Source organism: Mus musculus, chromosome 5 (assembly GCF_000001635.26).
Source record: "Mus musculus strain C57BL/6J chromosome 5, GRCm38.p6 C57BL/6J".
NCBI classification, from domain to species: Eukaryota; Metazoa; Chordata; class Mammalia; order Rodentia; family Muridae; genus Mus; species Mus musculus.
Genome location: NC_000071.6, coordinates 119,935,309 through 120,007,397, shown reverse-complemented (window position 1 = coordinate 120,007,397; position 72,089 = coordinate 119,935,309). Strand labels below are relative to the sequence as shown.

Genomic DNA, 72,089 nt, shown 5'->3' with positions numbered 1-72,089 from the left:
AGTGGATTGCTTTGTAAGTTGAGTGTGTGCGTGCACGCGTGTGCAGGGGAATGAGGGGGTACGGTTGCAGGTAATATCCATGTGAGATCCAGGTTAGTCACCAGTTTCTAGACTTTCCCCCTAGACTCTTCATGCCTGCTGCCTTTCTTCAGAAACTCTGTCACTCCCATTGATACATTGATACATTGATTGGTCTCATTTGTACCCATCTAGAACATTCTAGGTAAATAAGTAACATGGTTCCTCCGACCTCAGAGATTCAATTCTCCAGGACAGGCTCTGAGGTTTCATTTACTGTCATCACAGGGACAATGGTGGCCAGATTGCATTTCCAAAGGGTGGACACACAAATAAGCAAACATTACAAGCTAGGAATCTCCAGAATGGTCTTTGGCACACTTAACCTCAGAAGATTAGGTCACACATTCCTCCTGACTCTTCATCCAGCATACTGGTCATTGGCACGTCCCACATATAACACCATAGACTGAGACAGGCTGATCCTGTCATTAAGAGTTTGTAGCATGAGGTCTCAAACAAAAATAGCCCTGACACTTTCAACCTATATCCAATCCAAGGTGCCTGGCTTGCAAGGACACCATCAGGATTAGGCCTATGGATTGTTGACATACATTCGTTCATGAAAGGGGTAAATAAGGCTGTCGGCTCCTCACCTGAGGTTCTAGATGCTCTGGCCAGCCAGTTGGATGCAATTCTGCACCAGCTGCATAGGGTTGTCTCTGGAGGTACAGGGATATGGACACTGGAAAGGGTAATTGAAAGGAGCCTCCATCTGTAGAGCTTTGAGGAAGCCACCATCCATGTTGGGTTAAAACATTGCAGTATGACTAGTACTGAGAATTTTGGTTTCTTTAAAAACCCAGTTGTTTAATGTGAAGGTGGCTTTGTTTTAAGCCCAGGTGTGGGATACAGGGTTGCTTCAGACTGGCCACCACCAGTAGGATTTGTCTTGTGCTGTAGGAGGGGCGTGATTTTCTCCAGCTGCAGATAGCTTACCTTTGGAATTCTGGGAACTCCTGTGAGAGCCCTGAGAGGGCCTGTGGAGGCTGCTTGCTTCTCCCTGACACCCCTCTCCCCTGATACTGGTGGTTCCTGTTGCTGTGGTTTGTCAAGTGGTTGTGGGCAAAGAGACGAGAAGAAGTTGGAAATACCGATGATGAAGATTGGACGTGGCCCAAGGAACTTGATGTTCCTAACCAGCAGGAAGTGGTCTAAAGATATCTACGTCCCCTTTTCCCTCTAACCTTCTTTCTCACTTACCTAGTGTTGGGGGGAAGGTTGTGTTGGAAGGGAGTAGGGTGGAAGGGAGTTAGAGATATAAGAACTCAATAAAGCAATCTGAAAAGTATGGCTACAGTGGCTGCTTTGGGTCACCCCTCCCCCATATGTTACCCACATGTTTATGCCCAGTCCTGATAACCTCATTGCTTCTCCAGGGTGAGCATTAGTGGAATTGTATTTCAGATTTGTCACTGGGCCAATGTGGGGGGTAGGAGTGGGTAGGAATTCCCAGAGAGGAATTCTCAAGAGTCTCTAGAGGTTAAGTGATATGAATTAAATATGTTGGCAGAACCTGGCCCTGATCACCTGCCTTCCTGGAAGGTCGAAGCCAGATCCTCTCAAAGCCTAATTGCACTGAGACCCTGGGCCCCATGACAGGTGTATAGCCTTCCCCAAAACTTGGATCCAGGAACTCCAGACAACCTTGCCCTTGTTTTGAGTCTCTTCAAACTTATCCACATTGAACTTAGCTAAAGACAAGTGCTGATGAAGACATTCATCCCTACCACAGAGCACTTTCCAGGCAGGGAGACTGACCATCAAAGTCACTTGTGTGACCCAAGCAGTCATTGCCCCAGCAAGGGTCAGATCGAGAGACCAACAAATACTAAACTCCTTGTACTCTTGGGAGCTGCCAGGAGAACTACAGAAGACTGTGCATCCAGGCAAATGCTTTCTACCAACTAAGTGCAGTGATGGATTAGTAATGTCTGCCACTGTACAGGGAAGCACAGTGGCAGGCCTGCCATGAACCGTCAGTTTTTCACCTTACAAACAGGGAAAGTAGGGCTCACATGAATGTCAAGGCTGTTTTCCCTGCCTTGGATCCTGCTCTCAAGTTCTTAACAAATCAGGATACTGAAAAACTTGCGGAGCTCAAGCATAAGACAATAACATACAAGAATGAGTTTCTCGAAGTGAAAATCTCTGGTTTCTTTGGCAACTCAGTTGTATCATGTAATATTTTTCTGGAACCTGTCTTACGAGAGAATGTTTTACTAAGTATAGACACTGTGGTGTTTTTCTGGAGGCATCCTGGAAAGGGGGCTTGAGAGAATAAATGATGTTTGGAAAGGTAGAAATATATAGCCCAACAGAGAGTGGATGGCGCTGGATGGTATTGGTATGCCTTGCCAGTCTTTGTTGGTTATTGTCTGTTGTGTATTCATAGAGAGAAATGCACCAAAACCTTCTGGTGGTGTCTTGCCACTTCCTTAGACTTGGGCAGATTGGCAGAGCCTTGTGGTTACTTCTGGACCCACCTGCACATGGCAGGGCTGGGTGCTTCTCTCAGCCACTTTGTGTAGGTGGTTGATCAAAGTTGGACCACTGTCACAGGAGTGGGAGATAGCTTGAAGCACGGACTTTCACCTGCGCTCAGGCCTTAACAGAGAAGGGAGGAGGGGAGTGGCTTTTGTGGGTCTCACAAGGTAGCTGCCCCTGATGATACCACCATTAAGTGTTCAAGGCTCCATTACTGAACATGCTTGACTAGTCTGTTTGAACATCCTCAGTTTCCAGAAAGCTCAGTCTCCAGCTCTGACAGCCCTAAGCCAAGACCTTGTAAGAAAGGTAGCATAGCCTCCCCATAGGCCAAGGCTTCCAACCCAGTGTGAACACCCTGAGCCATGGAAGAACACAGCCAGAGAGAACCTGTGCATAACTAACTGTAGGGTTGTTGTTACAAAGCAGAAGGAAGGTAGCCCAGGAGAGGACCTGCCTAGTCACAAGAGCCCTGTTGGTTGCCTGACTTCTAGACCCACAGGTCAGATTCAAAGCCAAGAAGGTTCAGTGCATCACTTTTGGCTTGAAGATGGGTCGAACTCTGTGGAGCAGGAGGCTTGGGGAGCTGAGGCAGGGACCATACCGACCAGTCGTCAAGGAGAAGATGTTTGTCTTCCATTTCCAGGACTGGATTGTGACCATGAGCTTGAGATTTGTCCCCCATCCCCTGGGGAGGTGATGGCCCAGCTTAACACATGAATCTCAGCATCTCAGGGAGGCCCCCATTTAAGTACTCATTTAAAAACTAGAGTATTGGGGGCTGGAGAGATGGCTCAGTGGTTAAGAGCACCGACTGCTCTTCCGAAGGTCCTGAGTTCAAATCCCAGCAACCACGTGGTGGCTCACAACCGTCTGTAGTGAGATCTGATGCCCTCTTCTGGTGCGTCTGAAGACAGCTACAGTGTACTTACATATAATAATAAATAGAATCTTAAAAAGAAAACCCCAAAACCCTAGAGTATCTACTTTGGTCTACACTCATTGAAGTTAGTCACTTTTGACTCTTGACTGTTTGGAGGCATCCAATTTATGTTTCCACCATTGGTGCCAATTCCTGCCCCTGGGGGGAGTCTGAGTGAGTCCATATGTAAATTAGTTTACTCTAAGAAAGGGACCATCTTTTTATTAATTAATTTATTTCTTTACACATGACTGAAAGAGGTGTTATAGTATATAAATTGTTTACAACTATGCAGTAACGTGTTGCAAAATAAATTATCTAGAAGGCAGCAAAAATACATTGTGAATGTATATAAAACTGTACAGGTTTGAGGATACACTCTATAGGATTATTGGCTCTGTAGTGTTTCAAGTTACGTTCTCAGAAACAGAAACAAAACGCCCAAGATTAAAGGAAAAAATACAAACTCACGTGGATTTGACTCCATTAAGAACACTATAGGAAAGTCCTGGCTGCGTACTTATATCCAGGCAGGCAGCAGCCAGACCCTTGCTGGCACCAGTGTCCAAGCCTGTCCCGGGGACCATGGTGGGACAGTATTTTCCTGCTTCAGAGGTCCTGAGTTCAAATCCCAGCAACCACATGGTGGCTCACAACCATCTGTAATGAGATCTGATACCCTCTTCTGGTGTGTTTGAAGACAGCTACAGTGTACTCATTATATATATCCCTGCATAAACAACCAAGAAGCAAGTTGGAAAGGGTTTGTTCAGCTACACTTCCACATTGCTGTTCATCACCACAGAAGTCAAGACTACCAGCCCAGAGATGGTACCATCCACAATGACCCCTCCCACAATGGCCCCTCCCACCCTTGATCACTAATTGAGAAAATGCCTTACAGCTGGATCTCACAGAGGCATTTCCTTAAGGGAGGCTCCTTTCTCTGTGATAACTCCAGCCTGTGTCAAGTGGACACACCAAACCAGCCAGTATTCCGAGTCCCCTCACAAAGCTGGAGTGGCCTGCTGATGCTCAGGCCACTTTCATTTTTCCCCTCCACTGGAAGACTCGATGCCTGGGTTAGTTAGTCCATCTACTCCACAGTTCTCAGTCAATGCCTGTCAGAAGAGAGCATGCATTATTCATCTCTAATGGAAGCCTGGTTCTTCAAGGCATCAATGAATCAATGCAGGCGGCTTCTCAAGGCCAGATGACTGATGGAGAGTACCACTGGGAGCAAGATGGTACCCATGACTATTCAGGGTGGCATGGCACTAGCTGTTCTAACATGGATGGGCTAACTTGACAGAGCATCTTCATATGGACCTCAGTTTCCCCTGTGTGTACAGAGGGAGGAGGAAAGGTCAGATGATTTTGGATTCAGGTAGTGCTCAGCTACTAACACTGGGGGACTTGTGTGTGAAGATCCACTCCCAGAGTAGCTAAAGTGGCTAACACAGTTGAAACTAGTTAAGTTTTAACCAGCATAGGCCCCTCCAGAAGTCAGGTTTTGGAAAAGCCATTTAAAAAAAAAAAAACAAAAAAAAAAAACCAGGAGTGATTCATATCCCCACAGGCAGCAATGTCAGCTTGCCATGGTGAGGCTAGCTCTGGACTTCATTGCCTTGGGTGAGGGCTGGCTTCCTTTGTGTAAGTCATCCAGGCTTATAAAGATTTGAGGGCAGGATAGAAAGGAAGGAGGGAGGATGGCAAAGCCCCATTGGACCTTTGCTTGAACCATGCTTGGTTCTGTTAAGACATCACATGGGGCCCCTGGGGCTTGTTTCTAGGAGCTGGTCTGACTATGTACACTCAGGGGAATGAGGCCAAGAGCCCGTGGCAAATGTTTTTCAAGGCAGCGAGCAACTTGTGCCTCCAGGAGGGTGTGGATGAGCAACACCCAACTTCTCGTGCTGTTCCAGTTTCCCCCTTTTAGCTTGGTTGTTGGTCTCTGGGAGGCTGGCAGAGAGGCCTCTGGTATGCCAGGCCACTCCTAGAGTCAGGTTGCCCCCAAGAAATGAAGCTTGAAGCGGGTACAGCGAAGGCCAAAGGGTAACCCCGAACACCTGGCAAGAGGTAGGACCCTCCAAGGACAAGAGCCAAAATATGAAGTTAAAGAGAGCCTCATGGGCCACATCTAAAAGGCAGCCATTGTGGGTGGTGCCCCAAACCCAGACTCCTTCTGTCAGGCCTCCAGCATTAAAGCTAGCTTCGTGTGACACGTGGTTTCATGCATTTGATGTCAAAGACAGTACAACTTAGGTCATTAAACTACTTGATCTAATAGTCCACGAGTTATCAGGAATGAGGAGTGAGACCGTGTCCCATTCACATCAACTTCCAGAGTCTAATGTTGTTCAGGTCTCATGCTACGCCTCCAGGAAACCCAGAGGCTCAGAGTTCCGGCTCCTAAAACTGTGGATTCCCCCACCCCCTTCATATAACCATTTCATGATAGTTGGAGTAAGTCCTGTTTTAATCACTTGAGTGTCACATGCTGCCCTCCCCCCAGGGCAACCCCGATGCTATTAAAGGCTGTCCATCCTGTTCTGGACTTGGGTGGAGCAGGGTCACAACCTCAGCTCCTTGCTCCTCCTCCACATCTTGTGCCAAGTGTTCAACGTTTTGAGCCACTTTTTCCTTCTTTAATTCACCTCCGTTTTTATCCTCCTGTCTTTGCCAGCTATGATTCAGATCCACTTCTCTCCTGGGTAACTCTTCCCCCTCTATAAACCAGCTTGTTCCCTATGTGGTCTGCCTGTACAGCAGGGAGAGACTGAACCCCTCCCCTCCCCTCCCCCAACACACACACACACACACACACACACACACACACACACTCTTCGAGTCAGCTCAGGATAAAGTTCTGCAGAAACTGTCCACCCCTCCCCACCACCTCTGCCAGGTCTGAAGGGTCACCTGTGCTCCAGCCACAATGTCCTTTTCTTCTTGGCCTGATTCAAGTCTTCTGACCTGGGGGACCAGTGGACCAGTGGCCTCCTCCCTTGGATGCTTCTCTGGCATCTTTGTCCGTACTTCCAACCACTCAAGCATTGTTGAGAGATGCTTCTAAGGATGCAGTGACTGCCAAGTCCTAAGCTGATGATGACCCAGTGGCCCACTCCTGCTGAGAGCATACTAGAAAACTCTCGAAAGACCTCTTCCAGTGCTCTGAAGGGCTTTAAATGTTACGGCCTGAAGCTCAAAGGCAAATGATTAGTGGCTTCAGGAAATCCTTAGCTGTCTCCACCACCCAAGGAATCCTAAGACAACCTTCTGAAATCCTCAGGAGTTGTTCAGCATCAAGAGTCCACAACATTGCCTACAAAGAAAGTCCATCCATCGAAGACACATCCAGTATAAATGCCGCACGGTGGGAAAAGCTGACTTTAAGAGTGGTTGGGTAGAGGGAGCTTGTGGAAAGTGGACAAGACACCAAAAAGCTGAACATTTAGCAAACCTAGACTTTGGAAACTAAAAAAAAAAGTCAAAATGGAAGACTGGAAAAACCTGCCAAATCTGAGAACAAGTTAGGTGGTCTGGAGCGAGAAGAACCCTGTTGGGCTTTTGTTTTGTTTTGTTTTGTTTTTGTTTTTGTTTTGTTTTGTTTTGTTTTTTTGCTTTTTTTTTTTGCTTTTTGTTTTTACAGAATTAGGCAGGGAGATAGAAAAAGCTACAATTCCATCTGAATGGACAGGAGTTGTGGTTTTCAATTTTTTTGAGACCAAGAGCACTGAGCTCGCCAAGCACACCTAAGGGAGGCTGCACTGAAGAACAACGTAGACTGCTGCATCTCCAGTCTCAGTTCATGAAGATTAACCAAAGGCTTCATCGAGACATGGCAAGCACAGAGCATGGTCAGGATGTTTGTTAGCTGTGGTAAAGACGCTGAAGGCTGTGTAGATTGGCAAAGACTGGAACAGTCTCGTTCATATGGTAATTCCAGAACCAGGAAAACATCCTTGTTTTTTAAGTAGCTAGAGACAACAGTCCCCTTTCGGCTCATGTAGTTATTGGAACTGGGTCTTTCAAATAGACCCAGGTTTGAAAGCCTTCAATATGAAGAGGCACCTAAAATGTACTTGAGTCTGTAGATTTGTTACCCCCATTCTGAAATCCGAAACTGTCAAATTGGCATTTGTACTATGAGACTCTTAGGGTATTTAGTTGACTGAGGATTACCGTATAGTTTAAATACACTTAAAAATCTCTGGCCTTTGCAGTATCAAAGTTAGCTTTATCCCTGTCCCTTTCCCCTCAGTGTTCAAGTGGATGTTTTACCATTAACTCAGAATGCTGCTGGAAGGCACACCTTTTCATTCTAGCACTTGGGAGGCAGAGTTGGGCAGATCTGAATCTGAGACCTGTGTGGGTTACCCATAGCTAGTTCCAGGCAGCCAAAGCTACATGCAGTGAGAGCCTGTCTTTAAAAAAAAGTCATAAAACTTTTGTATAAGACAATTGGGGAAGTTGATGTGGAGATGACTCATATTCTATGACCTTAGCATTTGACCTCAGTTCTTCCCTGGCTAAATTCCAGGTGACAGGACAAAACTCAGTTGGAGTCTGACAGTAGGAGATGGAGTGGTTGGGATTACACTGCACTGGAGTAGGTGGATCCTGTGCCTATTTTTGAGAAAATTGGAGTCTGAGGCCCTTGATACCCTTGCAGAAATGGAGGGGGAGGGGACATCTCCTTCAGGAGCAAGATATGACCTGGACGCTGTAGACTTTGTCATTCTTCTAACAAGAGCATTGTGCTGGCTGGTTTTGTGTGTTAACTTGACCCAAGCTGGAGTTATCACAGAGAAAGGAGCCTCCCTTGAGGAAAATGCCTCCATGAGATCCAGCTATAAGGCATTATCTCAATTAGTGATCAAGGATGGGAGGGCCCATTGTAGGTGGTGACATCCCTGGGCTGGTAGTCTTGGGTTCTATAAGAAAGCAAGCTGAGCAAGCCAAGGGAAGCAAGCCAATAAGAAACATCTCTCCATGGCCTGTGCATCAGCTCCTGCTTCCTGACCTGCTTGAGTTCCAGTCCTGACTTCTTGTGGTGATGAACAGCAGTGTGGAAGTGTAAGCTGAATAAACCCTTTCCTCCCCAACTTGCTTCTTGGTCCTGATGGAGGCAGGAATAGAAACCCTGACTAAGACAGGCATACTATGGGCACTTACATTTTTCTGAGACTCAGGGATAAAATGGAGCCTGCCTACCCTGGACATCTTGTCAGTCGCAAATGGCTGATGTCACAATAGACTTCAGAATCCCGAGTCTACATTCAGATGATATTCTCAGCTCCTGGCTCCAAGTTCAATTTTCACTGTAGAGTACGTGGCTTTGAACTTAATTTTCCTGCTGAAACCTTAAGGTGCCAGTGTCTGCATGCTATACGCATACCTGAAATGGTCAGAGGCTGACCCCAGGCTTCCCTCCATTAGTTGGCTACTTTTATCTTCAGACCATGGTCTCTCTGGGACCTAGAACTGACACCTTTGGGTAGCATGGGTGGTTGTAAGTCCCAAGAATCTGCCTACCTCCTCAGGATGTGTGTGCATCACCACACCAGTTTTTAACATATATTGGTGGTTTATACTCATGTACCCATGTGTAAAGCACTCTATGTCATCTCCCCAGTCCCCCCACCCAACTTTTCCAAGTGTTAATAGGAATTTCTAATGGGATCAACTTATAAGACACTTAAAAATGTAACCCAAAAATCCAGGAGTGACTAAGTATACTCTTAATCCCAGCATTTAGGAGGCAGAAGCAAGTAGATCAGATGTTGTGTTTAAGGTCAGCTAGGTCTGCATAGCTTGCCCTAAGAACCACTAAGGGAACCCTGTCTAAGAAAAAAAAAATCAAATTAAAGTCTAAGCAGGAAGGAGGTTAACCCTTTCATCCCTAGCCAGGCTGTTCTAGCCCTCTGTTTCTTCTGTCCTGTGATACTATTGATATCTGGGTCATCTAAGCACCTCTCCAGTTTTCCCCATGGGAATCCTTCCCTTTGTGATGTTAGACTTTCAAGTCTCCCTTATAGTCACACAGGTGGTAGTTAGTTACATCAAGGCTGGGACAGCAGCCCTAAGTTGGAGACTCGTACACAGCCCTTAGTGGGCTCTCAAAGCTGTGAACTGCTGAACCCAACGCACCTGAAACTAGGCTCAATCTCTGAGAGTCATAAGCCATGGAAACAGAGAAGACCAGTGTGTGTGGCTACAGCCAGTTAGGGATCGTCTAAAGGAAGACATGGCCATAGGGTGGAGTCGGAAGTCAGAGGAAGCCAAGAGTGCAGGTGAGACTTCAGGAGGAGCCATGCAGTGTAATGTCCTTCAATAACTGAGGTACAGACTCATGTAAGGACCCATTCTGCCCAGAGGTGAATAGGGCACCCAGTGTTTGAGACCCACCAACAAAGGGGCTCAAGCTTCACTCTAGGCCACCGGCAGTGGATTCAAACCTCTGCAGTTGTCAAGCACAGAATCCAAAATGCTGGCATGTAGGAGGTGAGGGGAGAGGGAACCACCCTAACTGCTTAATGAGAGATGAGACAGGGCTTAGACCTGAAGGTCAAGTGCTTCACAAGACCTGAATAAGCACCACCCCCTTTACACTGGACGATAGACGTTATCTTTTGATGGAATACAAGCCCCAAACTGAAGTCTAAGAAAATGAGCTTTGCTGCATCTCAAGTTGAGCCTCAGGTGAGCATCAACCAACAGCATCATGGTAATTGCTCTTGTAGACCAGTGGGTGCAGACGATCATTCTAAGTGATCATGCAGGAGCAACTAGCCTGGTAGAGGGGACAATCTACCCAGGGTATCGAAGCAACTTGCTGAATGCCATGGAAACCCAAAAGTCCTAGGGCCAGTCCCCCAAAGTCACAGACTCGGGGTACCAGCAGCCAGCAGAGGGATGCAAGTCTACCTGTTTGTCACAGTTTCTGCTATACACCCTGGCTCAGCCACCGAGTCAGCTGGCCAAGGCTGGTTCTTTCAGATTTGTGTGGCCTAGAACTGGGACAGTCAGTAATGTTCTGGCAAGTAGGCCTCGTGCTCCTTAGGTGCTGTCTTGTTTCCTACTTTTCAACGCAAGACGGCATTCTCCTCCAGGAATGGACACATTGAGCCGTGATGGTTAATCTTGGTTGTTAACTTGACCGCGTATAGAATCAAAACCTAAAGTTGATGAGGGCCGTTCCTGGAAGGACTTTCTTGATCCAATTTAAAACAGGAAGACCCAACTCTAGATCTCGGTGGTATACCTTCCGATAGGCAGCCTCTGTAAAACATGGAAGATGCAATTTTTACTTTTTTGCCTGCTTACCCTCAGTCTCACTGCCAGGTTCTCTCCTGTTGCTTCGACACATTCCTTCCTGGTATCAGATCCAGCTTATTTGACATTCCCCAACGTAGACTGAAGACCAGCTTGCCGGGGATCCTCTTTGACATTCCCCAACGTAGACTGAAGACCAGCTTGCCGGGGATCCTCCAAGACTCCAAGCGCTTGATGGGGAGTACAGAGGCATCCAAGCCTTGTGCACTGAGCTACTATCAGATATTTCAGTCTTTCAAGCTTGAGACAAGCACTGTGGACTCCCAGACCACATCTTATGAGCCAGCGTAAAGGTCATTCAATTCGCTGCTCTGCTTCTTTAGAGTGCCCCTGACAGATTTGTGTTACTAGGAGTGATTCTAGAAAGTCCAAATTTTAAGAACTGAGTTTCTTTCGTAGGAAGGCCGGGTCCGTGGTGTGGGCTCCACAGCTCACAAGTTCTGAGACTCCCCCATTGAAGTAGCAGGAGAGCCCTGGAAGTCCAGGATATGAAGTATTTGAAAGGTTTAAAGGTAAATGGATTTGATAGTCCTGATTCATCTCAGAAAAGCAGGACAGTTAAGTGGTCTCTGCCTCAGTCCCCACTTCAGTTTCTCTCAACCACAGACTGTGACTGGGGCCATGGAAGTCAAGGAAACCACATCCCTCCCTGAGTTACTTGTGGTTGTGGGTCTTCATTGTACTATTAGAGCAGCAGCCTAAACAATTCTAACCATTTCCCTTCTAGAATGTTCTGTCTTGTTTAATAAATTCATATGAGTACATGTTGCATCATATTGAGCGTGTTGACTGAGTAAAGTTCATCTTCTCCCCCAACCCCTCACTCCACCAACCCCTATCAGGCTATTCTCTTATTTTCTAGACTTTCATTCTCTGTTCAAAGAACATCAAATCTAGAAGCCCCAAGTGCAAACCCTGTTTGCCTCATGTGACTGTTTCCAGTTCGCATGTGTTTTCATGCATAGATCTCCCCTTCTCTTTAGGGAGGAAAGCATTTCCCTCAGTAGGAAGCTGAGGAAACAAGGAGACTCCAACAGCCAAAGTCACAGCCAGTGGCCTTGGGTGCTTGAGTTCTTACATGTCAGCACCTAGAGGTATACAGGTATACAGGGGGAGCCAGCTATAGCCCAACGACCTCATGGCGGATACACACGATGATCATGAGCATGCCATTTACAATAGGTAGGTGGTGACCTAAAAACATATAAGTGCTTAATTACTGAATGATATGCTACCTTGGTGAAGTGGCTCCAGGTCAGTTATATTATGGGGAGCAAAGGATGGGGAGTGTAGGAGGTGGGGGCAAGCTAGGATTGGCAATTGAAAATGCTTCTGAGCCATTACCTCCTACAACCTAAAGAGCTTGAAATAGCCTCACATGTGCTCATCTCTAGTAATGTGGACCAGCCACCGCAGCTAGAACCTTCATATGGTTAGCATCTCGTTCTGAGCAAAGATTATGGCTAGCACCTGTCTCTGAGCCAACAGTAGAGGATTCGTGTCTACTCACAGGAGTGTACACTTAATCGCAGCCCAAGGACACCAGAGGAAAAAAGGTTGAGGGTGGGGAATCCAGTGGAAATGAAGTTGCCCCTCTTAGGGATGTGCCCCAACAAGCCCTTTTCGATATCAAGGAACTCTAAGTCTTTGCCTGGGTTTCTGGGGTTATTGCCTCATGACACTATACAGAGTATATTTAGTTCTGAGTTCTGGGGACAGCCAAAGACCCAGGGTTCTCTTCCCACCATGAAAGGGGCCCAGTGCAAGAGAAAAATGGCTACTTAGATTCCAGAATCTATGGAGTTACGAGGGACCCAGGTCCAGCCCACTCCTTGGTGCCCCCAAGCTAATATATTAGTGACTGTGGCCCTTGTGGGTCCCAGTACAGCTCAGATGGCCCACGAAGGCCATTCAAGTAAAGCTGGAAGATTACAGATGGCATTATTCAGGAGGTAATGAGGTCGGCATCCAAGGACATCTTCCCACTGGCAACGACCACTCTTGCTAATTTTTCTATGGCAGGGTCTCACTTTCTTAGTCCTAGAACGTAGATCTGCTTGCCTCTCTGCCTCCAGGGTGTAGAGATTAAAATAAAGGCACGTGTGGTTATGCCCAGCTTTATATAGTATCCCTAGCTACGTCCTCTTTTAGGTGAGCGCCTCAGCCTCTGAAGGCAATCAGGATGGGCTCCTTTGTGCAAATCAAGGGGGAGTCGGATATCTGCGGAACTCTCAAAGACACATGTGAGTGATCATGTAAAGGGTATGTGATGACCCTTGGTAAGAGAAGTGTTTAAACATTGAATCCTCGATACCTTGAGCCCCTCCCCTGACTCTAAGACATTTATCCAATGGGAATAGTCAAAGGAGATGAGGAGAGGAGAGGAGGCAAGACAGGAGAGGCAATGGAGACTACTGCCTTCTGAGTCATAGTCTCCTAACACCTGAAGAGGTTGAAATGGCCTCACCTGTGGGCCTCTCTAGCTGCATGGACCAGCCTTAGTAGCTAGAATCTTTTGAGCAAAGGTTAGGGGTAGCATCTGGCCCTGAGCCAGCAGTAGAGGATTCGTGCCTACTCTCCAGTGTGTACATAGCTCAAGGACACAGAGAGAGAGAGAAAAAAGAAAGGTCTGGGGCAACTAAAGATCCTGGTTCTCTTTCCACCATGAAAGGGGCTGAATACAGGAGAAAGAGAGATAGCTTCTGAAATTCAAAGAGCCAAGGAACCCTTGGAGACTCAGGTCCAGCCCGACCTCTCATATGCCCCAGAACCAATATATTAGAGATTGAGGTCCTTGTAGGTCTCAGAATGGCTCAAGTCGCCCAATGGAAGCTAGGCCCTCTGAGAAGGCTTTCCCAAGTTCACTCTGCATGAGTTTTAAGCTTATGCTTTCTTGTGACCGTCATTTTAGCAGGAAAATCCATTCAGTCAGTGAAGCAAGATGCCACGGTCCCTCCCAGCCAAGAGAAGCATGAGCCTGAAGGAGAACAAGGCAGGCTGACTTCAGAGTCCCAGACCTTAATCTCCTGTGCCCTCCTGAGCCTGCAGGAACCCAGAGTGCAACTCTGGGCAGCCTGATCTTCACTTCCAGGTAAACCCACCCTCTCTGCCGAATCCTTGGTGATTCCCGTGACACTCTCAAATGTGCCGGTTGTCACATGTCTCTGTTGATGATGGCGGAGTTAATCCTTCGGAGTCTAACCTCAACCTGTCAGGAAGTCTCTTCTGCCAAAACTCAACATGAACCTGTGGGTACTAGCAATGGAGCTCAGGAGGTAAGACAATGGCTTGCAAGCTTGGTAAGCGGAGTTCAATCACTGAGACCCATATGGTGGAAGAGAAGACTCAACATTGTCTTCTGGTCTCTACATATAACATATGGCATGTATCATATTGTGCATACACACACACACAGTAAAATGTTTCAACATTTTAAGAAAAGTTTTCATTTTTTAAAAAAAGCTGGTCTCTATCTATAAACCAGCTCTAACTGTGGGCTTGGCTGCCCCAAATCCTGGCCAACTCTTTCCCAACAAAACCTTCACCCTATCCCCTGGCTTTTCCCCTGTGCCCCCACAATGCCGTGCTTGCTGACTGGATGTTGTTTTGTGCCTTTAACTTAGTACAATCTGGGTATCTGCTTGTGGGGTGGGCAACTGTGATTTCAAGTCCTTACTAAATGATGCTAAGCCCAAACTCAGGCTCTGACGATGTCCTTTCAACTCTGAATCTCTTTGAGCGTCTTCCCTTGCCTCTGTTTTCCCATCTGAAGATGTCAGAGCCCTGAGATGTTCTAATGATCAAGCAAGCTCATATGTGCCATATGATCGAGTGTGGTCAGCATTATAAAAGGGGCCTATTTATTAACAATGAGGAGATATGAGAGTGAGCAAGGAGGTGCATGCCTGAAATCCCAGCCCAGGAGAGCTTGAGACAGGAGGATTTTGAGTTAGAGGACAGCCTGAGCTATATAGCAAGAGGCTGTCTTAAAAACTAAGTACGTCGATAAGGTCAGTAAGGTAGCTTGGTGAAAGGTGCTCACCACTGAGATCTGAGTTCAATCCCTGGGACCCACACGGAAGAAGGAGAGAACCAACTCTTACAAGCTGTCCTCTGACCTCCACACTTGCACATTGGCATGTTTCTTCGTACACACACACACACACACACACACACACACACACACGGTTAAAGAAGTCTATTGCAATTGTGAATATTAGCCTTAGGGACAGGAAGCAGGCTGGTGGCTCCCAGAATCTGGGAGGAAAGAATGAGGAACTGAATGGTATATAAGAAACTTCAATTTAGACAGATACAAACTCTTTGGGACCTTAGAGAAATGGTGACTGTGAGACACTGTGAGTATATGGAACACTACTAGGTTGTAAATCTCAAAGTGGTTCATTTTTATACCATGGGAATCTTTCCCTAATAAATGATTTTTGGGGGGGAAGAACCCCTACAAACATAGATAAAGGAGGGTAGAGAAGAGCAACAGAGAGAGAGAGAGAGAGAGAGAGAGAGAGAGAGAGAGAGGAGACAGATACTTGCTTAGCAAATCTGGGCTGGCTCATTCCAGCATCTGTATCTCCCTCTAGGAATGTGCAATGGGATAGCTGCTTTTGTCTGTGTCTCCACTTTCCAAACCACACAAACTGAGAGCGGAAGTCACATGTGAGTTTGAGTTCAGCGACCCTCTAAGGTACCACAGAACACAGGTGGCAAAGCTTAAGACTCTCAGGTTTCAGGGACATCTGGTGATCTCCCATAGTCCAAGCCCCCCGATTTATAACCCTCTTCTGTGCGTGCACCTTCATGGTGATGCCTCTTCAGACATCCTATGTCTAGACTGCCAAGAGGATGTTAGGGAGCTGGTGTACCCTTCCTAGGTAAATCTCCTCCATGGCTACTTATCCCTTTCAGAACGATGCGGAGCCAAGAACCCTGGTGACCACGGGACCATGCCTGCTGTCAGGAATAATACAACCTATCTTAGAAGAATACAAAGTCCAGCTGGGGCAGCATCATTACATGTCACTACAAGGATGGGTCTCTGGACAGGAGCCAGGCTTTTTGTTCCCTTCATTGCTCCCATGCCCAGAGCTATTATTGACACATAGTAGGTATTTATAAATACATAGACATGACTGAGTGGATGAGCAGAAGGTAAAGAATGTGGTATGGAGGTAGACATGGGAAGACTTATAGTTGGGGAACTTTCTCAGTGGATAAGGTGTTTGCTCTGCAAGCACAAAGACCTGAGTTCAGTCCCCAGAACCCATGGTAGATAAAAGGCCAGAGAGAGCAGTACACACCTGTGTCCCCAATGCTGGGAGACAGACAGATAGGAGGATCCCTGGGGCTCACTGGGCAGCTAGTCTAGCCAATACATGAGTTCTAGGTTCAGTGAGATAGTCTATCTCAAAAGATAAGATGGAGAAATGATTGAAGAAGGCACAGGTGGTGGCTTCTGGCATGCGCACACACATGCACACACAGACACACACATGCACACAATGCACACACATGCAACACAGACATATATACCTGCACACACACATATATACAGAGACACACACACATACACAAAACACCCACATAAACACACACATACACAAAAATACCCACATAAACACACACATACACACACACACACACACACACACACACACACACACAGAGGAAATGAGATGAACAACAGAAAAATGTAAGCTCAGGGCCCAGGTCTGTCTAGTTTGCCTAGGGCCACTGGTCAGGATAAGAGTGCCAAAATTCTTTTAATATTAAAAAAAATTATAGTATGTGCATGCCTGCATGTATGTTTATGCACCAAAGGCATTCCCGGTTGCCAAAAGAGGTCAAAAGAGGACATTCATTCCCTGGAACTGGAGTTGCAGATGGTTGTGAGCCACCATGTGGATGCCTAGAACTGAATCTGGGTTCTCTACGAGAGTAACCAGTGGTCTTAGCCACCGAGCTTCCTCTCCCTCTCAAAGAGTCCCGAGCATATGCATTCGAGGAGACCATTCCCTCTGGGTAAAGCAGGAGAGTGGGTCACCCCCTCCACTGATCTCTAGATACCTGACCCGTGTAAAGCCTTCATCATCCCTGAACCTCACTTCCTAGAGCTGTGCATGGGAAGAGAGATACTGTGTGCCTCTTCTTTCAGGGTTCCTGTGGGGAATCAGGGAGATGACGATACACACTGAGGAGTTACTTGGTGCCTCGCAGACTAAGGGGTGATGGCTCTTCTCGCTGCCTCTACTTCAGCTGGCATATGGGATTACAGGTACATCTGACATCTCCACAGATGGTACCGGATCCCCTTAAATTAAGATCCAGTGGTGGGGCAGGGTGACCTTGGAAGCTGGGGAGGCGAGCCACCACCAGCCAGAACCATAAGGGATAATGTCTCCTGTCCCTTTCCCTGAAAGGAAGTGGTCTCCCCCTCCCCCATCCCCAGTGTGCGCTCTTGGCTCTCATATCTAGCTGCTTCACCCTGATCCCCAACAGATGTTCCCCCAATGCAGCTTGCTGTAATCTCAGGGCCTTAATATAGAGCCAGAACGTGATAAGTTCAAAGCAGCTGTCATCATCCCTGCATGAGGATGGTCTGGTCACTGTTTGGGACTGTCCCCTTCTGACTGTCCCTTGAAGGAGAATGTGTTTTCTCCCATCACCTCTTTACCACATTATACCCTGCCTCCTCCCACATCTTATTCCTGCTCAGATGACAAGTATGCCTTAGAACCTTCTAGAAAATGCTTGGTGGGGCTGGAGAGATGGTTCAGTGGTTAAGAGCACTGACTGCTCTTCTGAACATCCTGAGTTCAAATCCCAGCAACCACTTGGTGGCTCACAACCATCCGTAATGAGATCTGATGCCCTCTTCTGGTGTGTCTGAAGACAGCTAAAGAAATCTTTGGGCTGGAGCGAGCAAAGGTTCTAAATTCAATTCCCAGCAACCACATGATGGCTTATAACCATCTGTACAGCTACAGTGTACTCATATACATAAAATAAATAAATAAATCTAGAAGAAGGAGAAGGAGAAGAAGAAGAAGAAAGTGCTTGGTGCATCAGAACGAAGGGAATGGAAAAGAGGAAAAGAGCTTAAAGAGGAAGCCTGATCTGAACCTAAAAATCAATACTGACAGGCTTTAGATTGCAGTGCTGCTGACCATGGACTCTTGGGGACACAAGGCAGATGTTCACTGGGCAGGGGAAGGGAAGAGCTCCTGCAAGCAGCTGGGAAGCCAGCGGGGAGCTTCCATTTGCAAAGGCTCTGGGGGCCCTGCTAATGAGAAGCCAGGAGTCTTCCAGGAGAGTGGGGCGGAGGCAGGGATGGAGAAGTGTTTGTACACCTGTCTGATTTTGCTGTGTTCATTCAAATGATCTCAGAGCCCCAGGTGGGAGGTCTGCACAGTTTCACCAGACCAGCAAGGCTTCCTGAAGATTCTTTAAGTGTCTGGCACTGTGTCAGACTCTGGCTACTCAAGCTAGGTCAAACCCACTGCCTGTAAGGAGATGAAACAAGAAACTATTCACTCAGAGCCGCCATTGTCCGGGTGGGTCTGTTTGCTGTCTGACCGTTGTGATAGCTGTAGCTACTGGTGCCAGAGCTCGGCGTGAGTGATTTATCAGTATGCAGATACTATGAAGGCAGAAAGCTGAAGTCTGAACTGCTTCCAAATGCAAACTTTAGCCTCTGACATAATGCTGGAGAGTTTTGGATTTGGTGGCTATAGCTCAGTGGCACTTGCCTACCATGCTTGAGACCCTAGGTTCAATTCTCCAGTCCTGCTAAGGTGAGAGAGGACCATTGTCTCAGGGCTGGAGAGATGGTCTAGTGGGTTTGTGGCTTGTCTTGCAATCATGAGGACTAGAGATCAAATCCCCTGCGATGTATGCTGATGCTGTGCAGGTGTGATGGTTCATGTGTATTCCCAGAACATAGGAGGTGGAGACAAGGGGTCCCTGGGGCAAGTTGACTAGCCAAGACGAGCTGAACAAGTGAGCCATGGGTTCAAGCAAGAAACCCTGCCACAATATATGGGGTGGAGAAGGGTAAAGACACCTGGTATCAATGTTTTTCCTCAACACTCATACACACACATGTGCATGTGCACCCTGACACATGTGTACAAACACATGTGCACCTTCTCCACATGTGTATACACACAGTGCGCCCCCCACATGTGAGCACACACAGTGAGAACACACACCTTCACGCAGACCACATACGTGCCTACACATATGCATAAGAATATTGGGCTTTGAATGTTGAACATGGTGGATTCAGGATTTTTAGATTATGGGATGTACCATGAAGAAATCCATACAAATATCCCCAAATCCAAGATAACTGGAGTCAGGAACAACCTATAACAATACCTTTAATAGCATATAAGTATGTAGCTGAAGCCATTCCTGGATGCTGAGAGGGCCTCGGGTACTAGCAAAGGGTGTTGTGTACACTATCCTATTAGGATATCATTGTAACTTTGATGTATAGGATTCCAGCCACTTTGGATAGGTAAATTAACTCACTTGACCAGGGTGAGTGGCCTTCAAACAATCTGAACTTGCAGGCATCAGATGGCAAAACCTGATTCTTCTGATATCTACATACCTGCCCATCCAGAGGCCTAAAGATGTATGATTTAGCAGCAGTCTAGCTGGAGATTTATTTCCTTACAACACTGAAAGAAAATCTATTTATCTCCATGCCTAATAAAAGAACGTGGCTGGGTTTTCCATCATGCAATCGGAGAAACCAAAGAATCTGTTTGCACCGAGATTCTCATTTTACAGGAATTAACCTGTGCCCCCATGGTCCTTCTCTCTGCCCTGAGCCCTCCAATCCTAGGCTAGTCACTTAGGGAGGGTGCAATTCATATAGAATTCACCCAAAAGACAAGACCTTAAAATTCTTCCCAAATGGAAATAGCATTGCTCGCCACAGTGAAGGAGGAGGCGGGGGAAGTTAAGAACCAAATACAGCAATAAGGAGAAACCATAAATAGCTCTCTCGTGCAGGTGAGGGAACAAGGCTTGGGGTTAGTAATCTTGCTCTGCAAAGGGTCTCATGGTAGGTGTCATAATTTATAGCCTGTTGTCACCACTCGACTCTGCCGCTGCTTAGGGGAGCAGGTTTAGACACCATTTGAACAAACAAATACATATGCTCATGTGTCAAACTTTATTTGCAAGCAGAGGTGTCTTGGGTGTGTTGGTAGCATGGTGCTGGGAGGATTTGAACCTGCTACCCTCACTTTATAATGTGTTAGCAAGTGTCTTTGTTGGGGGATTTTTATTGCTGTGAAGAGATGCCAAGACCACAGCAACTCTTAAAAAGGAAAACGTTCCATTGGAGCTAGCTTGCCGTTTCAGAGGTTTATTTCACAACCACAGGTTCAGAGATTCATTCAGTCCATTACCATCATGGCGGGAAGCATAGAAACATTCCAGCAGACACGGTGCTAGGGAGTAACTGGGAGTTCTACATCTGGATGAATAGGGCACAAGAATAGAAAGGGTCGTTCCCTCATAGCTCACCCCCAGTGACACACTTCCTCCAACAAGGCCACACCTCCTAATAGTGACCAAGCATTCAAATCAGGGAGCCTGTGGGGGCTCTTGCTACTCAAACTGCCACAGCAAGATCTCTGGAAACTGAAGTGACCTCAATACATATTCATATTTATTGGCTCTCTTCTGTGTGTTATCTCCTGGAACCCTCACCTCCTAAACGTGAGGCTGTGGCTTCTGTCTTTGCGGGCAAGAAGGGATGAATTGAATAAAGAGGCTGTTTACAAAGGAGGCAGGGATGCTGGCAGGGCTCCGGGGGATGTGTGTGTGTGTGTGTGTGTGTGTGTGTGTGTGTGTGTGTGTGTTTCTGTGTCTGTGTGGTGGGGCTATGATACCCATCCCTCCAGCAAATGATCCAGCTGGGGGGGTTTGAAGTGGAGCTCTCCTCCGCTATGGGAACAATGACATCATAAGGAACATATTGGGGGCGGGCAGAGGCTGCCTGCCAGGAGCTATGTCCTGGGGTCATAGCATGTAGCTAGTCCGAGCAAGAGGAACCAGAGAAGAAATACTCTGACCTCTGTCAATTCCCTCCACCCACTCTTTGCTAACCCCGCCTCCTAACTGTCCAACTCCCAACTGAAAGGCACTGGGTTGGGAGAGTCTCTGGGATCGTGGTGTGCCGACAGATAGACAGTCGGCCCACAGTCAGATAGTTGGCCATGGTGTGTTCCATGCCTAACAGAACATGGTCAATGTTAGATTCCAAAACAGGGTGGTCACACTCTACCTGTTTGCTGTGATTTTAGGATGATAATTTATGTTCTTTTTTAAAATTCTACCCCTGTCCATGAGATGGGAAGAGAATTTTCCTCAAACATGTTTTAGGATCCGAGGTGGAGCTCAGGAATGCAGAGCAGACTCATCATGTCTTGGATTTAACCTTCAACCAGAAAGAAGGCCACTGTCTTCTCATCTAGGTGAGGATTTACGCAGTGCTCTGTTGATTGTTGGCTCAGTGACTCATTTAAAGCACAGTTGATTCTTTCCTGGTTCACTAAAACAAAGCAAATGCACGGTTCAAATTCAATCAACTCTGGAATTCTATGATCTTCCACGGGCCTTTCTACTGTAGAACTGGTCTTTGTCATTTAACAATACGTCATTAAAACAGATCCCCGGTTAATTATTCTTCCGTGATGTATCTTGAAGGACCAATTCTTCTTCATCTCCCAACATTTCCCAGTCCCTCCAGCCAAGGCTTTTGCCTGAGATGCTGGATAATTTTCAAATTTTTGCCCATGTGTGGAACTCTGTCACAAACCTCTTTCACATACAGCCTGCATATTTCTTGATCAAACGTGCCATGTGGCACTTTTACAGCGCTGACTGGGGCCGGACAGATCACAGCCTCGGGAACAGTTAGACCAATTTAGTTCATTCACTATAGGTCTTTCCAATGACTCCTGAGTGACCCCCATTCTGTGTGGGTTCACCTCTGTGTGTTGATTTCATTTTCTCTAACTGGAAAAGCTTTGGGCAAAAGCATGGTCAGGGTGGACACAAAATTACCCCTTTGATCTGTCCTGGAAATGCCAGAACAACTTTGCCCTTTCCCTGAAACTTAGAATCCAATTGTCTGAGGAGCTGCTGTCTGCCCTGCCACAGTGGACATTGAAGACTGCCCTGTGCTTAATCTGAAATCAGGAACCCCAAACCCCAAGCCCGGCAGTGGTATACCTACAGCCCCAAAGCCTGACAGAGAGAGAACCTAGCCAGGCTCTCTGTGATGGCGTTTTGTCCCATTTTGTGACAGCCAAGATGTCACCTCAGGTTTAGTCACCTCGCCCCACTGGCATAACCTTACTTTGAGTGAGCAGACCCTGCTGTGTGAGGAGAATAAAGCCAATTGATATTGAACTCACTCTCGTGTAATGTGACTTGGGCCGGGTTTCCTAGGGAAGTCTGACAGGGAAAAGTTTGTCCCAGAAAAACTTAAGTTCAATGCTCAGGGACTCTGTTCAGCTCAAGTTGAGTCTTAGCCTTACCCTCAGGGAGCTGAGGCCCTGGATTCCATCTCATGATGATGATGATGATAATTGAAAAAAGTACATGCTTGGAAATTATAATTTTGTAATCTTTATTTTTTACTTCGAATAATATTAATGGGCAAGTATTTAAAAGAAACACCATGGTAAGTCAAAAAGAAATCACTGAAGAAGATAATGTTTCCCTGGGTTGGTTAGATGGCTCAGCAGGTAAAGGAGGTCGCTGTCAAGTCTGCTGGACCTGAGTTAGAGCCCAGGAACCCACGGCTGGGAGGAGAGAACTGACTCTAGCAACTTGGCTTCTGCCCTTCAACTTTCCTGGGTGTATTAAGGCACAAACACATCACCCATCACATACACACACACACACACCACAAATACACACAAATAAATACCTCCCCTGCTCCCAAATGTAAAGAAAACTCTTGACGGTAGCTTACTGCTTTGGGAAGAAAGCTCCTTCCAGCCTGCATTAGTGACGGTGTTCCTTGCTGTGACCAAATCCCATATGAGAAACAACTTGAGAAGTACGAGGAGGTGCAATGCATCATGGGAAGGGGTGATATGAGGGCAGGAGCCTGGGTCACTGATCACGTGGCTTCAGGAGGTGGGGCTGGACCATAAAACCTCAAGGCCTCACCCCCCAGTGACTTGATTCCTCCGGAGAGGCTCTTCCTCCTAGCTTCGCCCAAAAGCTCACCACCAGCTCTAGAGAGCAAGGTTTTGAATTCACGAGCCCCTGGTGGACAGCTATGCTCAGGCTGCTGACCTTCACTGCTGATGAAGGGCTGGCCTGATTCCGGGCTTTCCTTGGCTTTCAGACTTGCTGTGTATTTGACTGAACTGTTTCTCTTCCCCAGTGAAGGAGCTAGAGAAAGGACCCAAAGAGCTGAAGGGGTTTGCGGCCCCCTAGGAGGAACAACAATATGAACTAACCAGTACCCCCAGAGCTCCCTGGGACTCGTGGCTCTAGCCGCATATGTAGCTGAGGATGGCCTACTCGGCCATCAATGGGAGGAGAGGCCCTTGGTCCTGTGAAGGTTCTATGCCCCACACTATAGGGGAATGCCAGGGCCAGGAAGCCGGAGTGAGTGGGTTGGGGAGCAGGAAGAGGGGGAAGGGATAGAGGATTTTCGGAGGAGAAACTAGGAAAGGGGATAACATTTGAAATGTAAATAAAGAAAATATCTAATAAAAAAAGAAACATAAATTAGAACCTAAACAAACAATCCTCTGTGTTGCTGGACAGTGGTGGCGCACGCCTTTAATCCCAGCACTCGGGAGGCAGAGGCAGGCGGATTTCTGAGTTCGCGGCCAGCCTGGTCTACAGAGTGAGTTCCAGGACAGCCAGGGCTACACAGAGAAACGTGTCTCAAAAAAACCCAAAAACAAACAAAACCAAAACAGAACAAAAGAATCCTGCTTGTTCTCTGTCTGGGCAGCATACAGCTCTCTCTCTCTCTCTCTCTCTCTCTCTCTCTCTCTCTCTCTCTCTCTCTCTCTCTCTCCTTCCTGCCCCTCTCTCCTCCCTAGTCCCCTGGCTTGTCCAGGCTTACCAGGCAAAGGCCTAAAAATGGAAGACAGACGCCACTGGAGCGGTTTATGAATGCCACACGGCCCTCAGGAGTAGGAAGGTTGGCTCTGTGTTGTGTGTTACCAGGAGTGGCCCCACCCAGGGACTATGTGTTCCTGTCCTTCCTGTCCTGCCTGTCTCATAGCCAAGCCCCTTCATGGGGCCGATCCACAAGCCACACACCTCCGGATCCAAGGTGAACTGATGGAAGAGGGCTTGCAGCCTGGCTGCCCCAGGACCACGCTTATAATGGGTCTGCCTGCCAGGTGGTTCCTGCCTTGAATGCCCCAAATGAGTTGGCTGTGTACCATCCAAACAAGGGTGTGGAGTTCTGAAAGAGCCAAAGAAGGGGGGGGGGAATCTAGGCAAAAATTAAAGTAAAAAGAGTCGCCAGGTTGGGCTTTTGTCCAGCTCCTCTGTTCCTTTGGCCAGGGTTCCTTCAACCAGACCCCAGATGGTCTCCAGACACAGTAGGGCAGGTCCTCAGAGCTGGGTCATGCCCTGGCTCCAGGGGACCAATAACTCCTGCACCTGGGAGAGGCACACATGCCCCAAACTAATGTAGTTAATGAAGGGAGCCAAGGAGTGGGCTGTTGTCCAGGTCCCTTGGCCTCTGTTGGTTTCCTGATCTCCACCCACTCCCAAATCTCATCATTGGGGGTCCTGCTCTGGAACATGCTAGGATTGTCCCTTGGATGTAGACAACAGTGTCCCATGAAGCCAGCCAAGAATCAGAAGACTCACCCTGAGAAAAAAACCACAGGCCCGGAGAAACCCTGGGTCTCAAGTTTCTCCAGTAACAACCTTAATTAAAACTGGACAACGTCCCTGTCCACGCTGTCCTTCCCAGACCTTCCAGGCTCCTCCTTGGCTGGATTAGGTAGGTCCAAGGGTAGGATGTTGCAGAGCATAGAGTCAGGCAAAGGATTAAAACAAACTTTAGAGACCAGACTCAAACTCTTGCTCATGAAAAGTGTCAAGGGCAGGTGATTGTGTGTGAGCCTCAATGGCTGATCTGTAAAATGGGTAGCAGTAAGGACCTACCTCAAAGAGTTGTTCGGAAATTCAGGTAAGACATATAACACCTAGGGATTGCTAAGCCCGGGCAGAATGAGCAGCCGGGTATTGCGGCAAAGGTCACCACAGAACCATCCTCTCAGCTGTGTTCATCCAACTGTCGGTTACAAAATGTGTGAGCCAAATAACTCAAGGCTGGGATCGTATCCCAGATCTTTTTATTATTAAATCTTACTTAGTTAACAACAAATGGCTTTTGGGTCTAAGTCACTACCAGTATTGGCTACATACTTGCCTCAGTAGTATTCTCAATGGCTGGCTTTCCAACACTTTTAGGATTTAGTTATCGTGATTGGAAGAACACTTAGGTATTCTTAAATGAATCCAGCTTGCTCATTTTCACAATTTTATGAAGAAAGTTACCTAATTCCCATTTCACAGGTGATAAGACTGAGGCCCAGAGCATCTTAGCCATGTGTCCTCAGTCCCATAACAATTATTTGGCAGTGACTGTGGTATTGAAGGGCCAGGGTTTGGGGTAGCTTTAAGAACCCTCACTTAACTTACTCCTGTAAGTTTAGAGTTTAAGCACTGCCCACGTGTAGCAGAGGCTAGCCCACACGTGTGGCTGTTGTTTGTGAAATCCTTTGCTGATGATATCTAGCCTGTGTGTTCATTCCTCGGGTCCTATTGTCCTGGGTAAACGATGCCTCCTTACTAGGATGGTAGAATCCATACCCCACAGTGGACCCAAAACAAAGAATGCAGAAGGGCCTAGCTTAGCTGCATAAAGGGGATTGATGGGTGGAGAGACTCCGGGGAGGGAAGTACCCTCACCCTCCATCCCCAGCCTCATAAACCAGGCAAACCACACGCCCCCCCCCCCCCCCGCACCGAGGAGTCACACGCCCTGGCATCCATCCAGAGCAGAAGAGGCCGCACCTGTTTGCAATGTAATTTCATCATTATCAGCCTGTACCCAGCTGAAATTCAAACACCAGGGAAGGGGTGGGGGGAGAATGACGGGTGGGAGGAGATGTCAGGATGCCGGGGAGGAAGGCTGATCAAGTGTCTTAAATTGCTTGCACTTTAATGCCTTATATAAAATTTTCCTGTAATGCGTGTTACCATAAATAAAAGCGAGCTGCACAAGCCTGCAGCCGGGGCGGCTTCACACGCTGTCTCCTGCACTGTCTGCAGTCAGTCGCTGGCTCTCCTTGCCAAGGATCCTGCTTGCTATGAGCTGCCTTCTCCTTTTGCCTCACTTTACCTAGCTCTGTGGCACTCTGTATGGGGAAGCATTTGGGATTCAGGGTCCATAGAACCAGTCTCCTTCAGGGGTTCATCTCTGCTTTAGAGAGAATGGGGGTGGGGCAAATCGCATGCTCCCCAGATCCTATCTAGCCACCTCCGTTCAAATCCACGGTCCACCTGGAGGGCTGCAGACTAACAGTGTAATCCCCAGTCCTGGCCCCACAAACCCCACCAGATATTGGGGTCACTGGGGTGCGCTCCAACCATTCCAAAGGGAATGCATTCAGGATGCACCTGGGCAGATGATAGAGGCAATTTCCTCATTGGTGAGGTGCAGCTTCCTTTGCTGGGTTACCATGGGCTTGCTGAATACCCAAGGATTGCCTGGAGCTGCTGCAAAGGTGGCTGGAGTGATTATGATGATGATGACAGTAGAGGAGGAGTGTGAACAGGAAGGGAGGAGGCAGATGAGCAGGAAGGGAAGAGGAGGGTGAGCAGGAAGGGAGGAGGAAGAGGGTGAGCAGGGAGAGGAGAGTGATCAGGGAAAGAGGAGGAGGGTGAGCAGGAAGGAAGAAGGAGAGTGAACAGGAAGGGGGCAGGAGGGTGAGCAGGAAGGGAAGAAGAAGATTGGACAGGCAGAGAGGAGGGGGTGAGCAGGACAGGAAGAGGAGGGTGAGTGGGAAGGGAAGAGGAAGGTTGAGCAAATAGAGAGGAGGAGGGTGAGGGGAAGGGAGGAGGGTGAGCAGGTAGAGAGGAAAATTGAGCAGGAAGGGAGGAAGAGGGTGAGCAGGAAGGGAAGAGGAAGGTTGAGCAAATAGGAGGAGGGTGAGCAGGTAGAGAGGAGGAGGGTGAGCAGGAAGGGAGGAGGAGGGTGACTAGAAAAGGAGGAAGAGCGTGACTAGGAAAGGAGGAGGAGGGTGAACAGGAAGGGAGGAGGTGGGTGAGTAGGAAGGGAGGAAGAGGATGAGTAGGATGAGAGGAAGAGAGTGAGCAGAAAGGGAAGAGGAAGGCCAATAGATGAACGTCCAGTGTATTTTCTGGTAACACTTGAGCGTGCTCCAAAGTCCAGGCTATAAAAGGTGAGGAGACCTGATCTCTGCCACAGATGCCCGCTGGGAACTCTTAACACAGTGCCCAAGCTTTCTGCTTCCTCATCCACCAGGGATTTCCAGGGCCACCACCGTGGAGTGTTGGAACAAGGACATTACCAGCAGCCAATGCCCAATGGGGGAGGGGGGAATCTCTTGCTCCATTACCCCTTAGCTCATCTCTGTGTTCACTTATAGTATATGAAGGCAGGCTGCTCAGTGCCACCATCATCTCACCATCAGTATGTGCTAGTCGACTCAGGACAGCACAGGATCTAAGTGTCCCTCCAGTCATCTCCACACCCCTCACCTTTACTGTTGTGTCTTGTAGCATCACTCTGACCTGACCACTGTCACAGCTCACCACTTGCACGTGTTTCCGTTTGTCTCACCACTTGCATGTGTTTCCGTTTGTCTCCTGTGTCTGATCTCTTGATCGGGGCATTCCGTGATGAGCAGGGACTCTGCACTCCTTGGGAACTCCTTACCACAGCAGCTACCATGGAAGAGAAAGTGCCTGGCTTTCCTGAGCATTGGGCTCTGGGCTTCTATTCACCCATGTCAGGGGCAGGTCTAAGGTAAGAGGGGGAGAAGAGGAGGCAGAACATGAGGTAGAATGGAAAGGGGAGATGCGGGCACACATACACACACATGCACACACACACACACACACACACACACACACACAAGTATAGGCTTACTGCTCCTTTCCCATGTGTACAAACTCCATCTCCTTTGCCCCTGACAAATCCATAAAAACCCACAACATACCTATAACTATGACATTTAATTCTTCATACAGACCTCCCTGTTGTTCACTGCTCTTCTACTCAAGATGCCTGGGTACTAGGACTGCAGGCATGCACCGCCCCTGTTTGACCTAACCGTTGTTTGATTATTGCTACTTATACCTATTTCTTCACTTATCTTGTCTGTGCGGAGGTCAGTTGGTCCTAACTTAGGGAAGAAATTCAGGTTATCAGACTTAGCTGCAAGTACCTTTTCTCACTGAGCCATCTTGCTAGCTCTAACAACTGTTTTTTTGTAAGTTAGTTTGTTATTGTTTTGTTTCGTTTTTTAGACTGGCTTTCACTCTGTAGCCTTGGTTGGTCTGAAACTGTGTGTACCAGGCTGGTCTTGAACTCACAGAGATTCACTTGCCTCTCTGCCCGGGATTAAAGGTATGTACCCAGACCTAACCATTATAGTTTTAAATAAGCATTTTATCGTGTCTTCTTCTTTAGGAAATATTTATGGATTTTCATAGGCACTATGTGTTTCATTTATTTTTCCCTCAATACAAGGGGAAAAAACCCACAACATACCTATAACTATGACATTTAATTCTTCCCTGTTCACTGTGAAGAATCTGGAATAGTCTGGTAAACTGAAAGCCAAGTGGGTAGGCTGGTCTTGTCCTCACTGTATTGTGACCCAATCTGATCCAGTCTGTTCCAGGGCATCATGGGAAGAGTCTCTATGCAAATATGGCTTCCCAGCCCCACCCCTGCCTTGTGCTTCCTTAAAGGAACAGCCCCAGTAGCCCTGTCTCCCTACCTGGCCTAAGGAAGCAGAGCGGGCTGCCAGGAAACACAGCCCAGGGCTGCTTCTGGAGACACTGGTCTGCCACCTTCTCCTTGTCCTCCATTTCCGTGGAGCCCCTGACCAGCCCGTTCAACGGGTCTTTCATTTCTGTGACCCCCGGGGTCATCTGTTTTCAGAGCATGAAATATGGCTGCCTGCTCGCAGGACAGAAGCCAGGAAGAGGTGCGCCAGTGGGGAGCCTCCTGTCCAGCGAGCATGACTAATGATGATGAGGGTGTTGGGCAGGGCAGGATTCACTCAGCTCCTTGTTCCTCAGGGATTAACTCTTGGTGGGCTCTTGAGCCTCCGACCCCAGGTGCCTGGCTTTCCTGAGCGTTGGGCTCTGGGCTTCTATTCACCCATGTCAGGGGCAGGTCTAAGGTAAGAGGGGGAGAAGAGGAGGCAGAACATGAGGTAGAATGGAAAGGGGAGATGCGGGCACACATACACACACGCACACACACACACACACACACACACACACACACACACACACACAAGTATAGGCTTACTGCTCCTTTCCCATGTGTACAAACTCCATCTCCTTTGCCCCTGACAAATCCATAAACATCCTGACAAGCCAGGAGGGAACCTAGGTATGGCTGGGTCAGGCCTGGTCCAGGGCTGCCTGTGGGAACTCCCTCATGTCCTCTAGTGGGTCACCAACCAAACAGGTCAATTGAAGGATATCACAGGATGGGGATGGCCACATATGACAGTGGAGAAGCCAGGGAAACACTAGATGAGAAGTGTGTCTGTGTATCAGGGGGGTAAAGTTCAGAAAATTAGTACAACACGCACAAACACACACAAACATACACACACACACACACACACACACACATGCTTAAAAAATAAATTAAGAAAAGAAACCCTTACCTCTGCCTGTGCCATCCCACCCTGGAAGCTAAGAAACCTCATGTACATACAGAGTTTGGGGGTCTTGATAAAGTTGGTTTTTCTCGTATGTAGTGCCGAGGACAAAGCTGAGGGCCTTAAACATTCTAGGCCAGCGTTCTCACGCTTGCTCCACCATCAGCTGCATCCCCTGGCCTCTTTATACTTCTGAAGTTTGAGACATAGTCTGCCAAGTTGTCTAGGCTGATCCCAAACTTATGATCCTCCTGCCTCAGCCTTCCAAGTAGCTGGGGTTATAGGCCTGGGTCACCGCATCCAGCTCCAACCAAGAGGTCCTGGTGTAAGGGGGCTGGGGTGTAGCGCCACAATCTGAGTCTCCAACCAGCCATTTTAGGCGGGGATCACAAAGCTCAGAAACTGTGGCTTTGGGTCCTGATGGTGCTCAGAGAGGAATCCCAGATCAAAAAAACGACCCTAGGATCCACACAGAAGAGACCTCCTTAAGGAACTCCCAGATCTGCTCTCTGCAGTGATGGATACATAAACTGGACAAGCTCGGCCCCCAGCCTAGGGGGATCCAGGGTGCTTTGCCTTGAAGGCTCATCTCTAAGTGGTCCAGGCGCTCTGCCACGTCGCTGACGCGTCTACCTTTCGCTTTTAAAACTCGGAGGAATTCCAAGAAAATGTGATCCATATGTCAGCTTCCTCTAGGCTTAAATCATAAAAGTGCTGCTGTGGGGTTTAAGAGCTATTGATGTCCAGGACACCTGACGCAGATCTTTAAAATAAGCATCTCTGGGTGTCTTTATACTTTCGGTTGGATTTTGCTCTCGGTAAGTGAATTCAAACAATGTGAATTGGAAGGTGGTGGTGGTGGGGGGGGGTGCACCAGAAACCCCAGCCATGGATCTGTGAGAAATCTGACCCTCTTCTGCTCAAGCCTGCAGGTTCCCTGGAGATGTAGTCATTCTGGGCAAAGAAAATGAATCCCTCCCCAGTGAGGATGGTGCCGCTGTGCTTGGGGGCTGTCAGACATCTTCCTTTGCATTTGGCCTCTCCATTTGAACCATTGTGGCTCCTTCCAAATCCTTTCTTCCAGTGGGCTTGTTATATCTGAGCACAAACTTGAATCTGCAGCCAACTTCAGGTTTAGCCTCCCCATTAGGCGCCCAGAGGGCAGCCAAGGTCTAGAATGGTCATTTCCTCATATAGAGTGCGTCGGGGTTGACCTGTTGAGAAAGGTGACTTTGCAAGATATATACTCTTCAGGTCAGAGACTCCACTCCCAAGGAGAAAGTCCTAAGGGTAGAACAATATGGACTTGCACTCAGCAATATCACACACACACACATGCATACATACACCCATACATACTCACATACACAAACACATACACATTTACACACACATACACACACATACATACTTACACACACATACACACATACACATACATACTCACATATACACACTTACCCACACTCACATACACATACACACTTACACACACATTCATACTTACACACATACACATACATACTCACATATACACATTTACCCACACTCACATACACATACACACTTACACATATTCATAATTACACACATACTTACACACATACACATACATACTCACATACACACACATGCATACATACTCACATACACACACATACATACATCCTCACATACATACACTCACATACACATATATACATACACACATACACATACATTTTTTTTCTCTCTCTCTTACACACACACACACACACACACACACACACACGCGCGCGCGCGTATATACATGTTTTCCCAAGAGATACTGCTTCTGGCCCACTAGCTAGGCATGTGTGTATGGAAACCATCACCTCTGTCATCCATGCTCTGGGGGAAAGAAAACTGCAGAGATGCAAGTGGGAAAGGCTGTGGCTGTGTGTGATCTAAGGGGAACAGGTGGGTGTTTGTGTCCATGGAGGATCAAGGAATGATACAGAAAGTTACAGCAGAAATGGCGACCCAGAGGACAAGAGGTGGGAAGGAGAGGAGTATGGCTTGCTGATTAGAATAAGATGGACTTAAGGGAAGAAAACAGACAAAAAAAAAAAAAAAAAAAAAAAAGAAGAAGGATACAGAACCTGGAGAGTTGTCTGCACAGACTGGGCACTGGCAAGGGTTTTGAATAGGTGACCTAGCTCACTGGTCTGTGGCAAGAGGTCCCTTAGATCTATAGAAGGGAGCTTGGTGAGTAGGTGGCATCCCCACCCCTCCTCAGAAGAAACTTCTATTCCAGAAAGCCAGGAGCCTTTCCACCTCCCTCCTGGTACTGACGTCGAGATCTTAAGGAAAAGCCTGGCCACCTAGACTCTCCAGAAGAGCTGACCCAAGAAGATCCCCAGTATAGATAGGGGGGCAGGGTTGGGCTCTAAAAAAAGAACAAATTGGGGCTGAAAGATGGCAGATGGCTTGTTGTTCTTCCATTGGATGTGAGTTTGATTCCCAATGCCCTCATTGGGTGGCTCAGTACCACCAGTAACTCCTGGGGGTCTGATGACCTCTTCTGGCCTCCTTGGGCATGCACACCCATGTGGCACATACACAGACTCGTGCACCTATAAACGTATACATATATACATGCACGCACATGCACACATGCGCGTGCGCACACACACACACACACACACACACACACACACATATATTCACACTTAAGACTCTCAGTAACACCAGGGGAAAGTTATCATGTAGAGCTGTGAGGGGCTTCTGCCTGACTGGATTTAAGCTGATCCCAGATAAACCCTGAGCACTGGGTGCCATGCTGTGGATTGTATAAGCACCTGAGCACAGCCCTCACCCTTCTCCTATAGCCTCCTCCTATAGCTGTGCAGCTAGCCCTCAACACTTGGCTGGTAGTGCATGCCTGTCATCCCAGCCCTTAGGATGTGGAGGCAGGAGGATTATGAATTCAAGGCCAGCCTGGACTGCATAGTGAGAGCCTATAAATGTTACTTAAGAGACTGGGGAGGCTCAGTAGGGTGAGCATGTGCTGTTCAAGCTTAAGGACCTAAATTCAGATCCCCACAACCCGGGCAAAGCTCAACACCTGTTGAGCACATTTGTATCCCCAGTGTACCTACAGGGAGACGGGAGATAGAGACCAGAGTATCCCACAGTAACTTGTGGGCTGCCTAGAATGGCATATACAGTGGGGGACAGTGAGAGATGGTACCTAAAGCAATACGGAAGGTGAGGGCTGACCTTTGTGTACACACACACACACACACACACACACACACTGACGTTTAAGAGGATCCGTTTGGATCTGTTCCTTAAATTAGATGGGAGATGTCATACCTGAGTATCATTTAGATTGTCAAAGGAACTCAAACAGAAAAAGAAAAGCCACCTCACTGCATGTCCCCATCTCTGTGGTTCTGTGTGTGTGTTTTGGGTGTGTGTGTGTGTGTGTGTGTGTGTGCACGCGCACGCACCCGTGCCTGTCTCTGTCTGTGTCTCTGTCTGTGTCTTTCTGTGTCTCTGTCTCTGTCTCTCTCCCTCTCTCTGGAAGGAGCCAGCTTCACCAGGTCTGATATAGACACTGGATGACTTGAATAGGTGTCCTCGACTGGGAGTGGCGGCTGTTGGCATTAAGGTAAAGAATAAAATGAGGTTCTTGTGACATCCCTGGACCACAGCCTACCTGGCTGCTCACACAGAGCCAACGTCCTCCTCACTGTCACTGATGCACCCTAGGCTCAGGTGATGGGCAGGGTGCTCCCAGTGGGAGGGACTGGTCCACTCAGAAGTGAGACTGCTCTAGAGCTTACTCATCCTCTCCCCCCCCCCAGCTTGAAATCAGGGAAACTGAGGCCTGAGGTCACTGAGGACACATCCCGTGGGATAAAAGAGCCACACCGGGCCTCTGAACACCAGCCCAGAGTCACTGCCACCACTTGTCCCAAATACATTTCTATAACCCAGGCAAGGAGGCCGCTCAGCCCTTGATCCCAGCTGGAACCTGGGACTCTTTAATGTCGCTAGCGCCCTTTAATGTAGTCCTTTAAAAATCAAAGGCTCCTGCGTTTGCTCCCTTGTGTCACCCTCCGGACGCTCAGCGAGCTTTATCTGCTGCACTAAGACAAACGGAGAGAAGATGATGAAGAAGAAGACGAAGTACTACACAGAAGAATCCGCAGCCCCTCCCCGCCCCCCTCCCCCCGCCCCCGGAATCTTAACGAGCAACTTTGGCTCTTATCAGCTTCAAAATGCTCTTATTAAGCCTCACCCGGCTCGTGTGGCCCAGCTGGCCCTTTACAGGGTTAGATCAATCAGCACAATCTGTGCCTGCGGGCTGTGAGCCTACAGTGAGAGGCTATATCACGGGGTGTTAACCAGACCACAGCACCGTGCCAGGCATGCCAAGGAGGACGCGTGACGTCACTAAGCTTGCGCATGCGTGCACACGCACACAGACTCCTAATGACCACAGTTCTCCCCCCCCCGCCCCCCACCCTCATTTCCCCCCTCTTTAAAGTGCTCTCGGGACCCTACAGAAACTTTCAAAGCTGAATGGTGAACACGAGCCATGACAGTAGCAGCACAGACAGCATCTGCTTGGCAGTGCTGTGTCAGCGACCATGGTTGGCCCTTTGCACTTTAACGTCTCGGAGTGGCATGGGAGGGTGGGAGGAGATTCAAGCTAAATGCAGGGAATGGAGGCACCAGGTTCAAATCCTAGCTGCCTTTCTGCCTCGGGCCTTTGGACAAGTCACTTATTCTCCCGTGGCCTCCCTTTCTGTCACCATTGATAACCTGTCTGTCACCGGGGGTGGGGGGTGGGGGGTGGGAGAGAAAGTAAAGTTTGGGTGCCTCACAGGAAACCACTAAAGAGCTGGGATAGCTTATTCATTAGATGCTTCCATAAAATTGTTTATTTTTGGAGTGTGTGCACACAGGTGTGAGTGCCTGTGCAGGGAGGTCAAAGGTCAGCTTCTGACGTCACTTCTCAGGACACAATCCTCTTCAGTTTTTTTGTTTGGTTTTGTTTTGGTTTTTTTTTTGGGGGGGGGGAGAATGAGACTCTCACTGGGTCCCGGGCCTCAACAATTTGGCTAGCCAGCCCCAAGAATCCACCTATCTCCTCACTCAAAGCCAGCACCACACCCGGATCTTTCCACATGGCTTCTGGGGATGGAGCTCAGGTCCCTGTACTTACATGAGCCATCTCTTTACTGAGCCATCTCCCCACCCCTCAGCAAGTGATTTATGAAGCACCTACTGGGTGCTGGATTCTTGTGTATTTCCAATACAGCCGGGCCAGATGAAATGTAAGATTTTCCCCTCTTGCTGAGACTCCATATTGGAGTCTCATGTCTCATTTCCATCCCAGGGTCTAGGTTGAACTACCCTATACCTGTACCCACATTGTGGGGGGATCCTCACCCACAGGTGGGTAAAAAGTTATTTGAAGTATTGGGGGTGAGCCCAGGGACCCACACATAGAAGGCAAATATTCTACCTCTGAGCTTCAGCTTCCGTCCTTAAATAGTTTTTATTTTGTTTTGTTTGAAATTCGAATTAATAACATTTTATTTTATTGTACCCCTTTCCCTTAAAAATACCTATTCCATCTCTCATCCATTTTCTACCCACGAGATTGGTCTAAAACCTTTATGGCCACTGTCTTTGCAGGTGGGATGGGGAAATGTACAGTACACGGGAGTCTGCATTACTAAGGAAGAAAGTCACACCTATTGGGTGGCATGGGGAAGGCTGTCTCACACTTCAGCTGAGAACAGAGGGTGCAAATATCGGTATTCCTAGGGCCACAGTCCAAAGTCAGAAAAACTGCAGCGCAGAAGAGAACCGCAAGGCCCCATGCATCCAGGACCAGCATCTGAGCACTGAGCTGTAGCTCACTCCCAAATCCATCTCATTGTCACTGGGTGATGTAGCATGACCTCTCAGCAGGCCACCACAGGCAGGTTCCCATTCCCATGCCTCATCGGAGAAAACTGAGGCGCAGAGACCTCTCCTAACTTCCTCCAAATCACACATGATAGTTCAGGGCTCCACTTAGCACCACCTTTACTGCGCATGTGCTGTGAATGAAGCGTCAGAGATGAGCAATTCTGTCATGCGCATCTGAACAAATGTGAGTGCGAGCATGCGTGCATGGGTCCGCGCATGCGTCCGTGAGTGCTCGAGTTAATGAATTAGAATTTCCGAGTATAGTAAATGTTCGTCTTAGTTTTCTAATGATTAGTAACAGTTTGCCACGTGTTTAGAATTTCGTTGACAACACACATTTCTGACTGCTTGATTTCCTCAGCTCAGAAAGCTGAACACAGCCAAGAAGCTGGCTTTACATTTTTCCGGATTTCTAGGCTGAATTTTCCTCTTGGAGACGTAGCTGGAGTAGATTTGGCTCCGGGTTCATTTCTAGGATGGGACTTTCTTCTTCTGTGTGTCTTATGAAGATGCAGGCATCTCCTGGGGCCAGCAGGAGGGGCCTCCTGCTTTCAGGGTGGGCTGACCCCAGTTCAGTAGGACTGGGCTCCTGACCTCAGGGAGGGAATGCCCCAGTTCAGAGCACTTCACTTGGTTCCATGGGCCCATCAAGGGATAATCTCTTCTACCCACCCTCCATTCCTTGTCCCCACCTCCCCTCCTTCCTTTTTTTTTTTTTTTTCCTTTCTCCTTTTTAGATACTGGGGATGGAAATCAGAGGCTAAACCTATACGTTAAATTAGTGCATTACCACTGTGCCAGACTGCATTTCCCATAATCCATTTTTGTCCATTCAAAGCTCAATCTCACAACTAAATCTACAAAATACCTTCATATTGACCAAATGTAAGCCATAGGCGGCAGGGATCCTCAAGAGAAGGATACAGGCCCTCATATAGGGCCTGAACACTGGGGATCTAGGAATCATGGTGGGTGCCTTTGGATATATCCACCCCACTGTCAATAAGCATTTGGTGACAAAATAACAAGAAACACTGACAACACACATGGATAAATATAACCAAAGCTGGACACAGAAGTACAAGTTGGCTCTCCCTTCAGAAACATAGTCTGTGACGCCTCCTGTCTCCTCCTCCCTGGAAGTCACCTCCAGCTTTGAGATTTCCAGTTATCCTACCAACATCAAGTGGCTCAAGCCTGGGCCAGGCAGGGAATAGAGTACCCTAAGCAAGCAGCCAAGGAGGCAGAAAGCCCATATATCACACAGCCGCTGCAGGCTCGGGAGCCTTGCTGAAATGCCGACAGTGTTTTTATGCTCAGAGGACGGTGGTAATGGGGAACACATTTGCAGTAGATAGTGAAACATTGGGGTGCCTGGTAGCCGTTATCTCTTCAACTTACACGGTAGGTACTGATTGTGGGTCCGGGGCTGTGTCTCCTGGGAATCCTAAGTTACATCCACCCTGCTTTCTAAAAGCCGTGCCATCCCGCTGTGTTCTACAGAACTCTTCCTACCAGAAGCTAGAAGGGGTCTGAGTGTATGTGTGCATGCGTGTGCATGTATTCATGTGTGTGAATGTGCATGTGTGCATACATGCATCTACATAAGTATAAGTGTGTGCATGTATGCATGAGTGTGTGTGTATGTGTGTGTCTGTGCATGAGTGGGCATGTGTGTGCACGTGTATATGTGTGTATCTCTGTGTGTGCATGCATGTGTGTTTCTGCATGTGTGTGCATATATGCATATGTGTGAATGTGGTATGTGCATGTGCATGCATGTGTATGCATAAGTATAATATGTACATATATGCATGTGTGTATATGTGTGTATGTGTGCTTTTGTGTTTGTGTGCATGACAGGGCATGTGTGTATATTTGTGTCTCTGTGTATGCATGCATAGGTGTGTGTGAATGTATGTATGCATCTCTGTGTGTGCATGAGTATGTATATGTATGTTTATGAGTGTATGTGTGCATGAGTGTATGTGTGTATCTGTGTGTGTGCATGCATAAGTGTGTGTGCATGAGCGTGTTTCTGTATGTATGTGCATATAAGTGGGAATATGTGTGCTTTGTATGTATGTGTGCATCTATGTGTATGTTTACATACATGAGTTTATATATATGTGTGTATATGTGTGCATCTGTGTGTGCATGCATGCATCTGTGTATGTATACATGTATACTGAGGGACACGGTGGTAGAATGATGGTCTACAGTGTGGCCTGTGGACTCAGGCCCTGTGTCCCAGCAGCTGGTCTAGCTACTGACTCTTCTGGGATCACCCTGCTGGGCTCTCCACTAAGCACTTCACATATAGAGAAGATACTAACCGTCTCATCAGCTCTGACAGGATCCCATCTCTGACCCTATCAAGGTGCAGAAAGACCAGTAACTTGCCCAAGGTTACACATTCTGGAGCAGGGGGAGCCAAAAGTAGTGTAGAAAGTGCCCTAGCAGCAATCAAGTTGTGATGGCATGCTTGGTGTCTAGGATGATGCCCTTTTAGTCTCTCTCTAGCTAAGACAGAGGACCAGGAAGGCAAGCTTCAGAGTCAGACAGGCTGGCTCACCTCCCAGCCTCACCTCTCGTTCTACCACAGTCTAGTTTGCCTAGGAAAAAAAGTGGTTCTGGGTGTCAGAGACAGCCAGTGCAAAGGTCCTGGGGTATCACAGACCTCTCTGTCTGCAATGCTTTCCCATTGCCTAACCTACCACCTAGCTACCTTCAGCAGCTCCTCTGGGTGTCACCATCTCTGGAAAGCCTTCCACTACCCCTGACTGGGCCCCTCAGTATTGGCCATCAGGGACATTTTGTCATATTGATGTTCTTGACAGTGACTGTGTCAAGAACAGGGTCCCCAGTGCTAACCAGTATCTTCCCTCTTTGAAGCACTCAGGAAATAGTGACAAAGAGGACAAAGGAAAGCCAGTGGTGGCAGTGGGAGAGAGGAAACAGGAGACACAGAGGTCTGTGTATACCTCAGTCATGTGATGACATGCCTGTGTGTGTGTGTGTGTGAGAGAGAGAGAGAGAGAGAGAGAGAGAGAGAGAGAGAGAGAGTCACTTCCCCATGTGTCACTATCACAACATGGTCAAGGTTACATGGACACAGACCCCTGGGTTGTGACTCTTGGGGACAGCTGAGTGACTAGAGAATTATTGGAGGGAGGGGCACAGAGATGGATGTGAAGAGAGAGATGAAGAGGGACCTGGGGGAATTGAATTCCCAGACAGAAATAAGGTTTGGTAGAGGGCAACAGAACATTGAGACATATCAGACAAGGAAAACAGCCTCTCCAAGAAAGGCTGGACAGCAAGAGTCCGCACAGCTGCTGGAGAGCCAGGAGTGAACGGCAGGAGGTACTGGTGGGTGAGAGGGAGCTGAGAGCAAGGATGCTGACATCAGACCTGAGTTCAAATCCCCCTGCTGCCATCTGGAAACCATCTGGCTTTGAACAAGTTACTTTTGGGACCGCTTCTCCTTTTGTAAAAATAAATATCATAAACCTCAAACTTACAGGTGCCTGGCTGGATCTGGCTTCTTTGAGACTCTGGGAAGGAACCTGGAAGGTATCGTTAGTAAGTCCTACGATGCTGCCATTGGTTTGTCCATGAGAAAGACTCCATAGTTAAATAAGCCTCAGGCTCCTACAGAAGCCAGGTCCCCTCACTCTCTGAGCCTGCTTGCCTACCGCCTTGGGCTTTTCCTAATGATTAATTGAAAGGCCAAGGTGCTGGGCATACAGTGGGCAGTGGGTGCTCAATACATGCTAGCTGCCATCATCATATCATCACTATCATCCCTTCATCCTCATCATGTTCTCAGAGTGATGGAGGTAATCTAGACGGGTGGATTCCAACTGGCCCAAGAAGAATAAAAACCCACTGGGGGAAACACCCAAAAATAACTGGAAGGCGGGAGAGCCAGGCCAGCGCCAGGGCAGGAAGGAAGGCATCGGGGCAGCAGGACCCCCCCCCCGCGACCCCCCCCTCCCGGCTCCCTCCCCCAAGCTGGGGAATCACTAACCTCATTCCTTTTTATGAGCTTACCCCTCCCCCATCCCTGAAGAGGAGTGTCCCTGTCTTAACAGATAAGACAGACGGGTCTGCCTTAAATATTTCTATTACTTACAAGTTCATAAATCTATTGGTTTAAAACTGTCAGCAGGATGGGAAAATTCAGAGACGGAGCCACGCTTATCACCCGGCGAGGCGAGGAATTTACCCGAAGTAAGGGGCAAGCTGGTGCTCAGGGGGCACTGGCAGTGCCCAGAAGCCAGTGACTTCCTTGCCTCACGCTCTGCCTCTTGTCCCGGATTCTAAACTCCCACCCTGTAAGCCAAAGATGTCTTTGCCCATGACTTTGAAGTCTTCGAGATTAAGCATGATCCCACAAGCTAGCCGCCAGTTGGAAAGCAGCAATAAAAGAAACGGGCTCCCCAGGCAAGAGGACTGTGCCAGGCTTCCAAGTCCCTGCTGCTGCCCAGCCCCCAGAGCAGAGGGTCCATGGTATAGGGAATAAGAATTTTCCTACAAAGCAGGACGGGGTGGCGCACGCCTTTAATCCCAGCCCCCTCGAAGCTGAGGCAAGCGGATCTCTGAGTTCCAGGCCAGCCTGGTCTGCAGAATGAGTTCCAGGACAGCCAGAGCTACACAGAGAAACCCTGTCTCAAACAAAAAGAAACAGAACAGAACAGAACAGAACAGAACAGAACAGAACAGAACAGAACAGAACAGAACAGAACAGAACAGACCAGACCTTCCTGAGAAAAGCTGAGGAGAACCTCAGACAAAAGGAGAAGACTGTGAGTTTTAGGCCAGGACAGAGAATAAATCTTAACACTTGTTTGTCTCCCAAGGGGGAAAAAATACAAATAACAACAGAGCCCTGATAAACACCATCTACTCGCACGTTATAAATGTGTGCTGTAAACACTTCTGTGAGGGTATTGCAGGGAGCTAGGGGAATTAGCATCGTCATTGGGACGTTACTGCGCAGGCGCAATGGTCGTACGTGACCTAAGAACTGAGCAAACCTTGAGTCCGGACGAATCACTTTCGCCTCCAACCTGACACTGTAAACTTATAAAATGGAATGCTGAGATTGGGTTTCTCTATATGGTCCAGGCAGACCTCAAACTCAGGATCTGCCTCCCGAGTGGTGAGATACCAGTGGTAAACCCTAGACACAGCTTTCAGTTTTAATTTCCAGCAGTGGCCACGTTTAACCACTGTACATTAAAGTCCTGACTCAAGTAGTTGGCTCTGGGGCTGCACCATTCCAAACCAGCCCCAGCCCCTGCCCCATACTGGCCTCCAAGCCTCCCTTGAGAGGGTGGTTTAAGCCAGAAGTGAGAGTGTACACACGAATCCCAGCACTTGGAAGGCAGAGGCAGGCAGATCTCTAAGTTTGAGGCCAGCCTGGTCTACAGAGCGAATTCCAGGATAGTCAGGGCAACACAGAGAAACCCTGTCTCAAAAAGAAAGAAAAAAGAAGAGAAGAGAAGAGAAGAGAAGAGAAGAGAAGAGAAGAGAAGAGAAGAGAAGAGAAGAGAAGAGAAGAGAAGAGAAGAAAGAAAAGATTTTAGAGAGGGTGGATGAACGCCAGCCCTTCTACTTCCTGTCCATGGGGACTCCTGTGCATGTGACTTTGACCACTTATTGAACTCAGCAGGAGCTGATGTCAGAAGCCTCTGAAGGGCTGTGTTCTTCAACTGCAAGATCTCTGAGGCAAATGCTTGATCACTACACTTCTGGGTGGGGAAACTGAGTCCTAATAAGACCAGGTGTTATTGCTTTTGTTTATTTTATTTTTACACAGGGTCTCACTGTATAACCCAGGCTGGCTTCTCAGTCGTGATTCTCCTTTCTCCGTCTCTGTGATTCAGAGGCTGGGTCCCCAGCCTGGAGCTCTATTGGAGGCCGTGGGACCTTTAGAAGGTGGGACCCAGTGGGAGGAAGTCAGTACACTGGGGACATGACCTAGAAATGGACTTGTCCCCACCCCACCCCACCCCCTGTGTGTGTGTGTGGTCTCTAGCTCTCTGAATGTGTCCCTTTCTCTCTATTTTTGTTCTGTCTCTGTCTCTGTCTCTGTCTCTCTCTCTCTCTCTCTCTCTCTCTCTCTCTGTGTGTGTGTGTGTGTGTGTGTGTGTGTGTGTGTGTTGAGCAGTTTCTTCTCCCACATACTTCAGGCATGCCTTGCCAACAACTCTGAAAGCAACAGGTCTTAGCAATCAAGGACAGACACCTCTAGAACCCAAAGCTAAAGCAAAGCTTTCCCCCTTTTCAGCTATTTCTCTCAGATATTTTGTCATCACGTGGATGGAAAGGCAACACTCCAAATGACTTTACAAGGCTCCCACAGGTGAGCAGAGGCATGGCTGGGATTTGAAGCCGGAGGCTCCTAACCACTACTCCTCCATCCTGCCCCTCAATGCTTCTTGCCCATGCCCGACCTCCGCCTACATGTGCAGATTCCATCCTGTGTTAGGATACAGGATTAAACAAGGGTCCACTTGGCACCAGAAACCCATGTACGTACTAGGTAAGCATACTGGGTAGGGAGGGGCCTGTGGTACCTCCCGGGTTAATGGGGTCTCTTGAGTGGAGGGGAGGGCAGAGCCATGTTCTATCAGCTGGGCGGGAAGAGCAGAGATGAATCACCAGCTGTCAGTCTATTCTTATCCAGGCTCCAGGCATCAAGCACCCAGCCTCTTATCTGCAGTGGCTCAGCTAAAATATGGTCCCTCCCAGCAGACAGACCTCAGGGCAAGGTACAGGGATGAGGGAGGGGTGGGGGGAGATGTGGAAAATACAAGATTGGGTGTGTGTGTGTGGAAAATACAGGCAGAGTTTTCAACCTCAGTCATGTTCCAAGCCCTGTGGAACAGCACACACCTGAAAGCTCATTTCTCCTTCTGGCTCCCGCCTCTGGTGCAGCTAGAGGCACCCAGATTGGTGACAGGAGGCCTAAGGATGACTCTCTCTGTCCCTTTGAATGTGGGCTGGAAAATCTCTACCTCCCCTTTGCTTGTCCTCGCCCTGTGTGTCCTGGGAACCTGTGTCAAAGTGTCATGCTATGGGCTGGAGAGATGGCTCAGTGGTTAAGAGCACTGGCTGCTCTTCCAGAGGTCCTGAGTTCTATTCCCAACATCCACATGGTAACTCACAACCATCTGTAATGAGATGGGATGCCCCCTTCTTGTGCATCTGAAGTCAGCGATATCGTACTCACATACATGAAATAAAGAGGGGAGGGGGAGAGGGAGAGGGAGAGGGAGAGGGAACGTGCAAATGTCGTGCTAGGTTTTGCCTACCTTCGTTATTCATCCTCAGAAAGTTCTGGAAACCCTTGTCACTGTCCATTCAAGTTTCAAGGTAACAAATATTTGGCTTTCTCCTGACTTAACCCCAGGGTTTTATGGTTTTATGTGTTTTTTATCTATCTATCTATCTATCTATCTATCTATCTATCTATCTATCTATCTATCTATCTATTCGAGGCAGGCTTCCTGTGTAGCCAGGGGCTAAACTTGAATGCTCCATTTCCTGCTCAGCCTCTTGCACGCTGGGATTGCTACAGACATGCAACTCTACCTGTAGTTTCTGATCAGATATAATGAACACCTTCTATCAGCTCTTCTTTCCCCATCTCAGCTGTGCATCCAGGTCCTGCCAGGACGCCGAAACCCTCCTCTGATCCTCAGTTTACCTACCCAAGTAAATGGGTCCCCTCTCCTTTTTCCCTGTCCTGCTCACAGAGGTTGTCTCCAGGGCAGGGTGGGCGAAGTGGGAAACTCCTGGGGCGGGGGGGGGGGGGGGTCAAGTTCAAAGTGTCACCCAGGAGCCAGGCATCTGTGTCATTAAGAATATCCAGATAGGTCTCTGCCTCCCTCCTCCCTCTGAGTCTCTGCTCAACAGACCCCTCCCCAGATGACAGTCCCACTGAAGCCGCTCCCCTCCCCCACCTGCTCTGCCCCTCTGCGTCTGCAGAGGGATGAAGCGCCCGCCTAATATAAGTATGTTTACATTAAAATATAAGGACAATGCACCCGCCATCTAATAGTCGGCTCTGTATATGTTAGCAAGTGCTTAGGACTCTCTTTTAGAAACCCATTATGCCCATGTGACTCCGCTCAAAGCCTTTCTTCAGGATTTTGTTTTGACAGGAGGGCATTAAAGGGCTGAAAGTGATAGCGCCAGAATACCAGTTACACACTTTGATCAAATCGCTCCCTACGTCTCCTGAAGAAAGCCTTGTATATATTAGGAAAGGAAATTAATTTTATTGCTGCCGTGGCTTGCCTGGTTAATGGCCCAGCGAGCTGGCTGGCCTCAGAAGGCAGCCGTGGGGGTGAGTGGCTTACCCCACTCTCTCTCCTCCCAGGCTACCAGCCACAACCACAAGGAGAGGGCCAGCCAGTGCACACCAGGCTGACCAAACCCCGGAGACTGTAGGACTTGGGGTGTAGGTGGCTGGAACCTGCCCCTCTGACTTCACCTCTTAGCAGGGCTGCCACAGCCTCAAGGCACACTGGCCAAGCCCACAGCACATGTCACAAGTGATCAGCAGTCGGGTGTTCAGAGACTTGAATATGGAAGAACTAAGACATAAAAGACAAGCAGAGAATAGAGATGGCTGGAGGGATGGCTCAGTGGTTAAGAGCACTGGTTGCTCTTCCAGAGGTCCTGGGCTCTGTTCTCACCACCCAAATGACAGTTCACGATTATCTGTAATGTCAGTTCCAGGGGCTCCAAAGGCTTCTTCCGGCTTCCATAGGCACCAGGCATGCCTGTGGAAGTGCACAGACATACACACAGGCATAAACACTCATAATGTAAAACAAAATATAAGCTAAGGTACGGGGTGGCAGAGAGGCAAAGAATAGAAATTTCAGGGACAGAAAGGAAACAACCATCAACTTGACCTCAAGTAAGCATAGTTAGTACCTGTTATCCTCAGGTGGGATGGTGTCTCCCAAAGTCTTCCTGGTCTCTGCATACCCAACTTGAACCTGGAAATTAAGATGGTAGTGTTTTGCATGGCACATCCCTAAATGCCAGCTGGCCACTACAAAGGAGGAGATTCCAAGCTGTGCCCAACCCAGAGGGACACTAGTGCTTAAAAGAGTATTTGAGCACTGGGAGGTAGCTCAAGTCGGTAATGTGTGTGCTGGGTAAGGTGGAGACGTGAAACCTTATCCCCAACACTTATGTTAAGAAGAAACAAGGAAGGAAGGAAGGAAGGAAGGAGGGAAGGATAAAGGAAGGAGGAAGTAAAGGAAGGAAGGATGGATGGATGAAGGAAGGAGGGATGTATGAAGGAGGGAAGAAGGGAGGGTAGGATGAAGGAAGGAAAGGAAGGAAGGAAGGGAGAGAGAAAGAGAGAGAGAGGGAGAGAGAGAGGGGGGGGAAGGAAGGAAGAAAGAAAGGAAGGAAGGAAGAGCCAGTCAGTCAGTCAGTCAGACAGACAGACAGACAAGACAGCTGCCACAATGGCAGTGTGGACTGAGGAGATGTAGACAGGAAAGTCCATGAAGCATGAAGTTCACTGGCCAGCCGGTCTGTCTGATGGATGAGCTCCAGGTTCACTTAGAAATTCATCTCAAAACTAAGGGGATCAAGGAAGACACCTGATCTCAACAACCTCCGGCTTCCATGATAACACACACACACACACACACACACACACACACACACACACACACACACACGAACACACACATACACACACACACGAACACACATGCATGCACACAGAAATGCATTGCATGCAGCTAATCAGTTGTCTCTAGAGCCTCAGTCTGAGGTTTTCTGTCATTTGCAATGGAGAGTTCTCATACGATCGTGGATGGATGGTTCTTACACAATTACTCTTGTTGATAACAGGGTCAGTCATAGCACCCTGTTCTCAGACAGTACCTGGGTTAGCCTTCCATCACTGTAACAGATACCAAAAATACTCACTCTAAAAGGTGACAATGTTCATTCTGGTTGTTTGGGAACCTGTGGTGAAGCAATGCATCATGGTAGAAGTGTGTAGTGTAGCTGACCTCAACATACTGCTGAAGTAAAGGAAAGAAAGTGATTGGCCACATCCTAGTCCTCCAGGGCCACACCCCTTTAATCCCAACACCCAGGAGGCAGCACCAGGTGGGTCTCTGTGAATTCAAAGTCAGCTCAGTCTACCTAGTGGGACACTGTCTCAAAAAAAAAATAAATAAGAAAGAAAGAAAGAAAAGAAAAAGAAAAAGAAAAGGAAAGGAAAGAAAAGAAAAGAAAAGAAAAGAAAAGAAAAAAAAAGAAAAGAAAAGAAAAAAACTACCCCCAGCGACTGACCACCAAACTCCACCTCTCAAAAGTTCTAGCATTTCCCAACAATGCCATGCTGGGGTCTCTTGTTTTACCACATAGACCATTGGAGGGCCTTTAAGCAGGGCATGACAGTACAAATCTATACTCTCAGCCTTTGGCAGGCCGAGGGAGAAGGAGCCTAAGTTTGAGGCCAGCTTTGGCTACATGACTTATACCATGACTCCCTAGGATCTGTCTGGGGTTTGTTCTAAGCTGACTGGCCTGACCATCTTTGTCACCTGTATTAGTTATGATGTTTCTTGGTGTCGACTCCCATGCTACATTTTAAATGTGGCTGGGGGCCACGTTCTGACAAGGCTGAAGAGAGGAGACTGTTGTGTGAATGGGGAGGAGAGAGAGCAGGAGGAGAAGACACCACCTTCCCAGGAAGGTTTCCCATCATCCCTATCCCTCATTACAACCCCTGGCAAATGACCAATACAGTGGCAAGCTCTGAGTTCCCAACACCCTTGGGGCAGGCACATGGACCATTTATGCTTCTAGAATCTACCACACCAGCAAGGGGTAAGACGTGCTGGACCAAGCTGTGTTTGGGGAATTAGAACCACATCAGCTCATACCCCAGCTCCCTCTTGCTGGATGTCATGGTGTCCCCCGCCCCCAAATGAACACTGGCCACTTAACTTAGCTCACAGACTCTCTGGGTAGGAAGTTAGACACAGCACCGATGGTGGACCAGCCATCTCTTTATCACTGTGATGAAATACCCAACATAAACACCTTATTCAGAGAAAAGGCTTTGCTTGACCACAGTTTTACTTGGCGCTTTTGCCCTGGGTGTGCGGTGACACAGAACATCATAGCCAGAGTATTGGGCAGAACCAGTTTGTTCGACTCACTGGTGTTCAGGAAGCAAAGAGAGGTGGGAAGAGTTCAGAGTCCCAATATCCCCACAGGAGCATGCACCCAGTGACCTAATTTCCTCCCATCATGCCCTAAAGATCCTATCTCCCACAAGTGCCACAGATCAGCCACCAAGCCTTCACCATGTGACCCTCTGGTGTACATCCCTGATTCAAACTGTACCAATGGCAACATCCGACGAAACCACAACATTCAGAGCTTCCGACGGGAAGTCACTCGAATGGTAATGACTTGAACTACAGGGAGTAGAGGCCAAGGGACAGAATGATCTGGAGGCACCCTAAATATGTCAGTGTTGTCTGGGCTCAGGTGTCTGCATACTGCTGGTAGTGTCCTTGGCTAGAAGCTGGTGTTCTAGAGGGTAGGTAGGCAGGGCCTTTGGAAAGCTAAAGCTTTCTGCACTGGTGTTATGTGGGTCTCCAAGCCAGCCCACACTCAAGGGAATCAGCCAGATAGTCAGATGCCACCTCTTGGTGGAGAAGTGACCAGTGGTCTTGCAGAAGAAGAGTCTAGCAAGCAAGCACCACAGCCACCCATTGTATCCAGGGGAGACACAGCTCGAAGTGCCTACAGAGAATATATTCCATATACTGAACCTGGCAGTTTGTCCTTCTGAGGCTGTGGCCATCTTTATACTCTTGTAAGGATGGAGGCTCAGGGAGGGGGTCACCCAGGATGAAAGTGAGTGCACCCAGGTTTCAGTCTGCCGCTGCTTGAGCCTAGCTGCCTGCTGCAGCTTCCTCTCCCCTCTCCACTGTCTTAGAGATGTGGTCCCGCTTTCTGCCATTGGAAGGAAGGTAGGTTGAGAGTGTAGCATTCAAGAGCCCTGGGTTCAATGCACCAGGACAGAGGTGGTTGTCTATAACCCTGATGGAGAGTTCAAGGTTATCCTGGGGTATAGGGTGAGTTCCAGGCTAGCTTGGGATACGTGAGACCCTGTCTCAAAGAAAACACATTATCTGGTACTGCCTTGGACAGGCCCCAGACGGGGGCTTTCCTCTGACCCGTGAGGAGGGGTCCCTCAGCCCATGTGTAGCCCTGGCTTCAACCTTTAGTCCCGTTCAGTAAGTCCCTCTGTCGGCTCCCAGGGCTGTCAAGCTCATGAAGGATGGCTTTTCCTGGCCCCGGTGTCTTCCCATCTTCACGCAATCTCCCTTTCCTCTGGCCAGCTCCAGCCGTGGCCTGCTCAGCTATCGCATCCCCTCCCAGGGTCAGGGATTATGACGCATTCAGAGAGCGTCCAGCCCTCAGAAGTGTTTACATTGGAGGTTAGCATTTATCTCTATACTTTCAACCTCTCTCCCCAGCTCAGCGGTGCTGTCTGTGTTCCACAAGAAGGCACGGCCTCCAGGGATGAGAACCCGCCAGGCTGGGGCCACGTCGCTGGCATCTGGAGCCCCTAGACTCTCTTTCCCACCATCCTCGGGGTCAGTCGTCCTCTGTGGTCCCTGGCTAATCTCTAAAAACCGAGTTTCAAAGGAAGCACTCAATAAAAAAACGAAAGTCTGCGGCGTACTTTCCCGCAGGCACATTTACCGTGGTTATTTGAGTCTTGTGAACCCTCTGACCCAGAAGAGATTTTTTTTTTTTTCTAGAGACCTTACTCTGCAGAGACTTGCATATATGTGCGCAAAGGTACAAACATCTTCATCGCAACTTTTTTTCTTTTCTTTTCATTAGTGAACAATTACAGGAAACTATATATCTTCATTAACAGAGAGCTGATCCCTGTGGCACCCACAGCCTGGACCAGGAGGCAGCAGCAGGAACAAGCTGGAGATGCCTGCCTCGGAAGATGAGGATTACAGGGTTTTCTTAGGGTCTGTCCCAGCAGGAAAGTATATCAAATTTAAGCTGGATCATTTGAATATTTAAATAAAGGAATTGCTTGTAAAGGTGGGGGTGGGGCTTAGGGGAATTGAGGAGGGACCTGGAAGTATTTGGGGGTTAGTGAAGTGAAGGTGCCATTATTACTTTAGGCTTGGGGGCCTGAGGTGCTGAAGCCCCTCACTTTCCAAGCCTTGTCAGGAACTGGCAGAGGAATCCAACACCTTCTTCCCTGGGCACTGTGTAAAATGGAGAAAGGCTATAGGATGTGAATGGCTAAGAAGAATTAGTTTTGCTCACAGTGTGCCTAACTGAAACATAACATGGTGTGCACTGACATCTCTAGAACTTAAATGTGTGCTGTGCAAGTTTGGGGATGGGGGGGATTTTTTTTTCTTCTGGTCTAGGATTTTTTTTTTTTCTTAAAGACAAAGTCTCATGTAGCTCAGGCTAGTCTCCAGCTCCCTGTGTAGCCGAGGAGAACCCTGAACACCTGATTCTCCTGCCTGATTTCTTCTGCGCCTGAGGGCTTTGTGCACACTATGAGAACTCTAACGATCTCCAGCCCCAGTTTTTTTTTAATATTTCAGTTTAATAATTCATCCAAATGAATTTAATTTAAAGTAAATTTAGAGCACTCCCCTGGCATGTGGGAGATCCTGGGTCCAAAGACCAGTACCACACGTGCAGACATAGATATAGGGAAAAAAATTTGTATATAAGTTGAGAAATTATTCTTTTTGCTCAAAAATTAAACTGAATGAATTCTAACCAATGTTGAACATGGCTAAGAGGGTTTATTTTGCATACACAAAAAGTCCTCTGTCCACTCCAAGCTTTCTGACCAACCTGAGAGGTTACATTTTCTCATACTAAGATGTATTTTATCTTTGTGTGTGTGTGTGTGTGTGTGTGTGTGTGTGTGGTGTGTTTGTGTGTGGTGTGTGTTTGTGTGTGTGTGTGTTTGTGTGTGTGTGTGTGTGTGTGTGTGTGTGTGTGTGTGTGTATGTGTGAGGTGTTTGTGTCTGTGAGAGAGAGAGAGACAGAGAGAGACAGAGACAGAGACCAGGTGCCTGAAGAATACAGAAGTCATCAGATCCCCCTACCCACAGAGAAGGAGTTGCAGGCAGTTGTGAGCCAGCTGATAGGGGTACTGAGAACCAAACTGGAGTCTTCTGCAAAAGCGTCACTGTGTCCTCAACTGCCCAGCTATCTCCCCACCCTTGGCTTTCACCTTTCCTCTGACTAAAGGTGGCAGTGGCAGTGTTGCCATGGAGATGCTTGTAGAGATAATGATGGAGAATATATCCATTGCATCCATCAAGGTGGCCAGCACATGTCCAACACCCATCTCTGGTCCTGACTTTCATTGGTGGGTACTGGGACATGTTTCTGGAAGGTTCTTCCATCAATCCACTTGGTGTTCAGGGCAAGTTGCTAACACACAGCATGTCCCCTTCTCTTTCTGCATAACCCTTTCCGTGTCCCCAGCTCCTATAACCCATGGGTCCCCAAGGTTATTGGATAGAGCCTCACATGTGGCTCTCTCTGACTGGCTGCAGACCTCGGATGGGAACCAGCTGTCCTGGGAGGAGAAAGCATGTTGGATAAGCGATCCCAACAGAGGCTGCCCTTTGTTTGTGTGATGTGTTTGACCTTGTTCCCAGGCCTATCAGGGACAGGTTCTGAGTAAGGAGTAGGGCAAGGAGAGGAGATATTTCCTACCTCTCTTCCCACTTCCATCAACCTAACCAAGACCATCCCTCTCAGGCAGGTCCAGGGGCTTCTTTCTGCTGATTCTACATCCCTATTTAATGCTACAAAGACAAATGTTTTTCAAACTTTATTCAAGGGTCGAGAGAGACATCTCATTGCTTAAGAGTGCCTGTGGCTCTGGCAGAGGACCACAATCTGGATCCCAGCACCATGTTAAGTACCCCACAACTGCCGGTACCTCCAGGTCCAGAGGATACAGCACCCCCTTCTGGTGTCTGTCAGGACAACACTTAGGTGCACATAGACACACAGCATAATCTTTAAAATACTTATGGAGAAAAAAGAAAAAAGTATTTACCATATTTATGCAATTGTTTTGGTCTTTATCACACAGACTGTCTTCTGTTCAGGGACAGATTTCCAGTCTGTTTTGTTTACTTCCAAATTGCCAGCACCTTGGACAGTGCCTGGCATGCTAGAGTCACTAAACACTTGTTGGACGAAAAACAAACCATCTACGTACAGCCCCTTCTCCTTGAGAAATCTCTTTGCCTCCCTCCCACCCCCGCATTTCTTCAACCTAACCAATGAAAGAGGCCCAGGCAGAGGCTCAGCTTCAGTCCTATGGATTAAGATCCAATCCCTGTCACCTTTGACTTCACCTCTCTGAGTATCAGGATGGCTACACTCTTATTTTGAAAGTGTCTCCTAAGCCCTCCTAGCCCCTGCCCCATAAAACCATCTTTCTGACAAGCAACTTTTACCTTGTTTTTTAGAGGTCCATGTACTGGAGAACCCACGGCTTTATGTACACCAGCCAGGTTCACTATGGCTGAGCTCCGTAGGCTTTGTATCCCTCATTTCCGTATTCTCACTGATTAGATCCTACATCCCCACGTCTCTACACAGCTTGTTGTCTTTGTGTGCCTTTTTGCATTTTATAAATGAGTGATTGGGTCCGTATGCTTACATTTGGACTCAGCATTCCATCTTGGATGGCTTCCCGTTTTGAAGAGCTGGGCTATAGTTCATCTGTGTTCTCCCATTGATGGGAGCTCTGATGGATGGACGTGGCACTCTGTAACTATCCGTTCTGCTGAGAACAGGCCTTGAGCTGATTCCTGGCTGTTGTTACAATGAGCACCACCACAAGTGTCTCCACCCCATGCACCAGGCATCCAGAAGCTGCTTGCCTAGGCATCACCAACCTTCCCAGTATATTCTAAAGAAACTCATATAAGATGGAGGGACCGGGACTGACTCATCTACAGAGATTGATGATGACCAGTCTCAGGCAGACATCTCCAAGCAAGTTCCCCACTTGTGTATGTGTGTTTTAGGGACAGCCACATTCTCTTATCTGTTTATAACTGGCGTGCATACTCACATGCATACACACACATACATGCACATGCATGCATACATATGCACACACATTTACACACATGCACACACATATATGTGCATGAACATATACACATGCACACACACTGCACACACATATACACACATGCGCACACATTTATACACATGTATACACACACTGCACACACAACACACATACACACATGCACACACACTGCACACATACACACAATGCACACACATCTTTGCACATGCACACATACATATGCACATGCATTTGCACACATGCACATCCATGTATACACAAGTACTTACACACATATATGCACACAAACATATATACACACATGCGTACATGTATACACACACTGCACACACACATATATACACATATATACACATACATACATATACACACATGCACACACAGACGTGCACACACATGCACACACACATACTGCAACACACATGCATACACATACAATGCACACACATATATATGCACATGCACACATACATATGTGCATGCACTTACACACACATGCACACATTACATACAAGTACATACACACATACATGTGCACACACACCTTTTTCTATTACTCAACATGAAACATTCTCCAACAGAGTATCCAAACTTCTTACTCACACTTTCATAAACAGCATCGTTATTAAATTCTCCTCCAATTACCTAGTGTGCACTACACCATTTCCTTTCGAGGCCCTGTGTGAAGTACTTTTCACTCGACGAGCGTTATAAGCCAAAGTATGCTAGCCAATTTAGGAGCCTAAATCAAGCCATTTTTTTTAAACCAATGGGAAACAAGTGCACATATTTATAGGGTACAGTATGATATTTCAGGACACCAAATCAGAGAACACTGCAGCCATGGTGCTTGCCAAATTCCCTGGGGCTTCAGCAAGAGCACCAAGTTCACCTACCTGGGGCAAAATAGCCCTGAGAGCACAGCTCTGATGGTTTCTCTCTGTTTGCCTCCTTTCAGGGATAATTCCATTCTAAACTCTGCTAAGGAAACGAGTAAAGGGGGGTGGGGGTGGGGGTGGGGATCCTGGGCTTGGCTTGGTCTGCCAGGCACCGTGTAAAATTTAGAAGTTGAATCTCAGTCAATGTACACTGTAGATTCAATTATTTTTATAAGGCCAGCTGTTCCTTCCCCATAAATGAGGACTAGGAAGGGAGAAGAAGGCTTAAGCCGGCATTGATCTTTCCTTGCTGGCCGCAGGCTAGGCAGGGCAAACCCCAGATTTCTGTGGTAGGGTGGAGCCCTCGCACCCAACCCCACTTGCTGCCATGCTTCAGTGACTGCAGTGGTGAAGGAGGGCCCGGAAACTACCAAGAAGGAGCCAGAAATCAGCAAGACAAATCCCCAGCCCATTAGTCTTGAAGCCTGACACTCGTTAATCCGAGCTGAGAGGGGGCCACCCCAGTCCACTCCGAGAAGAGAGTCCAAGCAGCCTGTTTCTTTCTCCTCGGAGAGAACCTGTCCCTTGTCCAAGCTCCAACTTCCTTCCTACAAAGTGTGAAGTTACCATGGCAATAACTGACCCTGTTTATTTTGCCTGAAATATCGTGGTGGCTGGTGGAGTGACGGCCGCATAAAATCGGTGTGTTCTAGAAGGCCTGGGCTCCAAGTTCTGAGCATGGAGCTGTACATAACTGGGGGAAGCTGGGGTATCTATTCCACCCATCAAAGGTTCCCAAGATCACAGAACCATTCCGCCAGCCTTTCCTAAAATTCACCCCAGAAAAGGCAAAACAAAGCAAGCAAGAAAAGGCAGTTACTGGCCAAGAAACAGGCTCAGACACCACAGCAATGGCCAAAGGAATCAGGGCTTAAATAGAACACACCTTTTCTTCTCTACCCAATAAGAATTTGAGCCTAAGAGACCCAGGCTTTTGGAGTCATTCTACAGAGTGAGAGGCATGGAATCGGTCCACTGGGTATCTCACCCGAACCTACGACTCTGACCCTGCAATAGCCCAGAAAAGCCATTTCCCACTCAGTGGAGGGAGTTAAGAGGAAGATGGAACAGCCAGGAAGTTACATTTAACTACAAATATCTCATTTGTGAGGATTAGTCACATGGCTATGTAGCTGCAAAGAAGCCTGGGAAATGTAGTCTTTCTAGTTGGGCTCATTTCCAGGTTTAGCCTTTGAGTCTATAACTGCTTCTGCCCGCGAGAGTCTAAAACACTGGCTAATAGGTAGGTTTGCAGGTTTTGGACTCAGAAAGTCTAGCTCTTATATACTTAGTGAGACAAAAGTCCAAAATGGCCACTGGAGCCAAAGAAGGACAGTGTAAAAGAACTGGGGAGGATATGGATAAAATGGATGGAGCCTGGTTAAAGTCTTGTGGGTAATGGGGATTCATCAAAAGTGTTTGAACAAGAGAGGAGAATCGAGTGGAGACTAGTCTTTTTAGTGGGATATTTCCTGGCCTGAATGTGGTTCACGAGAGACCCTTAGGTACGTGGACAGGATATGGACCTGTCCACTTTCAGGAACTAGGCTTCTCTTTAGTCCCTGGCAGAGCAGAAGTCAGTTTACTTTGCAAAAGACCAAATGGCAAAGGCGCTAAACCTCATATGTCCAACTGTGGCCCTTCCTTCTCCCTGGGGTCGTTGGCCACTAGCCCACAAGGACAAGGGATGTAGCATTGATGAACAGGGTTTCAGACAACTGGTGGATAGGATGGAAATGACTACCGGGATGAGCTTCAGAGGCAGCTCAATTTTAATTGGAGTGAACCAAGGGCTTTATAGTTTTTGAGGAACCAGGTAGGGATTTCTAGGGTGGGCATGTATCATTGGCTACAGCTTAGGGTACCCGGATAATACCTCATTTGCATGGAGCAGCAGTCTACGGATTCCAGATGCTTGCTGGACAGGTTCTTATCGGGAGAAAGACAGCTGAACCTGTAATCTCACCAAGGCTAAGTGACAGTCCACAGGTAAAGAGTGGGGCTTTCGGGCTCCCCAGACAAGGTCAGAGAAGGAGAACCCCTGATGGGAAGGGAGTCCGCCATTTAATGCAGAGCTCAAGAGAGGTGTCTGTACAATGGTAGATTGCAACCTTAATTAGCAGGTTTCCCCACACCCAACAGTCCAGGTTGTTGTTCATTCAACTCTACCCATGTCATGGGTGGCAACAGTCACAGGCAATATGCAAACAGATGAGCTCAGCCATGTTGCAATGATGCATTACTTATGAAAATCCCTAGCTGGCCCGATCAGGCACAAAGGTCACAGCTTTTCACCTTCTGATACAGATCATTCTTTAATCCTGCTGTTAAATCCATGCCAGAGAAATGGCCCAGTGGCTAAGAGTACTTCCTGCTCTTGAAGAAGACCAGGATTCAGACTATGGGACCAAGCACTCTCTTTTTGTCTCCAAGGGCACTGCACACACATGCACACACACGCCTACAAGTAAATAATAAATATCTAATTGTTTAAATAAATAAAATTCCCATAAACAAGATGCTTAAGAATGTCTCTCTGATCTCTTCTCCTGTGTCACCAACTCTTCCACAGTATCTGGATATATTTGTAGGACCCAGGGTTTATACTACATAGTAATCCCACTTTTAAGAAAACAAAAACAAGATTATGACTGAAGAATAACACATGAAAGTGAACATTTGTTTAACACGAGAAAGTCAATTGCAGCAAGCCTTTGAAAACTGGTAAGTATGAAAGACAGAGGATCTGTTAAAATAACTTTTTTGTCTGTCTGTTTGTTTTTTGAGACACTGTTTCTCTGTGTAGCCCTGGCTGCCATGGAATTCTCCTTATAGACCAGGCTGGTCAGGAACTCAAAGTTTAGTCCGCCTCTGCCTCCTGAGTAATGGGAAATATCACATACATCATCATGCATGGCTTAAAATTACTTTTTTTTAAAGAGTAATATTTTTATGAATGAACTGCCTGGCATCCTCCTGCATCATATTCTCCCTCTCACCCTAAGAGGACTGTGTGCCTTCGTTCTGTTCTTAGTATTGAAATTCAAGCCAGGCTAGTAGCACACATCTTTAATTCCAGCACTTGGGAGGCAGAGGCAGGCGAATTTCTGAGCTGGAGGCCAGCCTGGTCTGCAGAGTGAGTTCCAGGAAAGCCAGGGCTATACAGAGAAACCCTGTCTTAAAAAACCAAAAAAAAAAAAAAAAAAGAAAGAAAGAAAGAAAGAAAGAAAGAAAGAAAGGAAGGAAGGAAGGAAAAGAAGAGAAAAGGGAAGAGAAGAGAAGAGAAGAGAAGAGAAGAGAAGAGAAGAGGAGGAGAGGAGAGGAGAGGAGAGGAGAGGAGAGGAGAGGAGAGGAGAGGAGAGGAGAGGAGAGGAGAGGAGAGGAGAGAAGAGAAGAGAAGAGAAGAGAAGAGAAGAGAAGAGAAGAGAAGAGAAGAGAAGAGAAGAGAAGAGAGAAATCCAAAATGTCCCCCACACGCACATATTTGAACACTCAGTCTCCAGCAGGTAGCACTGTTTAAGAAGGGTTTTGGGGACTTTTAAGAGATAGAGCCTGGCTGGAGGAATTGGAGTGGGGAATTTGCTGATTTTTTTAAACATGACCCCCTCCCCCTTCCTGGTCATTCTGTTCTTGCTGACTTCAGATGCAACGAGACCCTTTCTATGCCTTTTCTGCAATGAGCGACTGTGTCTCCCTGAACTGTAAGCTAGATAAGCCCTTCCTCCCTTAAATGGTTGCTTGTCAGACAGTTGGTCACAGCAAAGAGAAAAGTAACCCACCCAGATATTGTTTCTACTGGAGAATTCAATCTCTCTGTTAGCCATTGCTTCTTTCACTGATCATTATTTGGGGTTCCAGAAAGCCTAAGGTACTTGGATAATGAGCATAGCCTGGATGATAACACAGCTCAGTAAACCAACTATTTCCAACCAGGCTGGGTATGTGGTGCATTTGCAGCGGGAAATAAGGAACTGGCATAGGAGACCAAATCATTTGCAATGGCTTGCATTCCACCCTGGAACAGCGTCCTCCATCGCCACAGGCCCTGAGTGTCCCCGAGGAAATTAAGTCTGAACAGCCCACGCTCGGTTGTAAAGTGAGGGCCACGCAAAATAAAATAATAATGACTCTGTTTGGCTTCCAGGAGTTCCTGTGGAAAGAAAATGCGTGTGCCCACTTTTAATGAATAAAAATTAACGCAGCAAAAAAAAAAAAAAAAAAAAGAAAAGAAAAGAAAAGAAAAAAAGAAAAGAAAAAAATTCTTACAAAAAGAAATCCCAGAATATGTCCCAAAGAAACCTCTATCAGGGATCCAGTTGCTCCAATCTCACCCAGAGGTATGAGGGTTTCTCAAGTTCTGGCTTAAACTTACATTGAATTTCAGATGAGATTTGAAAGTTGGGGTAGAGAAACATTAAATTCTCCCTCTGGAGCTATGGGTGTAGCTTGGCAGGGTGCTTGCCTAAGGTGTGCTAAGCCCTGGGTTGGTGGTGCTGATTAGAAGTAGTTAATCATTCAAGGTCACCTTCACCTACATAGGGAGATTGGGGCTAACCTGAGCTACATGAAACCCCATCTCCAAAACAAAACAACAATAGTAAGTTCTTCCTTTGGGAACATTTAAGGTTTGAATCTTAAATGGGGTGTTTTGCTCAATTGCTCCACCATATTCTTTGACATAGGGTCTCTCCACTGAATCTAGAATACACCAGTTAGCTCCACTGGCTGACTAGTGAGCTCCAGAGGCCAGCCAGCCTGTTCTCTGCACTGCAGAGTTGAGTCTGGAGTCATGGACAACCGTTATGTCTGGCTTCTTATCTGGGCTCTGGAGATACAAACTCAGGCCTTCATGCTTGCACACTGGACACTTTACTTCTTAAGCATCTCCTCAACCCCTGACCTCTGACCTCTGACCCCTGACCACTTCTTTCATGGCATAATCCATAAGTAAATCTATGGAAAGTCAATAGCCTTCTATGGCCTTCTCCACTGCTCTGCCATGGCCTGACTCTAAGCACAGAAGTTACCTTCAGGCTTCCTTCCCTCCTTGGGCAATACTGACAGCCTCTCTGTGATCTTTGAATCTTCCTTTTAGACCTTACTTCCCCAACAATACTTCCCAAACTCCATAATACTCAGAGAGTTCTACTTCCTGAGTAAGTACTGACCCAAAGACACCCAGCTCCAAGAACCTGAGATCATGCCCTCACCATATCTTTTAAATAGGTTATTTTTAAACTCTCCCTAGTAGCTTCTTTGATTATCAAGATACATGAGGGGGGGGTGTATCACACCTAAGTATTATCTATAGTAGAAAAAGAGTTGCCCCTCTATATGCTTGAGACTCATTAGGCAATCATGGTAGGGTAAGGACAGACATGTGCTGACATTGGTGACCTTTTTTGCTGGTAAAGACTTAAGCAATACAGAGTTAACAGAGCAGTTTGTTTTGTTAGGTAATATAAGCAATCTAGAAAGATTTTTTTTCCCTCTTGATGTTTTGAGACAGGATCTCATTATGTGGTCCAGGATAGCTTTGAACACGTAACCCTCCTGCCTTGAGCAGTGCTAGGATAATGAGCATGCATCCCAATGCTCAACTCTAGAGCAACTTCATATAGAACACTATACACAGAACATACACCCCCCCCCAGCCACACCCACATGGGCATGTACATAAAATACAACATGACATACTGACAATTATTTAAATGCTAGTTTAAATATGATTAAATAAGAAACAAACTTCTATTTGTCTTCCAGTGTGCAAACTCTTGAGTCAAAAGGTGTCCCAGATTAATATAGGGTTGTCCAACTAAAGACTACATTTCCCAGCTTCCCTTGCTGTAAATTGTAGTCATGTGACTCCACTCTGCCCAGTAGGATGTGAGACAATGGAGCCAGTCGGATCATGTGGTATTAGCCGGATCATGTGGTATTTCTGTGCCGCCATTTCTGACCAGGGTGATTGATGCTTAAAGAAACCAAGATTAGAAAATTACTCTCAGTGTGGGTTTTGGATGAGCAGTTGACCTAGGTCCAGATTAATTCTGGTGTTGCACTGAGTGGAAACGTTTCACTGAAACAAGGCTGTGTGTGGAGTTCAGCTGTAGTCTCCATTTCTTCTTTCATCATGGCATCCTTCACAGTTGGATTTGCCTCTCTGTAAAGTTCCGTCATCTTCCCGCTGTCGGGGCAGGTGGGCAGAACCCCATCAGTACTACTCAGAGCCAGGTACTGTAGCCAATGATGGGCTGTCATAGGGACCAGCCAGACACAACATGAGCCCCCGCGGCCAGGCAACTCATGCTGGAACTCTGGCCCAGTCACGTTCAAGCTTTTAAAAGAATTAATGGGGTTTGTTTGATCCTAATTGAAACAGTGGTGTGAGGGCCAAAGAAGAAAGGGCTTTCGAAATCTCGGCTCAGGTTCTGTGGCAGGGCTCTGTCTCCTGGGATGACGTGATGGGGTGTGGGAGGCGTCCTTAGGGGGGTGGTCAGAGCCATCAACACCTTCTTCACTCTTCTATTTATTGACTTGCTCCAGATTCGGGTGAGGATGGAGGGGTGGAATGACTCCAAGATGAGAATGAGCCCTGAAACCACGCTCTGCCTTTTGTTAAAGGGAATCCCTGCTCTGGAGTTATGTCACATCGTGATTCAAAGCAGACCCATTCCAGAAGTGGCAGGGCAAAGAGGGGAAGCGGTCTCAGCTGTAGTTCTGGGAGAGGAAACCCAGAACCGCTCCTCAGTCCCCCACACACCAGTAGGAAGGACTCCAGTGCATCACGGGAGCTCCCCAGTCCAGGCCCGCAGGAAGGTTTAAGAGGGAGGAGCTGCTCTGTCTGAGAGGGAGTATTGATTTCCTCTGAGTCACGTTGGGCAATAACCCATTAGTTCGGGCTCACCAAGAAAATGGAAAATATTCGAGTTGCGCTTGGCTGCATTTTGAATGCTCCGTGAGCAAGACACCTACACTAACCCCACACTGTGTCTTGCAGATGAAGGCATGGAAGAGAGAGGGAGGGGGCGTTCAGCTCAAGGTCAGAGGTGGCAATAGAGGGTGGTGGACCTTCAGGATGCATTGAGAGTGCCACTGTGCCCAACCTTGTTCACAGTGATGGACAGCTCTGAACCTCAACGGTACACAGGGAAGAGCTGAATCTTGCTAATAACCATGCTGTAAGGTGATGGGTGTTGGATTCTGCAAGGTCATCCTTAAACTTCCTTTTTCTCTTAGCCATGACCGTGAATCTGGATGTATTACCTTGCCCTCTGGCCTCAAATTGCTTTACTCCTGTGAGGGTTATTTGTATATGTGTTCATGTGTGTATTCATGTGTGCACAGGGTATGTGTGTGCATCTAGAAGCCAAAGGAGAAACTTGGGCGTAGCTCTTCAGGCATTTGCCCATGTCTGCTTATTTATTAATTTATTCATTTATTCATTTTTAAGGCAGGGTCTCTTCCTAATGTGGATTCACGAAGTTAAGCTGTCTGGCCAAGGGTCCTATCCACCCATTGTTGGGATTCCAAGCATGACCAAAACAAACAAACAAACAAACAAACAAACACTGGGTCCTGGGGATTGACTCAACTCAGGTCTTCATGCTTACAAGTTAAGCACTTCTGTTCTGTTAACCCTGATCCCTAAGAATGTCCCTTAGACTTGGGCTACCTTATTAGAAGTTCTTTTCCACCAGGGCTACCAGGACAACCTTGAGGAAATCGGGCAATGGTTTCTGTACTCTATTCTTCCCTTCCCAGGAAGGATGTCACAGGCTCCCTCATGGTTCCGGTTTGGGGTTTGATTGTCTTCAAGATGACACGTTATCACCCATGAGCAGTGCTCAGCCTAACTCCTGGCTCCCAGAAATGCTCAATATATTTTCACAGCTTTTTGATGGCTTAATGTGTATTTTATATTACATGGCAAACAGATTTCGAGACCCAAGTGCCAAGCAGAGGGAGATCATGGGACTGTATTGGGCCGAGCTTCTCATATTTTACCAGAATTAAATTAGTGTTGATCCGAAGGAAATTGTGATAAATGAAGATCATATTGCAACTCCGAGGGAAACCACAAACAAGTTGTGTGTGTGTGTGTGTGTGTGTGTGTGTGCGTAGGGGGGGAGAGTCAGAGACAGACAGACACAGAGACAGAGAGGGAGGCAGAAGGAGGAAGGGGAGGGAAAGAGAAGGAGGGAGAGGAAGAGAATGTATATATATCAAAGAAGCAGAAGAATTAAGAGACTCTAAAAAGATTTGCTTAATACCAAGGAAGGTTGTAACAACAGACTAACAGGTCATTGTACCCAGGTCACTGGTATCTTGATAAATGATGGTCTGAGGGTCTATAAATTATCAATTGGGTCAGACATGATGGTGCTCACCTCTGATTCCAGCATTCGGGGAAATTGAGGCAGGAAGATCAAGAGTTCAAGGGCAAACAATGTCTCACAAACAAAACAAAACAAAACAAAACAAAACAAAACAAAACAAAACAAAACAAAACACACCCAAACAGACAGTAAGTGTTACTAACAGATCTGGCATGTGATCATCTTAAATTCCCTGAACCAATCAGCAGTGTAGGGGGTTGACATCGTTGGGAGATTCTGGATGCTGAGTGTCCACCTAAGACCTTGCCCTGGAAGACTTAACTTGTCTTCACTGTGGAACTTGAAAAGCACAGGCTTTGGAATTCCAGTCTTTTGAGTGCAACTGAGGTCGGCCATAGACAGGCTGTGTCAAGTTCCTTAACCTCTCTGTACGCCAACCCTTCTACCTATACGATGGGGAACTAACAGCTTCTACCCTTTGCCCTGTTGCAAGCATTAAGTTGAAAAATATTTATGAAAAGACAGTCCTTTTAGATATAATCCTTATTTATTTATTACTTATTTATTTAATGTATATGCGTACACTGTAGCTGACTTCAGACACACCAGAAGAGCACATCAGATCCCATTACAGATGGTTGTGAGCCACTATGTGGGTGCTGGGAATTGAACTCAGGACCTCTGGAAGAACAATCAGTGCTCCCAAACACTGAGCCATTTCTCCAGCCCTTTAGATAGAATTTTTAAGGAGCACTGACCAGGGAGTTGAAGTTTTAGAAGCATGCAGATGAAATGGCCACCCACACAAGGGGAAGATAAAACATAAACAAAGAACAATGTATGTCGGGGGGGGGGGGAGGTCTGCTATAGAGATGGCAAAGAGCCTGCCACACAAGCTGTAGGACCCGAGTTCGATTCCTAGGTCCCACATGAAAAGTGGAGGCATGCTGTTGTATAGTGGGGAGAGGGAAGCAAATGGGTCCTTGGGACTCACAGGTCGTCTGGCCTCCTTGGAGTGGTCCAGGTCAGGGAGAGACCCATCTCAAAAAGCAAGGTGAAGCTATGCTACACTGACTCCCAAGGTTAATCTTTGCATGGATGCAGATGTGGCATCCCCCTACACACACATACATACATGTATATACCTTCATGTGCACACACACACACACACACATACACACACACACACACACACACCCCAAATGAAATGCAAACAGAATAGAAGGGACCCATATATCTTCAGGGGATTGCACTGAAGGGTAGTGCTAATTGGAACACTTGATAAAGGTTTAGCAGAGTCTTAAACAAGACAGAACCCTGTGGCTCTCGAGAACTTGGACCCTCTGAACCTCCTCATGATGGAAGCTGAGGTCTGTCTGGTCAGCACCTCTCTGAAGCTGATCGTGCCTGCAGAGTCCGCCCCCTCCTCGTGGGGAAGGAGAGAAAGCCCCCTTTTCCTGACACCTGTGGTAATCCTTGGTGGAATGCATCTGAAAAGATGCAGAAGAAATTCTTAAAATATATTTCCCTCTGACCACAATATATTCCATATGCTTGCAGAGTGTCGGGGAGGGGTCTGGCGCGCCTGGCTACCTCTGGTAAATGTTTCTCCTCCACGCTGGGGAAATCCTTATCGGCGCTCCTACCTGACAGCTGGAAGGAATTTAAGAGAAAATGCAAAATGCTGTCTCAGAAGAAGAATCGAAACCACAGAAAGACTTGGAGAGCTGCTCGTGGGGAGGGGAAGGGGCAGGAGCCCCCCTGGCTGCCCAGCTTGGGAAAAAAAAGAGCAGTTGTGGGGGGGGGGGCAGGGGAGGGAAGCTGATCTGTAAAAGATCTTCACTGTGAACCAGTGGGAAGCACATGGATCCCTCTGGGCCTCAGTTTCCCCATTTATAAAGTGACCACAGAGAAGATTCCATGTGGTGCGGAGGGTTTACGCGTGGATATGAGTGCTTTCTACGGGCGGCTGCCACGCTGCGGGCGGCTGCCACACTGCGGGTGGGTGAAGCCCTGAGCAGAAAGGAAGAGAGAATGGAAGCCAGTCTCCCGCTGGCAAGGAAACTGTTTACACGAGTTGGCAGCCTCCCCTACATGTGGGGATCACCTGGAGGAAGAGGAAGCCTATGCAGGTCCCACTGTGCAGAGATGGGGATTCTTGAGTATCTGAGCATTATGGAAGGTCCTCGAGAGACACAAGTACACAATGAGCTTCACAACGAGGGCCCCAGAAACCTGAGCCCCTGAGTGCGCCCAGCATCTTGCAAATTCGCCCATGAAGATGGGTTCCACGGCTCTGCGGGCAAAGCCTCCTGCACCTGCCACACACACACACTACTCTGTGATGCTGCCAATAGCTAATTGGTGTTATTGACCCCCTTGGAAATGGGCTCCAGCCAACTTCCACACACGACCTTATACTGGAATCTGTAGGAGGAAGGTCAATTAAAACATACATCCTTGGACCCCATCCATCCCCCAGAGCATCTGATTCAAGGACTGGAGGCGGGGCCTGAGCCTTTGGATGTCTAATGAACATTCTCCAATGCTGTGGATTGCTGGTCCAGGGCTTTGAGAGCTGCATCCTTTACGCAACAGGGTCACAGCATCACTCATTGGTTTTGTTTTTGTTTTGTTTTAATCTCTTTGTGTTTCTAAAAAGGTAGCAGCACATGAGAATTTTCCTGGGGCTTACATTACAGGACTGGGTCTTGTTTGCCTCTGTGTATGCTTGTGTGTTTGCTTGGTTTTGAGACAGGGTTTCATGTAGCCCAGGCTACCTCAACTAGCTATATGTCAAAGGATAACCTTGGATTTACTCCATTTCCTAGCAGCTGGGATTATAGGTATGCACCACCAACCCCGGCTAATGTAGCTCTGGGGATGAAACCCAGGGCTTTGTGCAAACTAGGCAAGAACTCTACCAAGACAGCAACATCCCCAGCCCAGACACTGGATTTTATGACTGTACTGCTGCCCAGATATCTATTCCCCTTCACATTTTGCACGTGAAGAACTTAAAGCCCAGACTGGAAAGACATTGGCTCAAGGTCACACAGCAAGTTGACCTTGTAAGTTGTATTACAAGAACCATGTCAGTATCCTGGTGTGGGAACTGACTGCTGGAGGAAACACAGGCTGTGATCTTTTCTGCTTTAGTTCATTGTAGGCTGTCCCTACAGGACTTGGGACTGAGCTACATAGCCAGCTACTGCTAAACCCATCAACTTGAAAAGGCGACTAAGGACCACAGAGGCATTCCTACAGCAAATTAAAGCAGTGTGGTTGACCAAGAAAAGCTGAAGATGCTTGGGATGCTGGGAATCAGGGATGGTCAGGCTCTGCAGAATGGGACACCCAATGTAAAGCTCCCCTCGGGGACAGAGTTAGTAACATTTGCATAAAAGGATCCAGTCTCTGGTCTCAGTTCAGTGACTTTCAGGGTTGATTTTAAGCACTGATCCCAGGAAATAATTAGTATGATCTACAAGAGTTGGGAATGTGTGTGTGTGTGTGTGTGTGTCCCCATCTTCCAGTGAGAGGGCATCATTTTATATGTACAAGCATTTGGTCAGCTATTTTTATGACAGTTTAATATAATGATATGTGTAAATCTGTAATCCAGTAATCCCAGAGCCTGAGGCAGGGGGATAGCAAGTAGTTCGAGGCTGTTTTACATGGTGAGACCTGCTCTTAGTTACTATCTCCTTGCAGTGATTAAAATACATCTCCCCTAAAAAAATCACTGAAGGAAGGAGAAGTTTGTTCTCACAATTTGAGGGCACCACCCATCATGCTTGGGGAAAACTTGATGGCAAGAGTGCGAAGCAGCTGTCACGTGGCAGGGTAAGGAAGTGGCTGTCACGTGGCAGAATGCGCTAGTGGCTGTCACGTGGTAGAGTGCTGCAGCAGCTGTCACGTGGCATCCAACTTCAGGAAGCAGAGAGAGGTGGATGCTGGGGCTCAGCTCGCTTTCTCCTTTTCTCTATGTTCAAGACTGAAGCCCGTGGGATGGATGATGCTACCCACATCTGGGTCTTCTCACTTCTATTAACCCAACCTCAAATGCATGCTCACCGTAAAGGGATGGCATTTCCATGAAGATTCGAAATGCCATCAAGAGCTGACAATCACAATTAACCACTACAAACTCTGGCTCAGAAGCTAAACAAATAACACTTACCATCTAACTATTGATTACATTAACTGTGTCTTTAGAGTTTATGTAGTTAGAAAGAACTATGAGTTTAGAGCTTATTGTTTATTTCACAAGCTGAGTTATCTGGGCCTGGAGAGATGAGATGGCTCCGCAGTTAAGAGCACTCGTTGCTCTTGCAGAGAACTCTGGTTGAATTCCCAGCACCCACATAGTAGCTCACAAACAACTGTAACTCCATTTCCAGGGGGACAATGTTCTCTTTTAGCCTCTGCAGGCACTGAATGCACACAACACAGGCCGGCAGAATGCCCATACACTTAAGATAAAAGAAAAATAAACAAATCTTTTGAAAGATCCAGCTATAAGCCTATTAAGTCTCCCTTAATGACACATGCCTGACACAGATATAAATGCTTCGTAAATAACTATATACAGAGATACAACAGGGATGTGGGCAGGGAGGTAACTGGGTGGTTAAGTGGATAACAGGTAGGAAGCTGATGAGATGGCAAAATGGAGACTGGTGCTTAGAGGACTAAGAGTCATCTCGGAGGGACAGGGGTGCATATCTGTAATCCCAGCTTGGGGGCTGAGCGAGGAGGATCAATTATTCAAGGCCATCTTGGGCTACATAGTGAGAGCTACATTCTCAAAACAATTCTCTCTCTCTCTCTCTCTCTCTCTCTCTCTCTCTCTCTCTCTCTCTCTCTCTGCAAGATGATGGTTTCACACAGAGGGGGGAGCAGAGATAGACAGACAAACAGAGACAGGCCAAGAGAGACAGACAGAGAGACAGAGAAAGACAGACAGAGATACAGAAAGACAGAGATAGAGAGAGAGACAGAGAGAGAGACATACACACACAGAGAGAGAGAAAGAGAGAGAGAGGCAGAGAGAGAGAGAGAGAGAGAGAGAGGATAACAGAGGCTTTCTCTGGCAGCAACAGCGAAAGTGTTCCCAGGGTGGGATTACTAGTGTTGGGGTTTTGGTTTCATCCCCAGAACTACATTAGCCGGGGTGGGTGGTGCATACCTATAATCCCAGCTGCTAGGAAATGGAGTAAATCCAAGGTTATCCTTTGACACATAGCTAGTTGAGCTAGCCTGGGCTACATGAAACCCTGTCTCAAAATAGTACCTGAGAGGTTAAGCCACTATACAAGTTTTGATTTGAGCCTAGGCAAACCAGAGTCCAGAGGCAGGCATCTTAGCCACCTTGAAAACTTGCCTCCTTGTGAGGGAATCTGGAGTCACCTGTTGGGGTTTTGAGTCTGAAAACACCATGACCTAAAGGGACTTGGGGAGGAAAGAGTTTATTTGGCTTACACTTCTACATCATAGTCCATCACTGAAGGAACTCAAACATGGCAGTGACCTGGAGGTAGCAGCTGATGCAGAGGCCATGGAGGCATGCTGCTTACTGGCTTGCTCCTCATGTCTTGCTCATCCTGATTTCTTTTATAGAACCCAGGACCACCAGCCCAGGGATGGCAGCCCCCATCAATAACTGGCTAAGAAAATGTCCTATAGGTTTGCCTACAATCAGATTTTAAAATTTTTTATTAATTATTATTATCATTAAGTTATTTATTTACTTTACATTTACATTGTAGCTTCCCCTCCCCCTCTCCACCCAGTCCTTCTCTCTCACCTCCTTCCCTTCCCTCCCCCAATCCCCCTACCTTTCTCCTCAAAAAAAGGAGAAGCCTCCCATGAAGGCTTGGCTATCAAAATGCAGAAAGATTAGGCGCATCTTCTCCTATTGAGGCCCTGTTAGGGGAAAGGAATCTCTATGGTCTGGTCTTCTGGAGACATGTTCTCAACTGGTGCTCCCCTCTCTCTCTGATGATTTGACCTTGTATCAGGCTGACATGAAACTAGTCAGCACCATCACCATCTCTCCATTTTTACCCATTACCCCTGTGAAGCCCCACAGTGGAAAGCATTGTTCCCTGGGTCCCAGCACTGCCCTGCTGCTTCCTCCACCAAAGACTCATGTCAGTCTCCAGCTCCTTCTGACCTTCAGGTGCCTCAGCTGGATGGCTGGATGGCTCTGCTTCCTGGAGAGGACCAGTGGTCACCATGGCTTCCCAGAGGGACCTCCCCCACCCCCAAATCCGGCTTGGCTGAAGTCACTGGACACTCTCCTGTCACACAGAACGTTCTCCCAGCTGTTACTGCATTATTTCATCAGTGTGCATTCATGAGTGATGTCCACAGGAAGAAGGATGTAGCCTCTATATAATCTCGCCACGGAAGAGACTCTGTCACAAACCATTGCTTAATTAGTCTACACTTCCAGCCCACACTTGTCTGAGCTTACTGTTGTAAAAATGACACCCCAGGGAGGAAGATGGCTCTAACACTAAGAAAAAGGTTTGTAAAAAATGGGCAAATAGGGGAACATATTTTCTTTTTCAAAGCAAGAATGTTTGGACAGGTATCTCTGATGTTTGTATTTTTCCAGAACATTCCCTTGCTTGGATCAGCTTTCAGTCTGTCCTGGATTCCCACTTCAATACCCAAAGCAGGGAGCAACCATAACTCACAGGAGTGATGTTCACAGATTAAAATTTAAAAAACGGTCCCACTCTGCTAGTAACATTGACATTTGGCAAAATGTCTCAGCAAGAAAAATATGTGCGTGTCAGACACTTTGCGGGACATGGCTAGATTCCTTTTATTCTTCCAGAAATATTACAAGGCAGTGAGCAGTCAAGTCTGGATGCAGTCCCATTTTCTGGAATAGGGAGAGGGAAACAGAGAAGAAAACAATAATAAAACTCTGGTGGGTGACGTCACGGATGCCTCAATTTATCAATGTACGTATCACTTCCAAGCAAGCTTGAAATACTTGTAAAATATTACAAAACAAACAAACACAGAGGGCCTCTTCAATGTCAACATTTTTTTGAAGGTCAAAACAGACATGCCAGCAAGGAGGAGAGAGTTGCCTGGCATTGACCAGCACAGGAGGCAGCTGAGAATGTTCCATGGCATGATCTGAGAATGCAGGATGACTTCAGCCTAGCCTGATGGGTTCTCTCTGAGAAGTAGTGACCATGGATCCCTTCAGAAGAAGGATGTAGGTCTGGGACATGATAAAGGGACCGCTGAGTGTTGCTTGCTTCTAATGGCGGGGGCAGGGGTGGGGTGGGGGTGGGGGACCTGAGAGGGGCTACAGGTTTCCTCTGGATTCACACTCTGCTCTTATTCTGCCTTGTTAACTGTGCTGGTGTTTGGACCTGAAGTGGGAGCATTGATCCATAGTACCTGACTTTCAGATCATGCACAAACCATTTTCTGGTTCTCTATTTCAGTCTCTTTATCGCATGTGCTGACACCTATCCAAGGGAACCTTTTAGCTATAAGAACAAAATGTACACACACACACACACACACACACACACACACACACACACACACACACTTATTTTCTCCTTTAAATACAGTCCAGGATCCTAGCCCAGGGAGTGGTGCTGCCCACAGTGGGCATGTCTTCTTAGATCAATGAGCATACTTAAGAAATACTCCACAGGCATACCCAAAGGCTAACTTTATCTAGATAGCTCCTCTCCCAGTTGACCTTATCTAACTGACCATTGCAATTAATCATTGCAGCCTCTAATAGCTTCAGTTAACATTTCAATGTATGTCTTACCCCTTAGTCACCTGTAATCAGGGATACACAACACACACACACACACACACACACTTTTATAAAACCTGAATCCTGCTATTCAGGCTGTCATGCACAACAATGTGTTTATTTGGTTCTTTTCCTTTTAAACTAAAAGAAAGGCTGAGGCTCAGAACTGACCTTCCTTCCTTCCTTCCTTCCTTCCTTCCTTCCTTCCTTCCTTCCTTCCTTCCTTCCTTTTCGGAATAGCAGGTATCAACAACAAGCTCTGACCTTCAGGTCTGTCTGTACAATGGGGATAAAATGGGCACCAACCTCATTTTGAAGAATTGACCTAAGTCCGGGCAAGTGTTCAAGTGGTTCCCCCATCCTGAATGTTGTATCCCTGTGTATGTGTGCATATGTGTGCACTTGTGTATATGCATGTATATGTGTGTGCACTTGTGTCTGTGTGTATGTCCATATAATTAAGCAATCTTCTAGCATATATACAAATTCCTGTATAACCAGACAACCCATTTTAAAGGTGGGAATGCTTTCTGGGCGGCAATGCAGGAACATGGTTGAGGCAAAGCTGGCACTTACTTGTTCCAGTGCTCGGTCCTTCTCTGTCTCTTTTTTATCTATTTCCTGCCTCTCGGGGCCCCTTCCTCCAGCTCAAATCCCTCCATCACCTTCTCTCCCACCCCACCGCTAAGTATCGGCTGCTGTTGTTGTCTGACCTCAGGCTTTAGACTCTCTCCTTCTAGGATTTGGAAGCCTCTCCAGGGGGCGGTGAATCTCAAACTCTATTCTGGTTTTGGTCTCTTCATTATCCGTTCTAGTAATAAATTCCAACTCTGTGCCTTCCCCAGGCCCATGCATGTCAACATTTTTTTTTGTTCTTCTGTGAAGCTCTGGTCTCAGAGATCAAAGACAGAGGCACAGCCTCCTGGGACCCAGCAAGAAACTTCCACTCCATCACTTGCAGAAACCTGCATCGACCCCAGCCCACATACGCACCATCTTGCCCTCTCCAGCAGCCACCAAGCACTCCTCTCCAGCAGATGAGAATGAAGCCCCATAGAGTCTCAATTTATTACCCTGAGAAGCAGGGTTAGACGCTCTGGGATTACACTTTGCATGTAGCTGATCTGAGAGCCTCGGAGTTGCAATGGAGGGTCAAAAGGCAATAACAGGACTTGACATTTTCCAAAGCACCACACCTGACTTCTTTCCAGCCCGGATGGGAGAGAGGTACCACAGGCTGATTCTCTCCGCTTATTTGTCTAACTGATGACAAGAAGTGACTTGATGCCACAAAAGAGTTCTGTCCAGATGGGGAAACTAGGCAGTAACATCACCTCTCACATTTAGTCCTGCTCAGGTGGCCTTTTCTAAGCCAGACATAAATTACTGGGCCAGACATTTGTGTGCAGCTTTATCCGTCCCTCTGACTTAAGACTAGATACCACTGAACATCTCAGCTTTGTTCTGCATTGACACCAAACTGCCTATATGAGTATCGGATGCAGAGTCCACCAGGGAGGTCAGTGATGTGAGCCAAAGGAAGAGGTATTCACAACTCAAACTTAACATTTCAGCAAAAGGGTGGGGGATGGTGAAGTAAGAGAATCATGAGTTCATGACCACCCTGAGCTACATACACAGGCCTTTTCTCAAAGAAGAAGAAGAAGAGGAGGAGGAGGAGAAGGAGGAAGAAAAAGACAGAGGAGGAAAGAGAAAGAAAGGAGAAGGAGGGGAAAGGGAGGCAAAAGGAAAGAGGATGAGGAAGAGGAAGACAGAAGGGGGAAGAGATAGAAAGGAAAAGGAAGAGTAGGGGAGAGGAGGAAGAAGATGAAGAAGAGAAGGAGGAGGAAGAAGATGAAGAAGAGAAGGAGGAGGAAGAAGATGAAGAAGAGAAGGAGGAGGAAGAAGATGAAGAGAAGGAGGAGGAAGAAGATGAAGAAGAGAAGGAGGAGGAGAAGATGAAGAAGAGAAGGAGGAGGAGAAGATGAAGAAGAGAAGGAGGAGAGGAGGAAGAGGAGAAGGAGGAGGTTTAAGGTTACCTATGTGAAGAAATGCTGTGATCTGGGTTACATCTTTCCAAGAACTCTCCATAGACAGCAGCTTAGCAGGTCTCCGAGAAGGTCTATAGGAAACGGTCCAGTTGCTCTCTGACTAGTCAGATATTTTCCCATTGAACAAGTATGTGCCAATAACAGCATGTCACATTGCCCAGCTTAGAGCAGCATTCTCTTAGACTTCTAGGGAGAATTGGCCATAGCTAGAATGGACTTTTTCACCTCAGGGGTCCAATTGGTTCACCCATTTGGAGAATAGCAAGGCCTTGGAACCCACTGAGGCAAAGGGCTGGAGCCAGGTCAAAGGGCTCAGTTTTGAGCTGAGCTAAACTCTCACTTCCTGGAATTACAGTTAAGTGCATTTTTCCTCCAGCTCTTAGAAGAGATGATCAGGTCTCTAGACCAAGGCTAAGGACAGGGTGAGAAGCAAGATGGAGGAGGTTGTGGCTGCGAATGTCCTCTATGTCACAACTTCGCTGCCAGCCTGTCCTGCACTCAGAGATTGACATCATCTCTTCTAAAATGCGAATAACTGGGTCCCCCATAGTCACACATTCTGAGGCATCAGGGGCCTCTGTGAGAAGCCAGATCTCCCCAAGTCTGATGAGAGGGGGGTGGGGAGGGCCGGGGGAGGAAGCGCCATAGTATTGTGGTCACAAGGCTCCAGGGCAGGGCCGAGCTCCCAGCCAGCCCATGGCCCATCTACAAAGTGAAACGGATTCACTTTCAATCAGGCTGACTTACGAGCGTGGCGATCGTGGGACATTTACATGAACCAGAAGACGTGTTATCTGACGAAAATTACTTCATTTACTATCCTGCCTTGACAGAGGTATCCCTGCACCTCCCCAGGGGGATCTTCCAGGGTGGGTGAAGTTTTTAAAAGTCCCTGGATACGTTTAAGAAAACCAATTCCTGTCTCTCCTTCCCTTTCAGGGAACAAACACCTTTCTGGGGTCCAGCAGGCCACCTGCCATCAGAGGCCTCAGGATATCCACTGTCATT

At 47.5% G+C, this 72,089-nt stretch overlaps 3 long non-coding RNA genes across 3 annotated transcripts; 1 reads left to right on the top strand and 2 right to left on the bottom strand.

The window, feature by feature from the left end:
- Window positions 1–26,013: 26,013 nt before the first annotated feature.
- On the bottom strand, window positions 26,014–28,846 carry Gm42018. The gene is made up of 3 exons (XR_878740.2): window positions 28,662–28,846; window positions 27,647–27,909; window positions 26,014–26,280 (listed from the first exon to the last, which is right to left on the bottom strand). It is a non-coding gene; the product is annotated as a predicted gene, 42018 (long non-coding RNA).
- Window positions 28,847–44,015: 15,169 nt separating this feature from the next.
- On the bottom strand, window positions 44,016–48,221 carry Gm38554. The gene is made up of 5 exons (XR_878766.2): window positions 48,218–48,221; window positions 48,042–48,182; window positions 47,589–47,772; window positions 44,704–44,768; window positions 44,016–44,546 (listed from the first exon to the last, which is right to left on the bottom strand). It is a non-coding gene; the product is annotated as a predicted gene, 38554 (long non-coding RNA).
- A 31-nt stretch (window positions 48,222–48,252) lies between these two features.
- Window positions 48,253–48,771, top strand: Gm31773. The gene is made up of 3 exons (XR_387669.1): window positions 48,253–48,419; window positions 48,588–48,627; window positions 48,710–48,771. It is a non-coding gene; the product is annotated as a predicted gene, 31773 (long non-coding RNA).
- Window positions 48,772–72,089: the final 23,318 nt, after the last annotated feature.